Genomic DNA, 72089 nt, shown 5'->3' with positions numbered 1-72089 from the left:
TCATCTCGGTCCCTGAGAAGGTGGTGGAGCAAATAATGCTGGAAACTGTTTCTGAAAACATGAAGGACAACAAGATGGTAGGGAGTAATCAGCATGGATTTATGAAGGGGAAGTCATGCTTAAGGAACCTGATGGCCTTTTACAGTGATAATTAGGTCAGTGGATGCAAGAAGAGCAGTTATGTTGTTTATTGTGTCTTCTAAGTTTTTTGGTAGTGTCTCCCAAAACATTTTCATAGACAAACTCAGGAAGTACAGGCTGGATAAGTAGACAGTGAGGTGGACTGGAAACTGGCTGATCAGTAGCTGGAGGCCAGTCACTAGTGGTGTACCCTAGTGAAAGACACTACGGCCAACACTGTTTAATATCTTCATTAATGATCCCATTGATATGACAAAGGGCATCTTCAGCAAGACTGCAAAGGACAGAAATTTAAGATGAGTGGTTGATAGGCCAGATGGGTGGGCTTCCATTCAGAGAGACCTCAAAAGGCTGGGTAAATGGGCTAAAAAGAACCTAAAAAAAGTCAACAAAGAGAAATATTGATTTCTGCCCCTGGGGAGAAACAGCACCATGCACAAGGAAAGGCTGAGATCCATCAGCTGGAAAGCAGCTTTGAAGAGAGTTTGTTGGTCAAGAGCCACCAGCTCACCCTTGCAACAGCTCACCAACTCTCCTCACCAGTATGTTGAAGGAGATGATCCTTCCCCTCTGCTCAGTCCTGGTGATACCCATCCGGATTTCCAGGCTCCCCAGTACAAGAGAGATATGGACATTTTGGAGTGTGTCCAGCAAAAGCCACGAAGATGAGTAAAGTACTGATGCATCTTACATATAAGGAGAGGCTGAGAGAACTGCTCACTCAGCACAAGAGAGGACTCAGGACATGTCTTTTCAATGTGTATAAATACCTCATGGGTCTACAGAAGATAGAGCCAGACTCTTCTCAGTAGTGCCCAGTGAAACAACAAGAGGTAATGGGCATAAACTGAAACACAGGAAATTCCATTTAAACATAAAAGAAAACTTTTCTTTTACTGTATGGGTGGTTGAACACTGGAACAAATTGCCCAGAGAGGCTAAGGAGCCTCCATCCCTGGAGTTACTCAAGACCTTCTGGACCAGCCTGCTCTAGTTGCCCCTGCTTTGAGCAGAGATATTAAATTAGAAAATCTCTAGAGGTCCCTTTGAATCAGTGATTTTCTCTACTTAAGGTCAATTTGATCGTGAATTCTGCTAGATATATACCTCTACAAGGAATTTAAACTGAAGCTAAATAGTAACTCTGAACTTAAACTGAGATAGTTCAAGTCACATCACCACCAACAGATTGGGAAAATATATTTTAAAACCCTCAGCATCCCCAAAGCAGGAAGTCACCTCCTTTCCTTCAAGACATGATTACACTTGCTTCTACCAGCAACTTCCTTCCTCTTTGACCTCAGGTAACACATTACTTTGTGTGAGCTCTTTTCCTTTTCAGTGTTCCACTCTGCCCTGCATGTTCTCTGTCTTCGATGAGTTGACTTAGATATCACCAGCCCATTAGGTTCACCATTTCCTGATGGGCCAGCAGTTGCAATAAAAAAGTCTCACATTAGAGTCTGATTCAAGGAGAAGACCCTACTGGGACATGAACTCAGTGGCAAAAGCAGTACTCAAGGTTTCAATAGGATTTGCTCACAACCTAACTGATTTCCTGAGACATTGAGAAACTGGAAGCTTTTAGGCACCGAATTCTGTCATCCGATTCATTCAGACGTTCACTTCTTTCTTTGCTCCTTCCATTTCCCCCACTGTTTAGTCCCAGATTCTCTAGGATACCATAATCTAATAGCCACTGTCTATATAATTTCCCAGAGTTCATCAGAATTATGGATCTTTCTTCCTACAGATTATTGGGATCATTACCGTTCAGCTCTTAGCCACTTCCCTATTCCATCCAGTGTAATGATGTAAAAATGGAACACGTTATTTGGGTGGAGGTCTCTGTTGCTCATGTGCAGTCATACATCAGTTTTCACAGCATTCTTCTTTAATGGCTCCCAGCTTCTCCATTTTCAAGCTTTAGCAAATGCAGAATGCTGGATTCAATCAGTAAATGAGTCTCTAAGACCCATGCATTTTTTGAGTTTCATGTGTCCCTCTCGTTAAGACCATTGTTTGTCATCTCTCTCTACTCAGAAATGTTCTAATTCATCTATAAGATGAAGGGTAACCTAGGTCATATCTACCCACCTTGGACATATTTTCTGTTTCCCCACTCTAGCTGTCCTCTGTTTTTCCATTCTTTCTAATCTTGGGTATGTAGGTCACATATTTTCATTTCCAATTATATATTTTTTATTGTGCTATAAATTTTGTTTGGTAACTTCTTTAAAACACTTTATGACTTGTTATTCTCCTCTAGAACTGTCCCTCAGAATTTCAGAAAACCAGACACAGCTTTTAGGATTGGAGTCCTTAAGTGAATGCCCAATTTGTGGCATTCTTTGTGCAGGCAGGTACTCTCTTATACATGGAGCCTGCCAAACCATTGGTAGCATCACTTAGCTGCTTCACTGCTTCTTGCTGTTCTAGGAACTATAAGCAAGAAACCAATTCAACTTAAAACTAGATTATTAATTCTACTGAAAAATAACCTGTCCATTTCCTTCTCATTCTCAGAACACTTAAGCTTTGTGTTCTAGTTTAAAAAAATAATACTAATTAAAAATGAAAATCCCTGAGTTTTTGGAGAGCAAGACCACATTATGTTTGTAAAAATGGTTTAAGTACTGTCTAGTGTGCCCAGAGCAGTGTGTTCTTCCTGTAAGAGAATGTGTTCATATTTTCATGCATTTAAAGATTATAGTAATATTAGATAGGCTATTGTGTGTGTCAGTGTTGTCTCTATTTTGTTCACCCAGCTAACACCAGAATTCCTGGAATGTTCTCTGAGTTGATGTGTAGCTTCCCTCTAAGCAAGACTTCCTTTGCCCTGAATTCTCTAGAGCCATCTAGAAATAAGTTTAACACCAAGAAAGCATCTAGTTCTGTCAAGGTAATAATGTGTTAGCCCTTGATATACTTTCCCCTTCTTGTACGCTATGACAAAGAGGAAGCAGAAAAAGCTTTCTTTCTGGTATTTCTAGAATTGATAAGATGTTTCATTTCATTTGGTAGCAGCTAGAATTTCTGCTTCTGCAAGTTATACTTTGGGGGCCATGCTGCTGATTGAATTATGATAAATCTATATCTCTACTTCTTTGGATTAGGTTTTGCTACAGTAAGTCATGCAGATAAAAGTCATGGGGAGAATCATGTCATCTCAGAGACACAGGTGGAGCATGTAGGTATTAGGGCACTGGAGGTAAAACCCCAAGAGCAAAAAAATCTTAGTGGTAAATCTCACTGAAACAAAGGATGAGGTTTTCTTTACTTACAAAGAGTTTTTCAACAGGCTGCTGGTAGCAGTTGGATCTTGCCCACCTGCTGCTTTACAACAGATAAATAAGCTTTTTTTTTTCATGGAAGGTGTAGCATATAGAATTGAAATCAAATACTATAAATCTTGGTAGGACTGAAGACCCTGGAGACAGAAGAGCACAATCATGGCCTGGCATGATATGGCGTATGTAGCTAGTTTAACTTGTTCTTCCTGCAGGTTTCTTTCTGAGATCCCTCTTGGCTTTTAGTTATCTTCTACAGTCAGTTTGTAAACATTTCAGCAGAGACTGTGTTGCAGTGGATCTTTTGCAAATGAAGTCTGATTTCTCTAAGTTAAATTCTGTTTCCAGTAGTGGTTTAGATTTAAGACAATTAGTTGCAGTAATGATATAACCAAGGGAAGTTGAATGCAGAATGGGAATATTACAGAAAAAAGTTAACACTATTTTAAATATTAGAGGAAGTCATTGCATGGGGTATGTAGTCATAACCCTCCTGGACTAGGATGTATCCTGAATAATGTACTTAAGTTCCCTAAAGCTCTGTTAATTTAACACATTTTGAAATTGTAGTTGTAGCCAATTCATTGTAACTGACTTTCTTCCAAAAAAAAAAAAAGTATCTGTCAAAAAGCTTCTTCCTTCAGAACAATTGTAATTCTGCTGTTAAAGCTATTTTATCAGTTTTGCAAAATCAACATGGAAAACTGAACGAGGTCTGTGAAAGGAAAGATGACTTAGTCATAACTAATCTATGGAGAGCACTTTTGTAAGAAGTATTATTAGTCTCTTGCCTTTTGTCCTCCACTAAAAAATGTTTATTTAAAATTTATTTCAAAAGCTGAATATAAATAAGATAACAAAACCAACCAGTGCTGTCTGGCATGTTTCTGTTTGTCTGTCTCGTAATTACAGTGTCGTTATCCGGATTTTAGCAAATGTCTGCCCAGTGCTGAAAATATCTTAGATGCACAGACAACACAAATCTGTGTATGTGGAGAAGGAATTATGCAAGGTATATCTATACCTTCTGGGTTTAAATATTAGGTTAAAGGGAACAGGCAAAATACTGTCCATGAGCATGTGACTCTTCAGATGTCAGTATGGTTGCTGATGAATCTTCTGTGGGTATCTTCCTTAAAATCTGTTACTGCACTGCCAAGTCACACAGAAACAAGTATACATGAAGTCCTACACAAGAGATGCAAAGAAAAGTAAAAGAAAAGTATCCTTTTTTTTTGCTGTTGCTGTAGGGTATCGTCTATTAAATCAGTTGGTTGTTGCTTTGTTGCTCTGGGTTGGTGGTGTTGAGAACATCTGAAAAAATCATTCCTGTGGCTCTACTTTTTCCCTTTGTTCATTCTGTCTTCAAATCCAACAAAGTCACTCATGGCTTTATAACTAGTCTCCCAGGCTGGAGTTTGTCACACTAGCTTCTCATCCGCTTCATCCATGGATGAGAGTAACAAACTGCCTTTAATACAGTGACAAAGAATGTCTTTGGACATTCAACTGGCTGCAAAACAAACCCAGATTTCTTGTTGTTTCAAGTGAAAATGTGGATGGTAAGGCTTTGTATTTTTACTGTTGCTCTTAGTAGGGATGGTTCTGTCAAGGTAAAGAAATAGTACTTCTTCAGTAACACTTCTAAATAATCTATTCTTCTTTGGAAGCTGCCAGTTGTATATTCAGTCTTGCACTCCATATACATCTAAATGCTTCATAGACTTGTGCCAAGAGATGGAAACCGGCCTGCTTGTTTTTATACATTACTGATGATCTTGATTGAAAATCTAAGTGTGTAAAGATCATAAGATCCTGTCTACTAGCAGCCAAAAGGATAAAATTTCACATTTGTTACTCTACAGAATCAGGAAAAAAAATCCCAACAAACCAAAACAAAAAAAAACCAAACCACCAACAAGAGCAAGCTCTTGAAGTCAGAAAGAAAACAAGGAGGAAAAGCTGTGGTTAAGCTGAGAGACATCTATCAATGTCTTTCCATCTTATAGAATGGCAGAACAGCCCATCTTGGAAGGGACTTTGAAAAGTCATCTAGTCCAACCTTTTATAGGACAGGGAGCCTGGACAAGATTATCTAGCACTCTGTCCAGTCTTCTCCCATGGCCAAGTATTTTGGCTTCCCATACTCTTTAAGAGGAGAGCAAAGTAGTGCTTCCCAGCCTGCCTCATCAGATTGCCATATTGTTAGGTTTCAATCTGATTGTTAATTATTCTTCATTATTGCAAGTTTTTATATTAGACACTTAGCTGTTCTTTGTAATTAGACATAGCGATTATAGTATCTTTTTATATTGCATTGGAGTGTTCCTTTAATGCAGACATCAAAAAAGCGTTACTTGAGTCCAAAGAAGTGAAGAAACGGGAGAAAGCAAGTGGCAGCTATTGCTTTTGGTTCCAGCAACACACTTAATTTTTCTTTTTTATTCTTCTCCAAATTATGTTTATTCATTTATTGCAATTCACTGAATGAATTAAATATAAAACCAGTCCAAATTTTTAAGACCGACATTGTGTGCAGTATCTAAATGGAACTATGTTGTTGTTCAGTTGCTGGGAAACATTTTTCTTCTTAGTGTAAATGTTTCCTGAGGAAAAGGTTTTGTGGGTGAGGAGAAAACACTCAGGACAGAAGAAGTATTAGTAGGATATGTAACAGCACAGATAAAATTCATGCTGTTCCTTCATGGCAGCATCTACAATGATAAACCGTCTAATGGCTTCTCTTTATCTAAGGAACAACACGTGTATTCCAGGAGTACTGTTCCACATGAGCCCATCTGGGACTTTGTTTCAGAACAGAATTACCTCCCCCATGATAACAATCTTTGCTTGAGGAATTATTTTGGAAAAAGACCATCTGCTAGAGAAAAAGAAAATAATTTAAAAATGTGTGATTCAGAGAATAAAGATTTGATTACTGCTCTCTTAGGAAGATGGATGAGAAAGCGAGGGTCCAAAGAGCAGTCCTTGGAACACGTATTAGAACAAGTCGTTGGGATTGACTGTAATGTCATGCAGAGGTTTGCTGTGTGAGATATGCCTATCAGTTGGCTCCCAGCAGGTCTCCTTCTCCAGCTGGTTCATGAACAGTGCAAAAGTAGTGAGGAAGGAAATTCCTCCCTAGTACGAGCGTGGTGGCATCTTGTGGGACTGGCATGGTACAGTGGGATAGAACAGCCCTGAGGAAGTAGCTGGTGAGATCATAGAATCATAGAATAACCAGGTTGGAAGAGACCCACCGGATCATCGAGTCCAACCATTCCTATCAAACACTAAACCATGCCCCTTAGCACCTCGTCCACCCGTGCCTTAAACACCTCCAGGGAAGGTGAATCAACCACCTCCCTGGGTAGCCTGAGAGAATATTATTAGATGTTTGCTGACCCAAAGACATTTGAAACTAAGATGGCTTTACAGTAGTTAATCAGCTAATTCTTGAGTGCCTCAACAGATAAAATAGCAGAGGGATGACGTCTTATCAGTCAGATATTAGTCATACCTTTTACAGAATCCCTAATCCTGTTCAATATGGAGTTCCATGTACCATAAGATTTTAGTCCAATAGACATTATGAATGAACTCTTCTAATATTTCATGAATTTTAAAACTTCTTTGATTCCCCCAGTTGCTTATATAAATCAGGAGTAACTTTTAGAGTGACGGCATTCCAGAGGGAAGTCTGCAAATGAAATAAATCCTCCACTTTGTTGGAGGCCTGAGCAGAGGAGGACAAAAATCCTTTGTAAGATTTGTCTTTGAAAGTGCACTGGAGATAAGATACATCAGCTGTGTTAAAACAAGCCATTTTTGTTTTACGCATACACCCTGCAATTCTACTTTTTAATGCCTAGACAATTACACTGCTGGAATCTTATTCAGCCATTGAGTAAAATATACGTTTGTCTTGCAATCATGTAAATAAGGTAAGTGGTTAAGATTTAGACCCAGAATAATTATGTTCACATCATTGTCCCTTCAATATACAGCAAACTTTTGATGTAACATTGGTTTTGCTATATGTGTTCCATGCTACAGGAATACACAGGCTGACCCATAGTTGATGTGGTATTTTTATTGTTTTTAAAACAATATTTAGGCATGGTAACTCCTACTGCCATTTATACATGTTTGAAAGAAAGCCCTGTTTCATCAGTGGGAATATGTCAGAATTTTGTAATAAAGCATATTGTGCAATATATTTAAACACGGTTCAAATTAATTAAAGTGTAGTGGACGTGAAAGATACATACTCAATGTGACATTTCAAATAGGGAGAAAATATGATAATGAGCTATTTCCATGTGTTGCCATCCTTCTGGTTAAATAATACTTCTGTTTTCAATGAAGCCACCAAGCAATAACATTCATTTTTGGAGTTGCACAGTGGTTAGAGCTGATTGTGTACAGGCTGTAATCATTATTCTAATTCTGCCCAGGAAACCCTGTCTCTCCACCATAGAGAAATTTGGAATAAAAAGTCTTGTTCCAGGAAAAAGAATTTCCAAATAATCCTGGGCACCAGATCAAAATATGAGCTCCAAATCCGTTCTTTTTTCTTAATAAGAATCAGCACTTTGAAGAATGCTGCTTTGCAAGGAAATAATTACATTAGTCAGCCTCTTGGCACTGGTGTGGGCTGGAGCCTTCTCTTAGAATGAGGCCCAGCCTCACCCTGCAGTGTATCCAAATATCCCAAAGATGCAAACAGCCCCAAGACCTTTCCTTAACAGGGCTGTTTGTTCACTGCCGGAATTCCCATAGCTCTAGTGTTGCAAATGGCTGCATTCTCACAGGCCTCTCTATACTGATGCTTGAAGTAACCTCGGGTAAGAAAGACATCATCTTGTGTGCTGAAGAGTAGAGTACAAAGAAGGAGCTAGAAGTAAGAGGTGACTATTTCTATGCTGGCCTTTACATACAAAGGAACTGATCACACAGATGTCAAATTTAGCTCTGCCTTAGATACTGGGCCTTTGGGTAACTGCAGCCCAATGGGTTGGTGATAGGTGATTATGTATTTGCCTCTTGCTAGGTCTGTTCTTTGGATTTTAGTGCATATGATCAAGACAACTCTAGCGTTCAGAACCTGACAAATGCTAGCAAGATTCTGCAAGACTTACTTTGATTGCTCCAAGCTGGAGCGATCTTGTGTGTAGTCCAGAGAGTAAACCTATCCACCTTTCACTTGAGTGACTTTTAGAACCACAAAAAATATTCCTTTTTATTAAGCCTCCAATTACCTGATTTTCAGTGGCAGAAAGATTGTACATTGTTGTTGAAGTAAAAGAGGTAAGCAGTGCCCATTAATGAATATTGAAGTGCAGTGCTGGAGCATTGATCTACAGGAACAGAAATAAACCTTGCCTAGGACCAAGACCTTAAACCCTCCAAGGAACCACCCAAGCTGGCCAACACGACTGACTTCAGTAGGATGTAGGTGTTGAAGTACTTTTCACATGCTTATGGCTTACATGGTCCTTACGTTGTTCCTGATACATTTGAGCCCTCCATCCAATCACCAACAGAACAATTTCTTTCACACCTGCCCTTTAATTAGATAAACTATCAGTACCAGTTTTAAGCAATGTGGTAGAGGCTCTGCTGGAAACTAAGATTGGTCTGGAACAGAGTGGACAACTCCTCTCTTTTTGACAGACTACTGAGAAAGGGATCTGCTTCCTATAGTGTATGGACAGTAATTTATTTCTAAGATAGTTGTATGCACAACTTTGCATGCTAGCTCAGCTGAGTTCTATTGAATATATGGGAATGGAATCCCTCAGTGAGGTCAATGAACACAACAAGCAGTCAGATGCTCATCCCATCCATGATGATGACTGCTTTGTTGGCAGTTCTCTTCAGGTGATCAATATATCTCCCTCTTTGGGCTAATATTGTACCAATTGTTGTTTGCTCCTGTCCAGCTAAATAACCAGTAGCAAGTCCTCCTCTATTGGCTGCCATTGACCTGATGGGAAAACTGTGCAGATGTAGTTTTCAGTCATCATTTGAATATAGTTAGAGAAGAAAGCATCATTTAACTGTTAGGGTTCAAACTAAACATAGGAGTGCACACATGTCAGGAGGAAAAGCGTATAACGTGACCTGTGTCAAATTAGAGCTTGCTGGAATCCTCAGCACTTGGTAAAGTGATGGAAGGAGCCAGGCTCTTGTGTGATAGATACAGCTTTATTTTGGTGTTGTAGAAAAAGCACTGGGCACAGGAGAGGGCGACACTTCCAAAGGTGCTGACACAAATTAATTGCAGCATTTTTACAGGGTTTTGTGGATCTATGGGAAGGGGGAGCTGCTGCTGGATAGTTTACTCTGTGCCCTTGGCAAAGTACTAGAGAAGTGCCTTGTCAAAGACACCAGAGGAATCCAGACTGTGTGCTCTGCGCTTTAACCACTAGGCTATGCTGGGTTTTCTGCATTTAGATTTAGCTCTTCTGTATCTTGTGTATTTTAGCATCATGGTTTCAGGGCACTACAAGGTGTCAGGACAAAGAGACTATTCCTCTGTCTCGGAGTTGGTTGTCTGAAAAAGAAACACAATGGATAAAGTTCAAACCTATAGGATCTAAGCTAGACTTACTGCTCTGGAGTGCACTGGTCTGCCTGCATTGCTGTTTTGGCAGACTGGCAGCACCTAGTAACCCAACCAAGGAGTAGAAGTACTGATGGGCAAGGGGCTGTCATGCTACATTCTGCCCTGAATAAGATGGGACTGTCTTCAGATAAAACACAGGGTGGCTGGATGTGTGTTTTGGAGGAAAGAGTGGGAGAATGAACTGATAACACAGCTAGTATCTTCCATCACCAAAGGGTAAATCAGGAAGAATTTGGAAGGAGGCAGTGGCATCACAGCTATCAGTGTGCCAGGTTTATGGCATTGAAGGAGGTGAGAAATTAGTATGGGTCTGAGACTTTCCATAAAAATGTTTGTACTTAGAGGTTAATTACTCATCAATTTTAAAAGTGGTGAGGTTTGTGTGAGAGAAAATCCTACCCTTATTTTCAGAGTATGCTGAGCTTGAGAAGGGCATGTGCATATCTGTGCATCTCAGTCTTCTGCTTGATGCATAGATCTGAGATTTAAGTGCTGCTCACTCAAGTTTTCCCCTTTGCCTGCTCCATATCAGACATCACTAATTCAGTCCAGCATCTCCTGAATGATTGTCCTAGCAAATGGAAGCTTTGCTATCCCAATCTGAATAAGGACAGTTGTCTTTCTGGCTTTACTAATTCAGAGATCTTTGTTCCTTACCAAATGAAGAATAAGAAAAGACTGTGAAACTGCAAAATCTGTTGTGGACTATAGGGAAAACCAGACTTCCTTGTGATCAATGCAGTTATCACTGGCAGAGGGATGGTGGAAGTTGATTGTCTGGACAGCAAGAAGAGAAGACAATGGACTGCAAGGCAAAACCAAGAAAGCTGTTTCATGCAGCAAAGAGGGAGAGCTGGTAGAAGGATGCATGGATGGAACATTGTGCAAGAGTGGAAGTAGTACCTTGGGCAACAACATTGATTTGAGGGAAAAACAGAATTGCCAGCTCTACAGATCAGCAGTTTAGGCAAATTACAGAAACTAGTCAGGTTAGGTTAGACAGAAGCAACCGAGTTTTCTTGCATTATGCTCATGGACTGTGGAAGAATGGCACTGAATTGAATATGGCCTGTGAGAGCCCAGAGGGCAGCTGTTGATAAAAGCCTTTACAAGAAAGAGAGAGATGAGGACCAAGGCTGGAGTTTGGAAAAGGCATGGTTGAAGAGTGCTGTAAAGGCATCAGTTAATCTGAACAATTGTGTGTGCAGGGTAAGATGTAGGGACTGTTTTAAGGCTGTAACATGGGTGAGACTGTAAGAAAATAAATCTAGTTGGGAAAGGAATGGGCATTAAATAGTACATGACCTCTGTTAAGTAAGGGAGTGAGAGGACACATAGTATCTAGAAAGCAGGCAGAAAGGGTGGAGGGGGATTGCCTTTCTAATTATGGGTATCTCTAACTTTCCTGAGATAGAATGGGCAGAGGATGACTAACATATGACTGAGTCACATAGACCGTGTGACAGAGTCTAAATTCAGCTGCTGAGGGACTTGAATATTCACATGAAACTTGGAAATTTTCCTCTAATACTCTTCTGATGTAGGTGATCCTAAACCTCCTATAGCAAAAAAAAAAAAAAAATTCCACTGCTGTTTGGAAATATATAGCTCAGTTAATAGGTCAATATTCATGCTGTAAATCAAGTTTATTACCCGATTCACACAGATGAGTGAAGATAATCAGAGGGCTAGAGTACCTTCCTTACAAGAACAGGCTAAGACAGTTGGGCTTGTTTATCCTAGAGAAGAAAAGGCTCCAGGGAGACCTTAGAGCAGTCTTCTAGTAATGAAAGGAGAATACAGAAAAGCTGGGGAGCGGCTCTTTATGAGGAAGTGCAGTGATAGGATGAGAGGTAATGATCTTAAACTGAAAGAGAAGAGGTTTAGGTTAGGTACTAGGAATATATTTTTTTACTGTGCAGGTGGTGAGGCACTGGCACAGGTTGCACAGAGAAGTCATGGATGCCCTATCCCTGGAGATGTTCAAGGCCGGGCTGGATGAGGCCTTGAGCAACCTGATCCAGTGGAAGTGTCCCTCCCTATGGCAGAGGGATTGAAACTAGATGATCTTTAAGGCCCTTCCAACCCAAACCATTCTGTGAGTCCTAGTGGAGAGATCCACTTTTGGCCGAGTAAAGAATTGTCTATTTTCTACCCATAGTACTATTTACAGGAAACTATTCAAATGTTGTTTGAGCCTTCACTGTAGCATTTTGGTGAATGATGTTATGTAGAGATGGAACAATGCTCTGTAAGTCTTTGTAAGCTACTTTGTTACCATTGACTGTCTACTACTTGTGGAACTTTCAAGCACTTGGTGCTTCAGGAAATAAGAAGAATGTGTGTTCCTTGTTGCAAGGCGCTGACTATTGAAAGCTTTTGTTCCATGCATCGTTAACACTGGTACAAATTGGTAGCATCACCAAAAAAAAGTGACCCTTTCCTTCCACTCGCCCTCCTCCTCCTCCCCTGTGACCTATTTTGGGGAACAGATGTAGGTTAAAATAATCCGTTGTTCTAGTCACCAGCTGATTAACCTGGTACAATCAGGGTTGTCTGAAGTATTTCAGATAATATCTTTAGGAAAAAAGATAGACATGTGAAATACCCTCCACCTCTCAAGAATCAGATAATTTGTTTTCCTGACAACAATTACTGAAGAACTGAAGGCTGACAGAAATAAGGTTCCCTCCCCAGCTGAGCTGGAGTTTCTCTGCACACAATAGGGAGATTTGGGCACCAGTGGGCTTTTGTGGGTAGATAGATTAATGGAGTATATGCTCTGACTTGGCAATCTGTAGTTTACTTGAGACAAGTGAGCTGACTTCTCCTCTATGTTTTTGTCACAGGGAAAGGGCCATAGAACAAGCAAGCTGGCTACCAAGAACAGATCTAGAGTAAGCAGGTTTATAGCCTCAGGTTCCAGACTTTAGTCACGTGCAAATTAGCGATAAACCCCTGCCACGTGGTGGCTCGTGAAGCTGCCTAGGAAATCACCAACTGAAAACATGATTTTTAAACATATGCAACTAATCCTTCTTTCCACAAAGAGTCCTGACCTCCCTATTCAGCAGCATTTTTCCAGAACAGGAGCTGGACTTACTCACAAGGTGTCCCTGAAAGTTCCACATGGGGAAAAGGGAATGAAGGAATTACCCTAACTTCTAATCCTTCCTTAGTGCTCTTCCATTCCTTATTCACAGGGGGTCTCAGCAGCTGATGCTTTTATGAAACAGCGGAGAGGAAGTGGCTCTGATTTTGTTTCTTTGTGAAAAGTTTTACTGTCATAATTCCCTGGATGGTACACAGTGCTTTGGTCTTCTGCCTGCACAATAGCTAGTTTTAAACATTTCTGTTTAATCAAGAGTGAAGTACATGTCAGAGATTCAATGTTCTAGATCAGCAGTTTCCAACACTGATACATCTTAATCAAGCAATTAAGTGCCTTTTTTGTTATTGTTTGGTGTTTTCCACATTGGAAAAGGGAACAGATTTGCTGCTTTGCTCTGATGACTGCTAGCAGCAGTGTTTGTTGTTAACAGAGACATTTACACCTAACCACCAGTTGGCAGGTGTTAACACTTTGTTACTTGCTATTCCCACATGCTGAGGATTGTGGGAAAGCTGTCAAGCTCTCTGTCTTGTGTAACGCTTTCTTACAATAACAACAACAACAACAAGCTCTAAACAAATGCAGAAGCTCTAAAGGAATGCAACACAAGCAAGGGGAAAAATAGGATGGATCCTCAGGCCTCCTCGCTTTGATGGGAGGTAATATGAGGCTTTGTGGAAAGTTTGGGAGATTTCCTTATCTCAGTTTGGAACTAGGTCGATGGAGGTTGAGTACTTTTAAATTTATTTATATACTTACTTATCTATATTGGTGGTATGATATGATATGATATGATCTTATGAGAAAGGGAGAATTTATCCCCTTTCTTACAAGAAAGGGAGAATGTATCCCCAACATTTCTAGTCCACCTCTGACATTTGTACTCGTTTGTATGCAGGAAAAAAAAAAAGGTACAAATACAGCATACAATCTGAGAAAATAACATAGAAAGAGGATAGAAATGCTTTGATTTGATTGAAGGTGACTGGCAAGCAAGATATGAGAACTTCTATTAGTACAGCCTTTCTGAAGAGCTCAAATGGGGCCAGGAAAATAAAGACTGTCTGCAAACTATAGCAAATACATGTATAAAAATACATCTTTTGCTTGCTGTCATCCATGTGCTTACACATATTCTCCTTTTGCAGACACAAGGTCATCATTTTATAGTCAAGTGATCCAAGTGATTGATTTATCACTGAGGAAGTGAGGCTTGATTGATTTTTTTATTTACATGATGAAGGAGGAGTGGGAGTTGGAAGGCAGCTGCAGTCTTGCGTATAAAGCAGAAACTCTGTAGAGCAAGTGGGCCAAACACTACAATGACTTACTTGAGTTTTCAGTTTATATAGCCGATTTTAATAGGGGTGCACTGAATAATTGCACCACTTCCCCTGAAACAGTGTTATAATTTCCTTAACCTGCAGAATTATGCCCTCAGTGAGGAGTGATTTCATGCATTTGCTGTTTGATGGGAGTGCTTCAGATGAAGGGAACGTGATAAAAGCAGTGATGGTGGATTTTCCTGCATACAGGCTATGGCTGAGCAGCCTTTCGAGCATAGTTCCAAGTTTGGAGTCATTCTCCTGTTCATCTTGTGTGCCCAAAGTGGACACAAGCTTTGGGTTAGCTTTACAGTGTAGTAAAGATACTTATCCTTGTGCTACGTAAAGGCTGGGTTCAGGATAGGGTATTTCTTGAGCTACTCTAATACTGGCTTGAATCTGCCAACACCTATCCAGTCGAACCTGAAGAAATATCTCCTGATAGGTAGGTTGGCCAAGTTCTTTCCTGGAAAGGTTCGTAGTGCATGACAAGAAGCCCTGTGGGATTTGGAGTAGAGAGAGCAGCAGGTTGGTAACAATATGGTTGCACAGTCATGCTCTAGTGGTCTGCCTCCAGGCCTCTGTTAGACAAGGCAGTGTCAACATAGCCTCTTCCAACCTGGTTATTCAATGATTCTATGATTCTAAATCCTCTGGGCTGTGTCTTACATTGGGAGTGATCCCAGTGGTCTATTCTGATTTCACAGGTCTGTGATCTGCTGCATTAAGCAGGTTTTTTAATGGCATTAGCACCACAGAAATGTGGTGGGATGACTCATATAACTGGAGCACAGCTATGGTGGGGTACAAACTCTTCAGGCGGGATAGGAAGGGTAGGAGAGGAGGTGGGGTAGCCCTCTTTGTAAGGGAGGACGTGGACACCATTGAGATGGATTGTGGCAAAGAGGAGATTGAGTGCCTGTGGGTTAAAATCAGAGGAGCCCATAAGAAGGTAGATTTTGTGATGGGAGTCTGTTACAGACCACCCAGCCAAGGAGAAGCAGCTGATGAGCTCTTCTATAAACAGCTGGGGTTAATCTCTAGATCCATGCCTCTTGTTCTTGTGGGAGACTTCAATCTTCCTCATATCTGCTGAAAGTACAATACAGCAGAAAGGAAGCAGTCTAGGAGGTTCCTGGAGTGTGTGGAAGACAACTTCCTTGCACAGCTGGTGAATGAACCAACAAGGGAGGGTGCCCTCCTGGACCTGCTGTTTGTGAACAGAGAAGGCCTTGTGGGGGATGTGGCAGTAGGTGGACGCCTAGGACAAAGCGATCATGAGATGATAGGGTTTTCTGTTCTAGGTGAAGTGAAGAGGGTGGTTAGCAGGACAGTAGCATTAAATTTCCAGAGGGCAGACTTTGAACTCTTCAGAAGGCTGGTTGGCAAAGTCTCATGGGACAGTACTTCAGGGCAAGGGAGCCCATGAAGGCTGGGAGCTCTTCAAAAAGGAAATCCTAGCATCTCAGGAAAAAGCCATCCCCATGTTCCGGAAAAAAAGCCGGCAAGGGAGAAAAACAGCTTGGTTGAACAGAGAGATCTTGAGTGATATCAAGAAGAGGAGGAATGTTTATGAGCTCTGGAAGAGGGTACAGGCCTCTTGGGTGGATTACAGGAGGGAAGTGAGACTGTGTAGAGAAAAAATCAGAAGGGCTAAGGCTCAACTAGAAATCAGATTGGCAAAGTCTGTGAAAGATAACAAAAAATCCTTCTATAAATATATAAATAATAAAAGGCGGACTAGGGAGACCATACAGTCCCTATTGGATGCAGAAGGAACAACAGTGACAGGGGACGAGGAAAAGGCTGAGGTACTTAATGCCTTCTTTGCCTCAGTCTTTAATTGCAAAGAAAGTTGTTCCCTCTGTGTACAAATCCAGGAGCTAGAGGAACAAAATGAGGCTCCCATGATCCAAGAGGAGGTGGTCAGAGCCTTGCTTGCCCGACTAGACACCCACAAGTCTCTGGGGCTGGATGGGATTCATCCAAGGGTATTGAAGGAGCTGGCGGATGTGCTGGATAAACCCCTTTCCATCATCTTCCAACAGTCCTGGAAGACTGGGGAAGTTCCACTGGACTGGAGGCTGGCTGATGTTGTGCCCATCTACGAGAAGGGTCGCAGGGAGGATCCAGGGAACTACAGGCCTGTCAGTCTGACCTCAGTGCCAGGGAAAGTCACAGAACAGGTGATCTTGAGTGCTATCATGAAGCACATGCGAGAGAACCGGCTGATCAGGCCCAGTCAACATGGGTTCACTAAAGGCAGGTCTTGCCAAACGATCGCCTTCTATGACAAAGTGACTTGGCTGCTGGATGAGGGAAAGGCTGTGGATGTGGTCTTCCTGGACTTCAGTAATGCTTTTGACACAGTTTCTCACAGCATTCTGCTTAGGAAACTGTCAGCCTCTGGCCTGGAGAGGCGCACACTCTCCTGGGTGGAAAACTGGTTGAATGGCCGGGCCCAGAGAGTGGTGGTAAATGGTGTTAAATCCAGCTGGAGGCCAGTTACAAGTGGGGTTCCCCAGGGCTCAGTGCTGGGTCCAGCCCTGTTCAATGTCTTTATCAATGACCTGGATGAAGGCATTGAGTGCACTCTTGGCAAGTTTGTGGATGACACTAAGCTGGGTGGAAGCATGGATCTGCTGGAGGGTAGGGAGGCTCTGCAAAGGGATCTGAACAGGCTGGACCACTGGGTTGAGTCCAATGGCATGAGGTTTAACAAGGCCAAATGCCAGGCCCTGCTCTTGGGGCACAACAACCCTATGCAGTGCTACAGACTAGGAGAAGTCTGTCTAGAAAGCTGCCTGGACGAGAGGGACCTGGGGATGTTGGTTGACAGCCGACTGAACATGAGCCAGCAGTGTGCCCAGGTGGACAAGAAGGCCAATGGCATCTTGGCTTGTATCAGAAACGGCATGACCAGCAGGTCCAGGGAGGTTCTTCTCCCTCTGTACTCTGCACTGGTGAGACCGCTCCTTGAATACTGTGTTCATTTCTGGGCCCCTCACCACAAGAAGGATGTTGAGGCTCTGGAGCGAGTCCAGAGAAGAGCAACGAAGCTGGTGAAGGGGCTGGAGGAACGGCTGAGAGAGCTGGGGTTGTTTAGCCTGGAGAAGAGGAGGCTGAGGGGAGACCTCATTACTCTCTATAACTGCCTCAAAGGAGGTTGTAGAGAGGAGGGTGCTGGCCTCCTCTCCCCGGTGACAGTAGACAGGACCAGAGAGAATGGCCTCAAGCTCCACCAGGGGAGGTTTAGGCTGGACATTAGGAAAAAATTTTTCACAGAAAGCGTCATTGGGCACTGGAACAGGCTACCCAGGGAGGTGGTTGATTCACCTTTCCTGGAGATGTTTAAGGCATGGGTGGACGAGGTGCTAAGGGGCATGGTTTAGTGTTTGATAGGAATGGTTGGACTCGATGATCCGGTGGGTCTCTTCCAACCTGTTTATTCTATGATTCTATGATTCTATGATTCTATGATTTTCTTGACACAAAATCATTTCAAACTTGGGACTGGCTTGCATACATCTGCATGACGTATTTCCCAACTTCAGACTTCTCTTATAAGACTACTTGCTCTTACAGGAAGTAAGTCAGGGCAGTCACTAATATTGGTAAAATTAGTATGTGGAACAAATATTCATAAACACATATCGTGTAGGCACGGTCCTGAATTTGTTCCTGTGTATATTAAATGATATTTAAATATTTTGAAAACACTGGGCAGAAACATCTTGTAGCTTAGGGAAACCACAGTGAAAGTGAAAGGAGGGAAGACCAGTCTTTTCATGAATGGGACTCAGAAAGTAGGTTTGACTTTTGCCACACACACTCTGTTGATTTAGTTTGTTTGAAAAAGACTCACTGTTTCGTTTTGAGGTGCTCAGGTGAAAAATGTGATTAATTGCAATGAAATTGTAGTTTTAATTTGAGGGTATGGCTACAGATTGACAAAAGACCAAGTTAGCAGACAACAAGAAAGTCTTTTCCTGAGACCATAAGTCCAGCCTCCCACCTGAAGGCCAAGCATAGCTGTAAGCACCGTCTCATTCACTGCAGCATTGAGCAAAGTGGATCATCCCCATTTATGTGACAGTTGATGCCATTTCGCTTTGCAGTGCAGCAGGTTGGGAAATATAGTAGCAATCCTCCATGTATTCTTTTGTTGAGGGGTGAGATCTCCCTGAAACATGGCAGCAGTTTTACTGTGATGATATGATCTCATTCACAGTTGCTGTTTTCTGCTTGTACTGCAGAGGTGCCTAGAGGTCTACAGTGATACAGCTGGTTTTAGCCATAGGCATAAACAAGAGACAGTTCCTCCTTAAGGTACTGTCTGGAGTGCTGAACCTGCAGACGTGAGACCAGTTGCTTAAGCTACTTGCTTATATGGATATCTGAAGAACTGGAGCTGAGCTTTGTGGCTTCTCAGCACCTTAGTTACCCTAGTTTGAGTAAAGTTATCATCATTTTGCAACAGGATTAATATTTAATTTAGATTATTTTATTTCCATAAGAAAAACAGAAGGAAATATTTTCTGAGTTCCTAGCATGATTTCTGATCTTTTTTTGTTTTTTCCTTCTTTATAAACTTTACCTTTTTCCTTTTTTCTTTTCCTTCTTTCTTTTTCCCACCCCACCCAGGATTAAACAGTGCCGGGAAATTCTGTACTTACCCAGCTGTAACGTCTGAGGAAAGCCAAGTTGTTGGGTTTTTTCCATGCATCAAACTAATAATACTTTGAAATGACTTATTAACTTGCTGAGTTTCCCAGAGAGAAGATATCAGATACTTTAACCAAAAGGCCAAACAAAGGTTAGGGTAAGTAGATACACACAACTTCTTTATCCAGATCCTTAAGGATTCCCCATTAGCTAAGTCAGAAATGTTTTTTTTCTATTCAGCAAAAATAATTAATTTGGATCAAGTAAAATAGGTTAATTCATTCTCTTTGCAGCCCTTTTCTTGGTGCAAACTGTGCAGTCTGTGGATAGGGAAGCTATAGTTCGTTCCTCAGATATCTCTCTTGCCTGAAAAGACGCAGTGATGATCTTAAATAGCTTACCTCAAATTGGGTCATTGCTTGAGAATGTATATTCTGAAATAGTTTTAGACCGTATTAATTTGTGCATTAGCAAATGGAGCAAATTAACAGTTCCTTCTATATAACCACTGCTTCTGTCTTGCTGACAAAATTGTGTCGCACATGTTTCTATGACACTTCACAGAAGTGTGGCTTTTTTTCTTGCTACTGTTAAGTTCTAAAACACTGCAGTTCTGGGGGTTAGTACTGTTTTGCTCTGCTAGCAATGGAAAAATGTTTGTTTGGACTGGCAAGAAACATTTATTTACTGAGCTTTTGGGTAGGGACATTATATATTCTGGGCTGTAGCAAGTGATTACAAAGTATATATTCCTGCAGCATTCACAAGTATTCACACCCAAACCAGGATGGTAAAGCCTGTATCAGTAAAAAACCAGTGACCTAAAACTAAGTGTTATGTGTGGCTCAGGTCCTCAGAATGCCCAAGGTATGATCATGCAACAAGAAATGATGCACCAAAACAGAATCCTGCATGAGAAAGCCTTTAGGCTGCAATGATATTTCCTTAGCCACATTCAGTGCTAGGCCCTTCCTGGCAGAGCTGGACCACATCCACAGGTCATGTTGACTTTGTCTGAATTGATAGGGTTTAAGCAGCTGTCTCCTGCTGCTTTCAGGAAGTCAGTTCAGGAGCTGTTAGGTGAAACAGCTCTGTAAGATCAGGAACGGGTGCCAGTTCCTGGCTGTGAGTGACGATGTGATTTCCGTCGAAAAGAATAGCAACCAGCAATACACACTGTGTCTGTACCCACATCTGGGTGTGTCAGAGGACTTTATAGGAAGAAATGTGGAATATGGCAGCAAATTTGGGGTCCTTGCTCTTCTGAGCCCTAGAGAGCTCCAGCTGATATGGTATGTAATTCCTGCATCATTGTCCAGCTGTTGCCTTGTGACTGTGCAGGTGCCTTGCTGGGATAAGATCTATGTCCAGCCTTGTGCTATCTCTGGCAGCACACCCTAATGCACTGTTTGCTGTGCTGTAGGTTTCAGGAAAACATCAAAGAAGAAATGGAAAAGGGGTCTTGAATGGCCTCAGAGTAAGCAAATTAGTGAAACCTGCTGAGCTTACAATAATGCTGAAGAAATCCCACCTTTCCCCCTGGGTTTGTTTGTATCTTAACTATACTTCACAGCCAGACTTGTTGGGTATGGAGCTGTTGAGAGACTTCTCATGGGAAATAGTTTTTTCAAGTAGTGAGTATGAGCTGTAAGACTTGGGGAGTCAAGGAATGGTCTTCTGTCATCAAAAAGGTCACTCCTGGAGTACAGATGTTTCACAGACAGAAACATTAATATATGGAGCTGTGATGCTGACCCTTCACTTTGGTTTGATACTAATTAATTATGTGGAGTTTTGAATAGTTGGATCCCAGGTGGTAAACAGTTGAATCCAGGTGGTGCCTGGTGCAGATAGCATAAAGTGAACAGCAACTTTGCTGCCTTCTTTTCTATTTTTTTCTTGAGAACTTAAAAATTCCAATCTTACTGCATTAAGCTAAGTCATGCAGAAATGCTCCAGCTGTTCTTTGCATTGTGGAAGCCAAATTCAGCATTTTGATGGGTTTTTTTCCTTAGTTTCACAACTGGTCCCTCAAAAACAATTTGATGTGTTAGGTAACAAAATCTTACTTGTACCCTCCTTCTAGTTATTTGTATTTTCCTATCTATCTTATTTAAGGTGGACTCCTTCCAGCTCATTGTATAAAATACCAAGTTCACCAGGAAGTAAAACAGCCAGCTTTCTTTGCAAACTGTTAGCCCTTCAAGCTCCCTCTTCTCCTTCACCAAATGCACTGGTGGCAGTCAAATACAAAGGAATTCTGGTCAAAAGCGGTAGAACACATTAAAAAAAAAATTTCTGTGTTTTATTTTCTGTTTCTAAGAAGAGGGTTTTTTTCTGTGATGTACGGTGAACCCTTCTCAGGTCCCTCCATTTGCAGAAAGAGGCAGTCTTTCTTTTAATACTCCTAAGAGAGAATTCATTCAAATATTTTTGTTTTCAAAATAAGATTTGTGCCATGTTTTTCCTAGCAAATTTCACTCTCTCTGAAGTGTAGACAATCTTCATCATGGTGTTTTAATGAAGACCTATCTGTCTGATTAGCAGTGAGTTGCCTACCTTCACTTCAAACACATTGTGTGAAGGAAAAGGAACGCTGAATTTGGGAACTTCTACCCCACAACATTAATCCCTAGAGCAATGGGACCCATGTCCAATTTGGGATGCTGACAATATACTTCATTTTGGAGTCCTGCTTGTGACCTTCTGCTTATGTTGTGATTTCTGGATATACTATCAGGAGAAAAGTACTGCTTCTTGGAGCAGCTCCAAGGATTGATCTGAATACTGGGTAATCCCGTGCTTACATGCAACATGGGAGAGTCCCCCTATCCATCAAGTTAGCATGGATTTTCAGTGCTTGGCTCCTTCTGTTTTAATGGAGCAGAAAATAACCTCTACCCATTATCAAATTATGCAGAGTCCTTTCCATGGGCCTTGTTAATTTCCAAGTTGTTCCTCTTGTTGCTTTCAGTGAGGCTGGCTGAGGATTTCCAGGGTTACTAGTATTTTTAATCCATGCCTTTTTAACTTGAACAGTAGTCAGCTCTCACAAGGCTAGAGCTAGCCTACTGGTGAAGGTCAGGATGAAGTAAGAGGTGCAGTGTTAATTAGCTTGTTATCAGTGATTGCACCAGGTACTGTTCTGTACCTGACCATATGACAGCACAGTAGCCTGTTCTGATCTTCATTTTCTCCCTTTAATTGAGTGGACTTTCTGTCTCTCTCCCTGCCTATAGCCTTGATAACTCATGAGCGTGGAATGGACTGGCTGGGATATCAAAAGACTGGGTATTTAAAATGAACAAAACCAGACAGCAGTTTATAGCAATTCAAATATGGAAGCATTTGCACTTCTGATACCTCCTGCTTTGTGTGCGAAGGGTTGTTCTGGGAAAAAAAACTTAAAGGTTTGGTGGGAGGGAGCCATTTATTGGAAAAAAATAATTAAAGGGCAACAGAAGTTGTCTTGGAACATGAGTGAAACAGAAACATTTGCAATGAACAGAGTGAATGTTGTGGATCTAACTATTGTGAAACTACACAAAGGAAGATGGCTTAGCAGCCCCTTACATTTCAGATACTTAGTACTATTACAGTGACATAGATTTGACAGCTGTAGGTAAATGTCAGTCTGGTCCTTTTTCTGGGGTTTGCCAGAATCTCAGAAGTACTTATATAGAAATCCATAAAATACTACTACCTTCATATATGTGTTAATAATATTCTTAATCTTCATTAGATTTTCTCTTGGGCCTATATGCTGCACAAATATTTCCTGGCATGCCTCCAGATCTCTAATTGTTTGTATATTTGGCTTGCTTCAGGCCAACTTTAAATGTTTATTGATATCTTCACTGTGTATGGGATTATTTAATTACAATGTACTACCTGCGTGGTATTGTTGATCATGTGTCATCCCATTCAACAAAACCCAAAGATAATGTGGAAAGGGAATCTTCATGAATTTTTGATCAAAGTGATATATTGTGGAATACGGTGAGTGATATTCAAAGGTGTGGGGCTACATCTGCACGTTTCAAACTTCTGTTGGTAGTAGTAATTGTTTGTATTTTTTCAGGGTAGACTAGAGGGAATCAGGCTGTCTGTCGCAACTCATCTAGAAATGCCTGAAGTAGCTCTAAGCTACCTTGTCTGATAGTACAGAGTTCAGTGTGGGCAGAAGTCTTGCTTCTGAGACTTGATAAAAGCACAGGGGACATTTCCTCTCAGGTGGGCTTGCTTCTTACTCTGAACCAGAGCTGAGCTATCTTTTTTTTTTTGTTTCCCTCAGCAGCCCTTCCTTTGGATCCCAGCATTAAGCACATTGCACAAAGCCCTCTGTTTTATGTGCACTGGAGTGACATAATCGCCTCTGGGAATGGGCAGCCAGTGACTTGAGTATACTCATGGCAGTGGAGACTGTGAGTCTCAGTAAATCCCAGTGAATGGGGAGGCAGGCATAGATCAGGAAGTTGGGCCCAGAAGATAGCAAAAGAAGTTATGAAATATGGTACTATAAAAATTCTTCTGTGGGGTTGTCAAACTACTGGCACATCTCTGTTGTGGTTTATGACATTTCTGGCATGACAGAGAATGACAGCCCTGTGTTTCAGTGTTCAGGGTAATTTATTTTTTGTCATTGCCTTTGAGCCAGCTCTTCCAGGCAGGTACTCTCATGTCCTTTTCTTATTCCTGCACTGCTGCTCTGCTTTGCTGTTTCTGTATTATGTTGTCTACCACTTGAGAAAAAAAGACAGGGTGGAAAAACATGCTGGTGTATTTGCTTGAATGGTACACTGTAGGGGCCAGATTTCTCAAAGAACTTTCTTGCCTGTGTGGCACTGCCACTCAAAGCAGTTAGGTGTGCAGAACAGAGAATGTAAATGCCTGCAGAAATCTGGCTGATCGTAGCCAATGAAGACACAAATGCAGATTATGGGGTCCAGTGTGACACCAGTAGCACACTCAGAAATGTTTGGCAATGGTCCTAACAGTGTCATAGCTGAGATTGTGGCAATATAGGTAGTGAGCTGTATGGATTGTCCCATAGAGCATACATGGTCCTTGGGCCACCAGCCGGTTCTCCTGTATGAAATCATACCATGGTTGATATCCCTGACTTGGTTCCTATTGTATATTTTCTGGTGGTTCAATATGGACAGATTTCCAAATTGCTTCAAGTGGTTTGAGTGCTATGATGTGGTGAGTGGCCTGACCTCACTCATGCTGAAGGGCTTTCATAGTTCAGTCCTTCTGCAAAAAAGGAGTCTTCAGCCCTAAAGCAATGAGCAGACTTCCCCAAAGGCAGGGAGGCAAGCCAGAAGAGTGGCTCCTCCCAGTTTGTCTTTGGTTCATTCAAGTTAAAAAAAAAATCAGCAGAGGCCTCTGTTGGCTGACTTTCAAGAGACTTGCACCTTCCTTTTCCTCACTTCTGCAATAGGGAATTTGATTTCTTTTCCCTTTTACATACCCTTAGCCCATCACAGACCTGTGCTGTCTCTAAAACTATCAGAAGAAACTTGTCACATCTCTGGCTGCCCTGAACCCAGCATCTTAAGCCTATGCTCCCTCACTTTTTGTTTTCTTCTTCTCTTTCACTGTTCCACCTCCTGTTAGGCAAAATCTCCTTCACAGAGCTGTACTAGAATAGAGGCTGCACGTTCCCACTTGTAGTATTGTGTCCAGTTCTGGAATCTTCAATATAAGAAGATTATGGAACTGTTGGAATGGGTCCAGCAGAGGGCCACAAAGATGACCAGAGGGCTGGAGAACTTCTGCTATGAGAACAGGCTGAGAGAGTTGGGGTTGTTCAGCCTGGAGAAGAGAACGCTCTGAGGAGGCCTTATAGCAGCTTTCCAGTACCTGAAGGGGCTACAGGAAAGCTGGGCAGGGACTTTTTACAAAGGCTTGTAATGACAGGGCAAGGGGGAATGGTTATAAATTGGAGAGGGGAAGATTTAGACTAGACATTAGGAAGAAATTCTTCATAATGACGGTGGTGAGGCACCGGCACAGGTTGTTCAGGTAAGTTGTGGATTCCTCCTCCCTGGAGGTGTTAAAGAACAGGCTGGATTGGGCCTTGGGCATCCTGATCTAGTGGGAGCTGTCCAGGCTCATGGCAGGGGGGTTGGAACTGGATGGACTTTAAGGTCCCTTCCAATCTAAATCATTCTATGATTCTGTGTGGGCTGAGAGAGGAGAAAGGGTTTAGACACTACACATGGCGTGTCTTCTTCAGAAATAGCCTGATTATTCTGGACGAAGAGAGTGAAACAGATGTGATTCTTAGCCATCACCACTGAAGCCTGCATTGCCATTAGAGCCCAGGCGGTGCTCAGTTCCCGTAAGAGGAGCAAGTCAATGGGAAGGTTTCCACAGCCAAGCTCCAAAACGCTCCCTAATACTGTCTGGGAGTGTCAGCAGATCTCTAATCAAGCCAAGAGAAGGGCCTCAGTGCATTGCCTGGCTAGCTGACAGCACTTCTGAACTATGCGTAGGATTAACCGTTGTCACACGCACAGCCTTCCTGTAAACTCAGAGTGTTCAACTCCATCCACTCCCTTGGAGCATTGCAAAGGACAGGGGCTGCGGAGGAGTTTGATCTGCTGGCGGCTCGGCTGGTGCAGCACAGTGGTTAACACAGTATCTCTGGGTGGTGAAAAAGAAGGGGAGAAGTTGTGAAAGAAGCTTCTTGATTTCATTACTTTCTTCCTGCACCCTATATCCTGCCTGTGGACAGCAGTTAGCAGATCCATGGACCTGGACTGCTGTGCGAGTTTAAAAAAAGAAAAAGCGAGGGAGAGTGAGAGAAAACCAAGGGAATACATTAAAAATTGCCTCTGCTACCTCATTAATCTTTTGCAGCAAATAATACATGCAAAACTTGGGCTAGCAAAGTGTCTAAAGTAAAACATTTTTTTTTGGTGAGATTTTAACAAATTAAAGAAATAAATTAAGTCACTAGCACAGCAGGAAAGTGCTTGAGGCCTCCAGGATTTGTATGTTTTACCATTGTTCTAAAAATAAACTGGAAAAAAAATGTTAAGTCTTTCAGTTGAAAGATAATATTTGCTTTAAGTGGCTGTGTTTGGGCTTTGCTCCTGCACTGTGCTTCACCACCTTTGCTGGCCATGCAGCTGATTTTTGGAAATAGAAGATGGAAAATGGTAGGAGGGGAGGTGGCAAAGACATTCAATGAAGGGAAAAGCACACTGGGCATTAGCAGGAAGGATGTAAAGCAGAAATTAGAACCCTTGTGCCTCACCCCACTGCAACTGCTGAGACAAGATGTTTGTTAGAGATCAGCAGTCGGCTTTCTGGCCCCTATAGGCTCAAATCAGTGGGAAAATTTCTGGCAGCTGTGGTAAGCTTCAGAAGAGAGGTGCCGTATATTGATGTCCAGGCTGGTCCTCTCCTCTCTTGCTGTACTATAGACTGATCATTTTTTTAATGAGCACTACAAGGTTTTCCATGTTGCCAGAAATCAGAGAACAAGGGCTGTCTTCTGATTCCTCTTCTCCATGGTCCATTTTATAATTTGCGGCAAAATGCCTAGAGAGAACAGCATTGCCTCTCTATTTTCTCTTCTTCCCTAAAACTGACCACTTCCCCTCTCATCCCAGCTGCTGCCTTAGTACTTGCTTCCGTTACCTCTCCTTCCTGGATTACCTCCACTTCCCAATCGCTGCCTGCTATCATTTCTTCCTGCTCCACCTAGGCCTTGCCTTGGGGAAGAATAGCTACACTCACTCTTTCTGGCCTGTCTGAGAAATTGGAACAACTTTTTTTTTGTCAAAGCTAGCTGAGCTGCATGATCTGCAGGCAAACAGCATTCTGGAGGAGGTTTTTTAAAGGTATAAATGATGGGTAGATGTCTAGCTTCTCACTAAAGGCTGTCACTAGCAGTTAGGTATCATGAATTACTTCTATTCCAGCCAGTGCTCATGCTGAAACTGAATGCATAATGCATACGTGTTAACAAATAAATTAGTTAAGGGATGCTGTAAAGATGCAAAGGCAAGGCTGCTGTTTACTGGCAGGTAATCTGCAACTTGACCATAATTGCCCCCCTACTCACTTAAATTCTGCAGCAGTGGAAATTGCATATGTGCATGAGCAATATAAGGAAACATTTACTCTGATGATCTGCATAGCTATTTGCTGTTGGAGCTCCAATACTTGTTCCTCCAACCTTAGTTCCCTTCCCTGGAGAAGCCCCTCAAAGGACTCAGGCACGGATTTTGTATGGATTACCGGTGCATGGGGTAATAAAAAGTACACAAACACTCGTACACACACATAGGGAATGCCAGAACTCCCATTACCCCTGGTACCTTCAGTTAGTTCCCCTGTTGCTCTGTTTTTCTGCTGTAGCCTTTAATTACACATGCTTCTGCTATTTTCCCCCTCTTTCATCCTTACCTTAGTTCATGCACAAAATGGGCTGTACTCAATTACTTAGCAACACCTTAATATTTAGTTTTCTCCTTACTGCTCAGTGTGTGGCCCCTAGACTTATTTATTGCACAATATTCAAGCCCTGCTCTGATGACAAAATGGTGGATTTCCTCATGGGCTTTTCTATGTCTGCATCATTGTATGTGTAACTGTGGCTACACAAATGATTTACAGTAGAACTTGTTCTGGTACTTGTTCCTAGTCTCCTGATGATGCCCATTTACTAGTTTCATGCTTGGGATGGCTATAGAGTGGAAAAATATGACAGACAAAGTTGTATAATTTGCTGTGAAGGGAGGTAGCTACTTTATTTTGTTTGTCTGCAGCTAGAGCATATTCAGTTTTCTTATAAAAGCTGTGGTGAGCAGCAAAGAGGAAGGCTGTTTTATTCTGCCTGCTTCAGTTGTGAAGAAAGGATAAAACTGCCCCTTCTCAGAGGGCTATGGGGAGGGAAGAGGAGCTTTTACAGAGGGCAGTGTGAGGCATCCTATTCTCCCTACCACATACCACCAGACATGGAGCAGAGCTCATGGGGAAACTCCTGAGCATGGCACTGGGTCATGACATCCCCATGTGGCCTTCATACAGGGTCTCCTAGGAGCCAGAAGGGCTTGGAGCTGAGCAGAGCACACAGAAAACTGTTGCAGTGAGAGAAAGATTGAGACCTCCCTACCATGTGAACACACAGCAGCCAGAAAGGTACAGTGAGCAAGCAGTGGAGGGGGCTGGGATTTTTTTCTGTTCTAAGATCTGTTTTTAATCTGTTTTGAGTAGCCTGGATCACATCAGAGCAGATCCCCGCCCCCCCGCTTTGGCATGCTTGGGGTGCTCCCATTAAGGAAAAAGTGTGAGAAGACCACCTCAAAGCATTGGCCAGCTTGAGACTTAGTTGCACCCAGAATTCGACCAGCTTGGAAGCAACTGGATTTCTTTGGCCACATCTGCCTGTGTTGTACCCTAGTAAGCCCTAGTGGCAGTCCTGGTTTTAGGGCTCTGTAGAAAGCTTCTGGCTCTTACTGATTGCTATACTAACTCTTGAGTGGTTTGGGAAGATGGGTGCTTTGTGATGCTGGCATTTTCCCCTGAAGAGACAGGGAATGCATTCAGTTCCTGGAGGGCTACAACAGCAACCACTGCCTGTAAGGAGGATATGAGATATTGCATGGTGTTGGGCTCAGGTGATTAACAAGGGCAGTGTTTGCTGGGCTGAGGAAGGCAAGGAATAAATACCCTTTTCACTGCAGTAAGCAAGTCAACAATGTATTTAAAGGTATTCATGGTTGGATGGGACTGAGGCTAGATCAGTATTTAGCAGAAGCCTTCAGCAGGCTGAGGAGGTCTTTGAGACAGTGATGGACTGTTACAAGTGCAATGCTTATGTGTGAGCGTGGATCAAACTAATAGAGAGACTGCCAGTGCTAACCAATGGAGAAGAAGAAATGTTTTTCCATCTATTTAATGTTTTATTGAGGTTCTCTTTTCTATAACCTTTGGAGAGCTTTGTTTTGTGTTTTAAAGGCCAGTAGTGGTATCTGAATCAAGAGACTGCTGGAGGTACATGACCTAATCAGAGTTTTCCAGAACAGGTGGCTAGACAAAAGGGGCGCTCAGCTTCCTGAAGTGTGGGGAACATCCTTTACCAGCCTTAGTTCAAAACATGGGGAAACACGTCTGCATGAATGATGTCTCAATTCCACCACTGTGGGAAAAAATAAATCCTTACTTGCTGTCCCAGTCACCATAGTGTGAGGCCCATGCTTGGCAGGAACCATGGTTCAGACTCCTCTGAATTGCCAGCTCTCTAAACAAACTGTATGTTATTGAAAGGGAAAAATATGTTTTCCACTGGGACTTAAAGTAATTTATATTGAGCCCTGGGAGTTTCCAACCTACCAGATTTCAAAATTGTCGTTGTTAAAATAGGAAAGGGATCCCACAGCATGGAGACTTTGAGTCAGTGGCCTGAACCTGTTCATCATGGGAATGAAGGGTAGATCTGCAACAAGTTGCAATAACTAGACGGCAATGTTTACCAAGGTAGAGACAGAGATACTGGTAGCCTCCCCTTTAGCAATTCCCATGTGAACATGAAAGCAGCTGTGTTGCTGTGTGCCCCCCTCACCACTCTGATGTTTGATTCCAGGCTTGACTACCAAAAATCTGTAGCAAGAGGTTTCTGGCCTTACAGGGAGAAAGGGGGAGATGTGCTTGCAAGAGACTTGTAAGATCATGTCACACTAGAAAATTAGTATTTGCAATAAGACAGGTTCTCTTGAAGTGATTGTGGGGTGGCCTGTGGGGAACCAGGCTAAATTGAAGGTCAGGAATCCTTTATGGGGAGCAAACTTAGAAAGGGATTTACTTCATATATATATATATATATATATATGTATAAAAGAGGGCAGCTTGGAAGATGTGACTGGTACTAAACCAGGACTTAAGCACTGCAGTGGGAAGGCATGCGGTTAAACAGCTGACCCAGGTGCAGGATATTCCACATCTAGCCTTGGATTTGACTCCGATTTCTGCAATAAGAACCATCTTTAATGTAAATCTGAAAAGATGAAACAGTGGGAAATAAAAGAAGTCTGTCCAAAATTTTCATTTACATGACCTATGTAAACCTTTCTCTCAAGCTGTAGTTACTGCTTTAGTCTTGCATTCTTTTCTTCCCAGAGGCAAAAATAATAACTCCATGCCAAAAATATCAATTTCCCCAGCGTATACCAAAACCAGCATGACTTCTTCAATGGCCAATGTCACAGAAGTTGCTTGTCTAAACATTTAGACAGTTTGTAAACATCAGTGTTGTGGGCAGAAAGGGCCAACCAAACCCCAGGGCCTAGATAAATTTGGATCTTTATCTACATTTTCTGTATAATTATTGTGATTCAGGTACTCTGCCTGATGTCTTTCCAAGATTCTCCTGTATCATCTTGTCATTGACAGGCTTGTGAACATCTTCTGGCATTTGTATCAAAAGGTTTAGAAGGGGAACAGCTGAACAAAATCTTCAGGTAAATGCAGCTACTATTACCATAAATGGCATCTCGCATGAACAGAAAAGTGAGGGCTGTAGCTCTGCAATGCTTTGATTTAGATTCCTCCACAGAGAGTATTGAAGATAATGCTATCACAGTTGTGATCCTGTCATGTGGTGAGCTGCGCTGTGAAAACTCTCAGGTATATACCTGCAGATTGGCTACCCAGAGGATTTTGTGGCTTAGGTCAGGAATGCTCTGCCAGGGCTTAGTGGCTTGAGCCTTCCCCAGATTAGCAAAAATCACAGAATGGTTGGGTTGGAAGGAGCCTTAAAGTGCATTTAGTTTCAACCCCTCTGCCACAGGCAGGGACACCTTCTACTAGATCAGGTTGCTCATAATCTTATCCAACCTGGCCTTGAACATCTCCAGGGATGGGACATCCATGACTTCTCTGGGCAACCTGTGCCAGTTCCTCACCACCCTCTCAGTACCTAAGTTTTTCCTAATATCTAATCTAAATCTCCCCTCTTTCAGCTTAAAACCCTCAGCCTATCACTGCACTCCCTGAGAAAGAGCCCCTCCCCAGCTTTCCAGCAGCCCCCTTTCAGTACTAGAAGGCTGCTATAAGGTCTCCCTGGAGCTTTCTCTTCTCTAGGCTGAACAACCCCAACTCTCTCAGCTTGTTCTCATTTGGGAGGAGAAGAAATAAACTGCATATTCCCCCCCTGATGCAGCAGAAGTGAACAAACAAATGTATACATCTCTGCTGGGCCACATTCACCTGCACATGTTGGTTCCTCAGTGCCAGATCCTGCTATGAGCTCCAGTTCTGCATGCTGTTAGAAATGGCAGAAGGAGATAGATAACTGTTTAACTACACATGTACGTACGCATTTTTTTGACCTGCAGCATACGGTGAAATTTGCTTAATCCATGGGAAACTCACATACTCATACATGATGTGACATGTATTTTCTCCACAAAATGCAGACTGTAGTTTTACACTGGGCTTTATTTGTTACTGGATCCTCAAGTCCACTTCTGCTGGCAGGTATGTTTAGTATTTCTGTTCTTTCTGCTGTTCCAATTTAAAAAAAAAAGTCTAAAAAAAGTAATCAGAAAACACATAAATAATTCAGAACACATGCTTTGTGTCAACTGTTTGACTGTTACTATTTTATCTCTATATATAAGGCAGAGGCAAACCCCAATGATGTGACTCATAGAATCACCAAGTTGGCAAAGACCCACCTGATCATCGAGCCCAACCATTCCTATCAATCACTAAACCATGCCCCTGAGCACCTTGTCCACCTGTCCTTTAAACACCTCCAGGGAAGATGACTCAACCACCTCCCTGGGCAGCCTCTGCCAGTGCCCAATGACCCTTTCTGTGAAAAATTTTTTCCTAATGTCCAGCCTAAACCTCCCCTGGCGGAGCTTGAGGCCATTCCCTCTTGTCCTGTCCCCTGTCACTTGGGAGAAGAGGCCAGCACCCTCCTCTCTACAACCTCCTTTCAGGTAGTTATAGAGAGCAATGAGGTCTCCCCTCAGCCTCCTCTTCTCCAGGCTAAACAACCCCAGCTCTCTCAGCCGTTCCTCATAAGACTTGTTCTCCAGCCACCTCACCAGCTTTGTAGCTCTTCTCTGGACATGCTCCAGAGCCTTAACATCCTTCTTGTGGTGAGGGGCCAGTCTCACCAGTGCTGAGTACAGAGGAAGAATAACCTCCCTGGACCTGCTGATCACGCCGTTTCTGATACAAGCGAAGACGCCATTGGCCTTCTTGGCCACCTGGGCACATTGCTGGCTCATGTTCAGTCAGCCATCAACCAACACCCCCAGGTCCTTTTCTTCCAGCCAGCTTTCCAGCCAGCTTTCCCCTAGTCTGTAGCACTGCATAGGGTTGTTGTGCCCCAAGAGCAGGACCCAGCATTTGGCCTTGTTAAACCTCATACCATTGGACTCAACCCAGTGGTCCAGCCTGTTCAGATCCCTTTGCAGAGCCTCCCTACCCTCCAGCAGATTGACACTTCCACCCAGCTTAGTGTCATCCGCAAACTTACTTAAGGTGCACTCGATGCCTTCATCCAGGTCATTGATAAAGACACTGAACAGGGCTGGACCCAGCACTGAGCCCTGGGGAACCCCACTTGTAACTGGCCTCCAGCTGGATTTAACACCATTTACCACCACTCTCTGGGCCCGGCCATCCAACCAGTTTTCCTCCCAGAAGAGTGTGTGCCTCTCCAGGCCAGAGGCTGATGGTTTCCTAAGCAGAATGCTGTGAGAAACTGTGTCAAAGGCTTTACTGAAGTCCAGGAAGACCACATCCACAGCCTCTCCCTCATCCAGTAGTTGAGTCACTTTGTCATAGAAGGCGATCAGGTTAGTTTGGCAAGACCTGCCTTTTGTGAACCCATGTTGACTGGGCCTGATCACTCTGTTCTCTTGCATGTGCTTCACGATAGCACTCAAGATCACCTGTTCCATGACTTTCCCTGGCACTGAGGTCAGACTGACAGGCCTGTAGTTCCCTGGATCCTCCCTGCGACCCTTCTCGTAGATGGGCACAACATCAGCCAGCCTCCAGTCCAGTGGGACTTCCCCAGTCTTCCAGGACTGTTGGAAGATGATGGAAAGGGGTTTGGCCAGCACATCCGCCAGCTCCTTCAATAGTCTTGGGGGATCCCATCCGCCCCCATAGACTTGTGGGTGTCTAGCTGGGCGAGCAAGGCTCTGACCACCTCCTCTTGGATCATGGGAGCTTCATTCTGCTCCTCTAACTCTTGGGTTTGTACACAGAGGGAACAACTTTCTTTACAATTAAAGACTGAGGCAAAGAAGGCATTAAGTACCTCAGCCTTGTCCTCATCCTTTGTCACAGTTGTTCCATTTGCATCCAATAGGGACTGAATATTCTCTCTGGTCCTCCTTTTATTGTTAATGTATTCAGGAATACATGCGCAGATACATCAGAAATGTGATGCCTGCATTTAGGTGCTTATGCATTGTGAGTTGCTGAGCACACGTACAGTAAATTGTGTACACTCTGACTGCATCTGGCTTGTTGCATGAGCACAGTCACTATTTCCCCTTGACTTTGGGTGTCCAGGCTTCCAGACGTTCAGAAGTTGGATGCAAATGTGCTGTAGTGAGAGACTCCGTTGGAGTGTGCTAAACTTCTTGGCATTCCCTAGGAATTCAACCCCTTGTAAGCTTTACATATAATATATAAATGGGTCACTTTTTATGAAGTCCAAGCTCCTGAAGTCAGATGGAATGGCTCTATTGAATTAAACAAGTAAATGAGCTTGACCTACAACAGATCTCATCTCCCATGCAGATGGAACAGTTTCATTTGCATTTTCATCTTACAGACTCTCGATTGATGAGCTGCTGAGAGAATTTGTGAAAGTTGCTTTGATTTTTAGCACACATTACCTACTACCTGTAGCCCATGTCAATGCCCTGGTCTCTTTACATGGAGATGCTCCATCACATTTCATTTATTGTAGCTCAACACTGCTGAGAGACCTTGCCTCTGGTCCTTTGTAGCTGCTTGATTTGTTTTAATAACTTGACAGGGTATATTATTGTGTATATGTTTTGATACACTGGAATTAGATCCATCCTTATGTTACTGTGATGATAAGAAATGTCACCATTGCTTGTCTACCGCTGAAGTTCCAATATGCACTGCAAAGCTAAAGATAGCACAACAAGCTAAGTAATATCCTAGGCTGGCATGTCCACAGTGTTAGAATACAACAGACCAGTCCAATCTTTGAAAAGACCTGTTCCTGAGGAATATTTATCAGCCCCTTTTTAATAACCTGTATGAGGGTCATGCCACAGCATTGCTGTGAATGTCCTGTCCCAATACTTGATTTCTCTGCAGTTAGATTTCCTGATGTCCAATATTGTTATTTTTTATGCAAATCTTGCTCCTTCATCAGTGGCCATGGAGACAATCAAAAAACAACCTTATGCATACCAGATATATGGAGTACCCTATAACATAAATGCTTCTCCTATGGTTGTGAAGAATCAGAATTCTTGGGACCTTACCCTGCCACGTTTCCCATCTGACCTCAGACAAGTCTCTTAATCTCTGTGTTTTGCTACCTCAAAGGGACACTACGAGAGTAAGTTCATTGGTATTTCAGGGGTGTTCAGATGCTGCACTGATGGGAGCTACATAGGCGAACAGAGAGAGCAGACATACATTTATTAATCTAGTAAAAGACTGATATTGAACTCAGCAATGCTCCCAAACAAATGTCAAAGACTCTATTATCAGCATGTCTCTTATCTCTGGAATTTTGTTTTGTGCCGTGCTACTTGTTGGTTTGGAGTTTGTTTTGCAGGTTCCTGGAAACGAGAACTTTAAAAACAAGAACAGGGAGCTTGGAAAAATTGCAACCAGCTCTGACTGTCCGTGGTATGACATGCAGCAAGTATCACCTGCTGATGATTTACAGATTCCTGGGCGATGCACTGTCAAGTCTCAAAGAACTGGAAAAAGAACAACTCACCTAATATGCTTCTTGGGAAACAGTGTAATGTCCCCATGCGCTTCCTGCTCTAATTCAGGGTATGTGTAGTGTGTAATGATGAACTGGTCAGCTGGTTATGTTGCTGTAAATCTCTTTCTCCATCTTACAAAACACCTGTGATTGACCCCTTTGTTCATGAAAGCTCAGCCCAGGCTTTCCAATCCACTTCCTCTTGGGAAGGAGACAGATCACAGCAGCTGTTCATGCATGCACTTCTCCAGGGAGAAAAATGCAATGTTTTCTTGTTTTTATTTCATTGGGCAGCCTTTTCAAGTTCTGTGACCCACTTTTGCTTCCCTCTAAACCGTGACCAGTCTTTATTTATCTCTTTTTAATCACAGTAATTTAATTAAGAAAATAATCAGCAGTGTTGAAATGATCTTTGAACTACGCCCCTATCACTGAAGAAAATTTATGAATTCATTACACAGGAAAGATCCTATTATCTAAAAAGCTTTCTACTAAAAGGATTTAGCATCTGAAAACTAAGACTTGAAATTCTGTTCTAGATTTATAAAGTAGAGGTGTGAACATTATTCATAGAGTCTGAAAGGTATTCCAACTGAATCTTGACAAGTTTGTCTGGATGTTTATTAAAAATAAAACTGATTCAAATTCAAAGGATTTCAGAAGTGAGTTGGATATTTGGGAGTCTGAAGGGCAGATTATGAAGGTACCTCTGTAGCGGGTAGAGATATAATGGCCTGGGCGGTCTGTTCAGTTGATGGAGAGAGATTGGCATATTCCAGATAGTTTCCATTTTCTTAGGCACTTATCTTTGGGTGGAAATGTATTGACTTACCATCTCAGCAGGGTATTCACAGGACATCTGTAGTTAAACATTATCATCATCTGCCAGTTTCAGTTCTTTCAGCTTCGCATCAAGAGAACATTTCTGAAAGCTACCTGGATGCAGGCAGTTTTGGAATAAAGTGACTAGATTAGAAAAAAGATAATCCTGCCTTTGCAGTCTTGCTCAGCCCTAGGAATTGAGCTGTTCCTGGTTGTGTAACAGCACAGATTCAGTAGAGGTATCTTCTCTCCATCAGCAGTGTGCTAGGTGAACATCAGAGCCAGAAGGCCTAGCTTATAAATCCCAAATGGCCTCTGGGGTATAAAGGTTTTAAGAAATTTGGCCCAACGTAATCAAGATAGTTGTGTTTCTGGACATGCTCAGCAGAATTAAAGGACGCTTGCTAAGTGTTCCAGAGAAGGACCCAGTGGTTAGTTAAGGGACAGAAAATCACTTACTTGCTCTGTCCAAGTAGCACTGTGGGCGTCTAACTATAAGGTTAGATCTAGTCCTTTGTCCTCTGTGAACATGAACTGGCATGTGGAAATAACCAATTAGTTCAATTAGTTCTACCCAAATGCAGGTCTGCAATCAGGGTCTGATAGCTGGAATTAATGAGCTGCACATATGAAGCCTGTTTTTCTATGATTTTGGATCTTGTGACTGAATAACACTGTGTCTAAGAAAGAATGAGCTCTGCTCCAGGGTTTGGCTGGTAGTTTAGAAACCTTCAAGTACTTGCCTCTGGGTATTTTCTGGTGACTAAAAAATATAATAACAGTCCTCTTCTTAGAGGTCTCTTTTGTTAAGAGCACTACAGTTATTTCCTGTACTGCCTTCTTACATTCAAATATTTGTGGAAATTCACCTATCAACTCTTAGTCCTCTAGTGAGTTGACTTGAAATGTGCCGACAGGTTCAAAAGTCTTTGGTGTGGGGAGAGAAGATAGATAAATACAGACTGACATGAAGGGCTTTTACTGAGAAAAGTAAAATGAGAAGGGCATAGTGTCTCTTCCATGAAGCTCACTGTATCTCTAAAGGTTGAGCAAAATACAAGAGTATGAACTGAAAGGGGTATGGCATATCAAGGACTCATGTCAGACTGAGGAATTCTTTTAGCATCTTGATGAGACCCCTAGTTAAGCTTGTCACTAACTACACCGCTGGGGTCTATTGACATGAGCTTGCTTAGAGGTCTGATGTAGAATTAATATCCTAGCACTTTCCATTGCCTCATTTACTAACTTATGTATTATATATTCTATGTGGGTTCTGCAGGGGAAAGAAATAAAGATTAGAATAAAGATGAAAAGAGAGGACTGCCGTTTTTTTCCATGAAGAGCAGATTGCAAGACTGTGGCATTTTTCCCACACATCTTGAATAGCTTTAAGTTTGGGCTTTTTGAGTTTTTAATTAATTTATTGTTTAAGTAACTGTAATGAGAAAAGCCCCTGCCACACTGATTCTAATGAGGATTGCACGTGCTCTGTGTCTTTTTCATTGTAGCCTATATCATTTAAATATCTTAACCAACATGTGCTGTGGCAGATTTCACTTATATCTGCTTAAATTAAAGCTTGCCAGTTTAGGCACTAAGAAACATGCAAATATTTGAGAGAGATTTGACATTCACTGCTGAAATCATTGCACTAAATATCGGGTATCAATGACATATCTTGAGAAGGGTTAGAAAGTCTTGCTGTGTTGTAAAGGCTGTGTATTCTGGACTTAAAGGAGAAAAATGTACTTCACCTTCTGTGTTCATAATTAAGATCTCCACCAAAATTTCATCTGAGTCTTTCAGACCAACAGGTAAATCTTCCCTTTTTGGCTAAGAAAACTGACATATAGAAAGATGAAATGACATAATGACATTGTACTGCCCCCTGTGCTTTGTAGACCTGCCATTCATTGTTGCCCAGACACCTGTTATTCAAAAAATTCAGGAAAGGTTCAGGAACTTCATACAGTCAGGGTTCCTCTGCTTTTGTTCTCACTGATGTTATTCAATTAATTTATTTCCACTGAAGAGCTGGACAGGCTTTCTCCAGCTTTGGTGCTGCACATTAATACTTGTGCATAATATGGCTTAAAGAATAGATGAATTTTTGAGTAGTCTGAGAACCTAAGGCACATTGCGCTTTTGAGTAATGATTCTCCATATGGAAGAGGGTGGAAAATATTGCCACTGGGATCTCTCTGACCTGTTCATGTAAATAATTATTTAGATAACATTGATTTGGAATGAAATGTCATCCTGGAAGTCTGACAGTTGTACCACAGTCCACAGGGTTAATCTAGGAAGCTTGTGAATTCAGTCAAAAGTCAAATTCATTCCCTGACCAAAACTGCCCTGGTTAAGGTTTTATTTTGGAAAACAGATAGAAAAAGAAAGCAGTGTCGATTATTGTAGGTGGAGAAAAGCATCCTCCAGGCTTGTGACATTTTTAAGACACAAAGTCTTGTACATCAAATGGATCGAGCCCAATGTTCTGTAAAGCATATATGTATATATGCCTAGGAACCATATCCCTTTGAGTGATGAGTGAGTAAGCTCTGCTACAGTTTCCAGCACATGAAAGGATTTAAAATGGACTCAGATATCTAAATTTTTTATGGCATGCTGTGTAAGCCAGCAAAGTAAGGTTTGAGAGTCAAGCAAGGCACCTGGGAAGGCAGAGATGTCCCAGTAATCTTTATTACCTTGGACATCTCGCTTTCTCAGCTTCTGATTCCCAAATGGAAAATGAGGATAATGCCAAGATCTGACAGACAGCGTCTGCTTTACTTGTGCTCAGTTTACAGGTTAGATTTCTTCTTAAAAGAACATAGTTGGCTCAACTACAGCCCTTGTGAGAGGTAGATGGATCTTGATACTTTTTATATCCATGCAGCAGTGTCAAGGTGAAGGTGATTTCAGAGAAGCATGGCAGGAAGGTAGGAGCAATCACTCAGTAAAAGAGTGCTTGAGCCCATTGTGCATGTTCATAGAATCATAGAATAACCAGGTTGGAAGAGACCCACCGGATCATCGAGTCCAACCATTCCTATCAAACACTAAACCATGCCCCTTAGCACCTCGTCCACCCGTGCCTTAAACACCTCCAGGAAAGGTGAATCAACCACCTCCCCAGGCAGCCTGTTCCAGTGCCCAATGACCCTTTCTGTGAAAAATTTTTTCCTAATGTCCAGCCTAAACCTCCCCTGGCGGAGCAAGGGAGCAAGGCTCTGACCACCTCCTCTTGGATCATGGGAGCCTCATTTTGTTCCTCTAGCTCCTGGATTTGTATACAGACGGAACGACTTTCTTTACAATTAAAGACTGAGGCAAAGAAGGCATTAAGTACCTCAGCCTTTTCCTCGTCCCCTGTCACAGTTGTTCCTTCTGCGTCCAATAGGGACTGTATGGTCTCCCTAGTCCTCCTTTTATTATTTATATATTTATAGAATTTTAAGAAAAATTTATAGAAAAATTTTTTCCTAATGTCCAGCCTAAACCTCCCCTGGCGGAGCTTGAGGCCATTCCCTCTGGTCCTGTCTCCTGTCACCGGGGAGAGGAGGCCAGCACCCTCCTCTCTACAACCTCCTTTCAGGTAGTTATAGAGAGCAATGAGGTCTCCCCTCAGCCTCCTCTTCTCCAGGCTAAACAACCCCAGCTCTCTCAGCCATTCCTCCAGCCCCTTCACCAGCTTCGTTGCTCTTCTCTGGACATGCTCCAGAGCCTCAACATCCTTCTTGTGGTGAGGGGCCCAGAAATGAACACAGTATTCAAGGAGCGGTCTCACCAGTGCCGAGTACAGAGGGAGAAGAACCTCCCTGGACCTGCTGGTCATGCCGTTTCTGATGCAAGCCAAGATGCCATTGGCCTTCTTGGCCACCTGGGCACACTGCTGGCTCATGTTCAGTCGACTGTCAACCAACATCCCCAGGTCCCTCTCGTCCAGGCAGCTTTCTAGACAGACTTCTCCTAGTCTGTAGCACTGCATAGGGTTGTTGTGCCCCAAGTGCAGGACCCGGCATTTGGCCTTGTTAAACCTCATGCCATTGGACTCAACCCAGTGGTCCAGCCTATTCAGATCCCTTTGCAGAGCCTCCCTACCCTCCAGCAAATCCATGCTTCCACCCAGCTTAGTGTCATCCACAAACTTGCCAAGGGTGCACTCAATGCCTTCATCCAGGTCATTGATAAAGACATTGAACAGGGCTGGACCCAGCACTGAGCCCTGGGGAACCCCACTTGTAACTGGCCTCCAGCTGGATTTAACACCATTTACCACCACTCTCTGGGCCCGGCCATCCAATCAGTTTTCCACCCAGGAGAGTGTGTGCCTCTCCAGGCCAGAGGCTGACAGTTTCCTAAGCAGAATGCTGTGAGAAACTGTGTCAAAGGCTTTACTGAAGTCCAGGAAGACCAAATCTACAGCCTTTCCCTAATCCAGCAGCCAAGTCACTTTGTCATAGAAGGTGATCGTTTGGCAAGACCTGCCTTTAGTGAACCCGTGTTGACTGGGCCTGATCACTCTGTTCTCTCGCATGTGCTTCATGATAGCACTCAAGATCACCTGTTCTGTGACTTTCCCTGGCACTGAGGTCCCTTGCCCTTAAGTACTGTCTCCCATGAGACTTTGCCAACCAGCCTTCTGAAGAGTTCAAAGTCTGCCCTCTGGAAATTAAGTGCTACTGTCCTGCTAACCACCCTCTTCACTTCACCTAGAACAGAAAACCCTATCATCTCATGGTCGCTTTGTCCTAGGCGTCCACCTACTGCCACATCCCCCACAAGGCCTTCTCTGTTCACAAACAGCAGGTTCAGGAGGGCACCCTCCCTTGTTGGTTCATTCACCCGCTGTGCAAGGAAGTTGTCTTTCACACACTCCAGGAACCTCCTAGACTGCTTCCTTTCTGCTGTATTGTACTTTCAGCAGATATGAGGAAGATTGAAGTCTCCCACAAGAACAAGAGGCATGGATCTAGAGATTAACCCCAGCTGTTTGTAGAAGAGCTCATCAGCTGCTTCTCCTTGGCTGGGTGGTCTGTAACAGACTCCCATCACAAAATCTACCTTCTTATGGGCTCCTCTGATTTTAACCCACAGGCACTCAATCTCCTCATCGCCACAATCCATCTCAACGGTGTCCAAGTCCTCCCTTACAAAGAGGGCTACCCCACCTCCTCTCCTGCCTTTCCTATCCCGCCTGAGAAATAGTTGGGTAATGTTGGGAAATAGCAAAGATAAGCAAGAAGCAGACTCATGATCAGGTGTCTTTGGAATGTAAGGAAGCTTCACAGGGACCAGAAACATCTGTATATGGCTTGCTGTGGTCTAGATGTTGACTGAATTGAATAAAATCAGGCTAGAAGGCAAGGACTTTTCTTGCAAGCAAGCAGTGGGCAGGGAAAATATGATTTATGTTATCTATTTTATGGCAGTTGTGTTTGACCTAGTCAGTCCAGTTTACACTGCTTTGTGAAGTTAAGGGTTCAAAATTACATTCTAGCAAAATATGATGAGAGCCTTGCTGTATTCTGCAGATATTTTAAGAAGTCAGTCCTTGAAGGTATGATATTCTTGTCTGCTGGTACTGAATACAAGCAAAAGCAACAAAGGCTCTTGGCTGAAATGAAAACATCTCAGGCCAGTTAAACAATTTAAATTACCTTTTGTTCTTTGATCCCGTTTTGTTCCTAACTATCCCCTCGATATATCTTTTCTGATGCCACCTCTACTTCTGCATCTCTGGAGGTGGGCGGATCACTGCATGGTGCTGCTATGTAATGGAACACCAGGTCCCAGTGGGGCATATAATTCTCCATAAATGGAGAAGCAACTTTCCAGGCTCTTCCCAAAATAAACATGCAAAAGAAAATGTGCAATATATGGTTTTCTTTCTTTTCATCCATTTTTCTGCAGATACTGCATGTCAAGTTTAACTTGAACACTCCAGTGAGAACCAATTTATTAGCTCTAATAATTTATGTCTTACAAATATAAACCTCCCTTCTTGCCCATTCCTGCAGAATTTTTTACATTAAATTCCCAAAATATGGTCTTGAGCCTACACAGACATCAAGATCCCCTGAGAATTCTGGAAGTATCTTATCACCCAGAGTCAACTGTTGCTTGTAAGTAATAATATTAATTCTTATTAATTATGGGTATAGAATCATGTTGGAACCTGTCCATTTGTTAATGTTTTAGGCAGTGTTCCATGACACTTTGACCAACATTTAGAAAAATCGCCTGTATGTCTTTTTCTCAGAGCAAATAAATTAATTTTTATGGAATGGAAGTGGAGGGTAGAACTGAATAAGCTAGTTGCAATGTCTTTCAAAACATTGGAAAAATTAAAGACTCGCAATAGTGTGTGGTCTAATTTCCTGAACTTGTGAGAAAGAACATGAATTATTATATAGCTTACTGCTGAACTGCTCACTTCTTCATGTATATAGAAGGTAAGGGTGGAACATGTGTGTAAGTTAGGTCCAACATTTCTCATCCTGTATCTTGCAATTTCAAAACCAAACCAGGCACTGTGAATGATGAAAAGGCATGTCAAGAAGTGAGCCAGAGCAACTTAGAGTATTCTAGATGCTTCTGAACTGGACTGGACGAAATGAAAGAAAAACTTTTGTGAACAGATATTTTTATAATCTCTCAGCTTTTATTTTGTTTTAAAAAAATACTGTCGGAAGCTTTGGAGTTATATTTTTTCAGTGTGTACTGAAATGATCACTGCTGTAATTTTGTGTTAGAGCTGTATTCATCCTCTGCTTCTCTGACACAGTAGCCTTTCTTCAATATTCCTGCAGTTTTCAAAATGTTTCTAAACAGGATTGACATGGGGTGGGGGCAAAGAGAGTGCAATGTGGGTTTCTTTGCTTTCATTTGGTTTTGGGGTTTGGTTTTGTGTTTACTTTGTTTTGGTTTGGTTTGATTTTTTTGTTTGGGGATATTTTTTGTTGGGCTTTTGGTTTTGGTTTTGTTTTAAAGAAAGAAATGTATCCCTGAGTTTAAAACTCTGAAGGAATCTTGGTTCCTATGAGACAGCATCAAGGTCGGATCCTGCAAACATAGGTTTGGTTGCCATCTAGGGTATGCAGTGCATTCACAATTCATATTCAATTTACTGCTTTTACATAAAAGGATCCTGGACTTCAGAGCCTAGTGGTGTGGTGACATTAAATACAAGATTGTGTAGCACTTCATAGAACTTTTCTTTTATTAGCAGCTCTATAATCACATTAAGTTAGACTGAAAATTTGAACAAATTCTTTCCCTGGAGGCCCAGGCTCTAATAATGGCAAAAATCTGTGAAATAGGATAAATACAATTCTATAATTATATTGATAAATAAAGCAAAAATCAACTAATTTTGTCATTCAGTCACTTGCTTGCCTCCGTTGTTGCTGTCTTTCTGCATCAGTGACTGCTAAACTTTTTCTGTCACACTTCAATAAATTTAATTGTGCAGAATAAATGAGCTAATTTTTGAAGTCAGAGGCTCTGTTTGCAAGATAAGGATGATGATTTATTGACCTCCTCTAACTCTGCAAGAATGTCACCCTCCTTTTTTTCTGACAACCGTTTGTCCCTCTTCATCCAGTGCCTTGCTAAATCCTACTTTGTGTATTTACCTTTCCATCTCATTTTCTTGAAGTTACATAACGCACCACAATAGACCAAAGATCCTTGCTTCAGTTGGTGGCTTTACAGACTATTCCAAGTGATCAGGGCTTTTTATCTTGCTTTTTAATGCTATTTTCTTCTGATGATCAATTCATTATCTGGATTTTGAAAGGATGACTGCTAAGAGGAAGTACAAGAAAAGGGTCATACTCTTTTCTTTTTTACCTGTTCTTTTTTTGTTTCTGGAAGCTTCAGTCTAATCTCATTCATGAAGCATAAGCTCATCCACTCTGCCTGAATGCACGTTTATTTCAGTGCACATTGATAGTTTGACCATGAACACAGGAAAAAGGCAGATATTAGGCACTGGACATGCCTCATGAAAAAATTACCGGCTTTTTTAACTTTTGTTTCTGTTTCTTGGTTTTTGTCCTTAGATGCTGAGAAGATGAGAAGATACTAGCTATTCATCTGTTATGTTTCTGCTGCAATTCTTACAGCAATGGGTTTGTTCAACTGACATAAAATGGTAGGAGTGACTAGGCCACACCTTGTCTTTCCCACGTCTCTGATTTACTTTGTAAGTCGGAGTTTTTTAGCAAAACATCTATATGGCAGTCACAACTACCCTTTTTTCATTTTTTGCTCTATTCTTGAAATTAAAGCCATAAAACAACCTATAAGCATATGAAAAAGGATGTTGTCATGCTGCAGCAATACAATCCCTGAGTCAAAAATCTTGGTATTTTGTTGAGTTAATAAAACTCTTTGGCTAGAAAACAACACATCAACTATGTCAAAAAATGCTCTCAAAGTTTTGCCTCCCTGCCTCTGGCAAATTCAATAAATGAGAAGGATGGGGACACCTACTTCATATTACTAAGTATCTGCCTGTATAGGGCTATGCAAGCCAAACATTTTGCCATCTCAGAGTACACTATGGTTGTTCTTCCCACTTCTCTGACTATGGTGCCAAGCAATGTAGCAAGGCAAATTTGTATGAAAGCTAGATAGACTTTGACAAACTTGGCCTCCTGGAAGTGCACAGCAAAGGATTTTTTAGGGAGCCAGGATTTCAGCTGGGCATCTAGAACACAAACTGTGAGAAATCTTTTTCTCACGTTTCAGTTGTTATATTGGACTTATTTCTGCTGTAATTTTCTTCTGAAGAAGACTTACATCCTCCTAAATATATTCTGTCAGGTATTAGCTAGGTGAAATGCATCCTAGGGAATTGAAGCTGGGGGAATCACAACATCCCACATACAGAGCAGTCCAAATTTCTGCCAAGCTCTTCACTGTGCCTTTAGCTCAGACTGCTTGCACTCTTTGCGATTGATGCTTGTAGCAAAAGGCAGGCCTAACCCATGAAAGCCTCCTGCATCATGGGTCTACCTTTCTTCAAAGGAGAACTTATGTTCAATTTAACAGCCTGCCCTGGGAGCTTCACTTCAACCTAACACAGCTTTTGCATGAAATTATAATTGCTGTTCTTCCTTTTTTTTCCACTGTGTAGTGCCTTGGTTGCTGTAGGTCAGCTTGGCATTTGTGCCTTGGTTGCTGTAGGTCAGGAATGTGCCAACCTGCACCTGAGCTGTTTCATTGATTTTGGGGGAGTATGAAAGTGAACTAAACCTGAACAAAACTTATTATTTGATGAAGAACCTTTGCCAACTTTAACAGGATAAAATTCTGCCAGCATGTAGAGTTTTATTGGGTTTTAGTGAAATACTTTGGCGAAAGATTTCCAGTTCATAAAACACTTCCAAAACATCAACTGATCTTCTGTTTTGTGGACCATTATCATTTTTTTTTCTTCACAAAACAAGTTCTGATTCTTCTTCAGATTCCTTGCACCAAGAACAAGAAGATAAAGTTTGTACTGAAGAGCTGGACTTTGTGGGAAGTACAGATTTCTGAAAATGCTCTCTGGTTCAGGTTAACATTTTTAAAACTGTGTCTTCCACTGAAGGAGAACTGTGTGCTTTCTTTCAGAGGAAGTCAGCAAACTGACACATTAAGTGTAATGCCCATTTTCCAGTTCAGATTGTTTTCTGCTCTGACCTTCGCCTATCTTAAAATTTAAGCAAAGGAGTAGAACATATTTTCTGTTCAATCTGAACTGAACACATTCATCAGGCTTTGTAAATCACAGTATGATTCTGCCTTTTTATTTCCATTTTTGTTGATGCTCTGGTTATCTGGGTATGACTGAGAGTTGCTGGTCTGATCTGCAAGAGACTTGGCACAATACCACATGCTTGTCAATCAAAGTCTGATTTACAGACCAGCTGAAGGGTACAAGCTTTGGTTAAATATGCAGTCTGTAGGTGAAACCAAAGTCAGGCAAATAAGGGCTTTTTATGAAAGAAAGCCTACCTTCCCTGTTGCTGAATGTGGAAGCTGAACTGCCCAAGTGTGGAGATAAATCAGAACTGAATGCAGAGGTGAGCCTTCATACTATCTGGTGGAATTGAGGTATCTTCCTAAAATACCAGACTTTTGGTTCATTCTGCTAAAGAAGAAGAAGTCAACCCCCTTACTGGGGCAATGGCCAAGGCCAGGGTTGAGATTTGAGTTCTTCCTGTGTTCTTTGATGTCTGGAGACAGGAGCCATTCTCTGTCCCTGGCTTGCTTGGGTCCCTGTATTGCCGGACCTTTCCCAGTCCTCAAGACAGACCTTGTACAATTAGATCAGAAAATCCCCTGCTTCACAAAATATACTTACTGCAAGACACTTGTTTCCAGTTGGGATTTTTTTTTTAATATTTTAGTTTTGAGACTGTCTTGGAATATTTTAAATAACATCAGTCACTGTGCAGATTTGTGTATTGTACTGTAATTACTTAAATAGGGGATTTTGTATGCTACAGCCAGTGATTCATGAACTGCAGGGTATCTGCAAAAACAGGCTTTCATTGGGATTATGGGATGTAAAATGCCTGAAGGTTTTTGCCTTTGATAGCAGACCTGCCATTGCATCCACACAGGGTTTGTCTGATAAACTGTATTAGTGCTTTCTAGCATCCTGATAACTTTCCTCCCCAAACTCCTAGCTATTCTGAAGTGTTTTGAAGAAAAACTGGTTCTCTCTGGATTATTGCTGTGGCAATCATTAAAGCGTATATTCAGCATGCTTGTTGTTGACCATGCAGTATAACAGAGAAGAAAGTTGAAAATGTTCTTCGAGAAGGCCTTTATATTGCAATATTTGCCATAACATGATTTCTAACTAAAAATAAGGGAGTTCTGGAGGGTGTGGGGGAAAAGACCACAGCTGAATGTTCTCAATGTCTTCAAGGGGATGTACTCACTTTTCATCAGTTTAAGCTTACGTAGCTAAATCCCCTACCCGCTTTTGGAAATAGTCTCAGCCACAGAAGAAAATGGAGTTACTGTTTGATTTAAGCACTATCTAACTCAGCATGCCAAATTATTCTAAGCCCACAAGAAGAATGAGGACATACTGATGATAGTGTGTTCATGTCTATATATCCAACCAATGTATTAGATTAGGAATCCTTGCAGACACAAGTTTAGTCTAAAGCTTTTGCCTTCTGTGAGATCCAGCAGAAACTAGGCAAGGGGAATCATAAATATATTATAGCAGCTTGCTCTCTGATAAAAAACTCTTAATCATCCAGGTGACAGCAGATTTCTGGTAAAATTTCCATCCTGAATTTTATGTTAGCCCATTTCCAAATGTCCACAGGTTTTGTGCTGTAAAGACAGAAAAAAGAGTTTTGTAGTTGCTTGTGAGTTTTAATTATAGCAGGAACAATATTTCAGACATGCCAATGCCTGGTTGTATGTTGGATCTACATGGCTGCATTTTCCTTCCAGGGGTTGGGGAAGGTCTTTTTCTTAGCCATATTTCTCTCAGATCAAGATCTGTGCAGCTAAAAACAAAATGAAAAAACCTTACTGCTACTAACCTCCTTCTTCTGAAGTCATCACAGCTCAGGTGAGGAAGTTCAGTAGACAGCAAGTACAAGTCAGGGTAACTAAAATTGCAGTACATGTTCAGTGCCCATGAGATTCTTCACTGACTTTTATTCTCATGCATAAGGGTCATGTCAGCCATTAGGAGCATGTAAATCCAAGGAGTCCTCTCCCAGCCTCCACCCTTGTTCAGTTTTGGCTGTGCCTGTTCCAAGCTGCCAAGTGTGCTGTGGGTTGCTTGCTATTTTAAAACTCACTAAAAATATAAGGGTAGCAAGCAGGGTATAGCTGTGTATATATTGTGTATAGAGAGGAAGAGCTGTATGTTCTTAACTGAAATCCTCTGTTCAGCAGGGTTAGGTGCTTTGTAAAAGCTTGACTTTGTTTTTAAAGCATTGCATGCTAACGCTATTGCTGTCCTCAGCTCTGTTTTACAGTGCTTGGCCATGCAAAAGCAATGCTCTTGAACAGAGCATCAGAAGAGGCTCAGCCCAACAAAGCTGCAGGCTGAGCCGAACTCACTACCACTGTTTTCCATATGTTCCTCTCTTTGTGGGGGCCTGACTGGACCTCGACCTGAGACGGAAGCAGAATGGAAACTTAATGGAGAAGTAAGTCCCATCCCCAGGTATATGAAGCAGCCAAACTCTTTTGTTCTCATTCTCTCTGGTTTTAGCACATTTCTGTCCTGGGGGGCAGAGAGCATGTGTGTGTGTGTGTAGCACATTCATCCTTTGCTCTGCCTAAATCCACAAAACCATGTCCTGATGCCCAGACTTAAGTTGTAACCCTTCAAAAGAACCTTCCTCTATTTCCAATCTTTTGTTGTTGTTGTTGCTTTTTTCTTTCTGTTTTAAGTTAGTGCACATTGATTAATCATTTTAGAAATGTTTAGGGCTGGGATTTTGAAACCTTTGCTGGCAAGATTTTTTCCCTGGAGTCAAGGAGACTACTCATTAGCATGACTACTTGCCAGCGTGAGGGAGGGATTCACAATCTGGATGTTTGTAGTTTTAAAAATATGTCTCTATTTAGCTGATTTGAGCAGCTGAACAGGGCTGGTTATGGAAATCAGACTAACAGGCTGTCACACTCGGGTGTTTTAGTGCAGAATGCATCTATGGTGAAATAATGTATTTTTACATAACACACACATTTAAACAGTATTTCAGTTGTTTGACGGGTATCTTCAGTCTCACTTATAAGCATCACATGATACCCTTTCAGCATAAACCAAACCAAACCCTTTGTTGATAAATCCCCTCTTTATACCCCTCTTAGCTTACATACAGTGTAAAAATGTATGCAGGTCATCATTGGGAGGAAAGTCATTATGAGCCAATTACACAAATCTCTCAGAAGTGGCTAGTGCTTATAGGATACCTTGTTTTGAGCCCAGTGGGCGGAGGGAGTAGAATATGAGGAGCCTGTTAAGACTGTGTCTGCAGGACATGAACGTGGCATGGCTGTACCTCTTGTTCCTGCCTGCAAGAAACAAAACTCTGAGGAAAGAAGTCTGGCTCTCTGACAGAAAACCCTGTGGTTTTATATTACACCGGTTCCCTACTATGAGTCAGTCACTCCCCCTTTTTTTCTGAGGACAAGTGAAACTATTCTCCCTCTGCTCTGCATGGCTAACAGAAGTAGTGACCTTCAGACTTGCCACTTAAAACTGCTGTGGGATCATCTGAGTGAAAATTCAAAACACTATCTTTCCCTTTCCCCGACACTCCTCCACCTCACTGGGCTCTATTTACTCCTCTGCAAGCAGCTTGGTTACCCAGCTTAGGTGCTGGGCTGCTGGAGCACAGGAGTTCCCTCCTCCATCTGCATCTCCCTCCGCCTTGCTCAAGGCTGATGGGATTTTTCACCTTTTCACTTTCCTTTTTTCTCTTTGATTAACTTTGGACCAGATGGCCAGTCCCCACTCTCTCAGCATGCATTTGACTGACAGGAGCCTTCGATAAACCTCGTAAGAATGAAGTCATCTTCAGGTCACCTCCTCTGCCTGGCCTTTAGCATCCCGCACATACCACCATTATCTGCCGAATAGGAGACAAAGGAAATTAGCTCCAATTCCCCATCAACCCCGTTATTTCCACACCGGTCTAAACAATGAGGCAATGAGATGCCCTTCACTTTCCTTAGGAAGGTACAAATGTCAGCTGTTAAGAAATGCAAACAAGAGGGTTCCCATGTTAATGGATGGGCTTCTTTGTAAAGCCATGAAGTGGGAAAGTGGATTTGTTCACGGCCTGCCTGTGGAAGATGCTTAATACACTACTAAACAAATTCTTTAACCACTTTTATTTTATACACAGTGCAGAGTGCTTGAGAAGCCTCATTGTTTTGTTCTGTATGTATATAATGAGGTGATATGGCACTCTTGTTTTTTCCATACACAGTTATCAGGGCTTCATTTGAAACAGTCCTAAACTTAAATCTTGGAATCTAGATTCCTTGATAACAAAAAGTTTAGCTGTATATGAATCCAAGTACTGAGATGTAGCAAACTACCTCCAGTTTCAAATGAGTAAAGAAATTTGGATACTCTGGACAGAGGACACAAGACCATGAATCAGAGCAGAATCTCTCCAGAGATTTCAGTAGTTAGCTCATGTCCACTTGGCTATTAACCTTTTATCTGAGAAGAGAAATAACAATGCACCATAAATGTTGTCCCAGGGGTATTTTAAGCCAGGTATGCTGAAAAAATACTTTAAAAAATATTTATTTTGGTGAAATTTGTTGCCCAAGACTGTGGTCTTCCACTTGAGTTGATTTGACTGACAGTTAATTCTGGTTTTTTTCACAACTGAAAGTATCTGAATGTTTGGACACTTGCACGAAACCATTCTTACTGGCACACCCACATACATTGCAGAAGATAATAATAGCATTGATTTCCAAACTAACTCTTGGGAAAACTGGTCTATAAACTGTGCTTTATACTAAAATATTATGTTTGCTTTTTATCTTTGCATACCATTCTCTGACTAGTAAAGTAGTCCAAGATCTTGCCTCCAAAACAGGACCCACAACACAGTCATCTCTTGATGTACAGTTGAAAAGCACCACAAAAGAGTGTATCTATTTATTCCATGAAGCAAGGATCATGCTGAGACCTAGAAACTGTGAGCTGTATTCCTGTTGCCTGCTATGAAACATGGGAGCAATGACAGTATGTCAGGTCAAAGACTGGTAAGCAATTCTGACCACCCATTATGCCAAGCTGCTAGACGTTGGTTTCCTGTGCAGTCAGTGGAATAAAAAGTCATCTTGGTACCCAAGTAAGGCATATAGAGAAATCAGTCCTGCTTACTTGATGCATTATGACTGCTGCTCACAAAAGGTAGGAGTCTGAATCACTCCTTCCTTGCTTATTGACCTCAGATGCCATAGTAGTGGAGTTTTCAAAGCTAGAGTCTTACATTGGGCAGCCTGAACATGGCATTGAAAGTGATGGCCTTTCTGTTGTTTTGGAGTCCCAGGTAGTGTTTGCTGCATACATTCAGTCACTGATAAAGGCTCGTCTTTTAACTGTTATCACAAGTACCTGCAGTTCACCAGTGGCAGAGAGTCTTCTGATGATGATCTAGGCTGATTTATGCCTCTAGGCTTAGCTGGGTAGCCTCCACGATGAACTCTGAGTCTAGAGAGTGGTAGTAGAACAGGAGCATAAAAGTATATGTAAGTTTTAAATAAACACCCTTTCCATACAAATTCAAACATACTCTTGCTGCTAGGGAAGGACGTTAGTATGGAAGTCAGGTAGCACCTTCCTTTTTTAGCTTTGGGAGAGTCTTTTTTTATGGCTTCTCCTTGTACTGTAAGGAGTTCCATATTGTGGCACTGCAGTAAAGATTCCCATTCAAAGCTGGGCATATAAACTCAATAGAAGTCCACTAGCTGAGAGAAGGCTTGAGAAAAGTGAGTTAAACCTAATTAATTAAAGTATTCATTCTTCAACCATTCCTGCAAAAAACCCAAAAGAAATGTTTTGCTTCTTTCATCTTTCCAGCTGAAAAGCTACCAGTGTGTCCTGCACCGTTAAAGGACTCCAGCTGCTTTGCAATTTTACCTTTTTCCTCTTTCTTCTATATTCCATCTTACAGTGGTGAATCTTCAATTACCACAATTTTGTTATGTGCTGACAATAAAAAGACTGTCTTCTGACACCTCTGGAGAACCTGTAATTCATGTTACTTCTTGAAGTATTTTACTAGCAACACAAAAGTCCAGATGCTTGATTCCATTCATCAAGTGTCTCCTTTTCCATCCCAGTGTTTCCATACTGATAATGACTGACTTTGTCACCAAGCTGCCCTTTTTCTGACCCCTTGACATCAAGCTAGTCAACTGACAGAAGATGGGGTCCTAGGCTTACTTAGCTAGAACATGGTCTAGTTTTGGGATTTATCAGAACAGATGGCTTCTGCCTGTGTGATGAGCAGCCTTGGTAGTATTTTTAAGACATCTGAGGGCACCTTTGCACTAGTAAGGATGGGAAGCTCAAGACATTTCATGTGGCCTGCTGCATGCTTTATGATTGAAATCTGGAGGAGGAATTGAGCTTCTGGCAGTGTCTATGAGTTTGGCAGCCACAAAGCTTCTTTTAAAGACCCAGCTGTGTCAGGGTGCAGATCAAGGTGCAAAAACATTCCTCTGAAGGGCTTATTTTCCTTAGATAGGGAAGACTGAGTTGTATGGAGCTAACCTGTGGCAGGGATTGAAAGCTATCTGCAGTACTAAGTAGGTTTTTTTAAGCACAGTTCTCTCCCACAATTTGTTTTCCAAATACAGACTGTTGCTGCTTGAGGTGTTTGGCTGTCCATCTCTGCAGATAAATGGATACACCAAAAAGATAGACAGATATATTGGCACCAACAGAGTTTGACCTAGGTAACTTATCCATAGATACTCAAGTCAGTCTGAAGAAGCATGAACATGGCAAAAACTCTTATCTCAAGGTTTTGATTTATTTTATTTTAAGCAGAAGTATCAGCTATCTGCAATTCAAAATGAGAGCTGGGGGGCTTATGCTTCCCTTTTTCCTTTTAAGAAGGTCACAGTGAAAGATTTTGATTGAATATTTTGCATGGAACTGCCTATGACAAAGACAAAGACGAGGGGTTTGTCAGAGTGCTATGAAAAGGGAATGAGAGAAAGATCTATGTTAGATTTTTAAGGTGTATTTGAAAGAATGAAATAAAAAAAATGCTTTCAAATCCTCAGGGACTTTCCAATTTATCAAGAAAGACATTCTTCCTAATGAAAGGTTACTGACCTTCATGAATGTGACAGTTCAATTACAGCCCATTCATATGCAGAGCAGCCGTTGATAAAGGATTTAGGAAATGTGACTAGCGTAGCAAAAAAAAAAAGGGGGGGGGGTAGAATGTCTAGAAAATTATTTTATTGTGGAGCAAGAAATATAAATAAGACTCAGTCAGGTAGTAGAACCTTTTCTTCTCTGGACCAGCAACACATTAGATTTGCTTCAGTGAATACATTGACTTTTTCCTCTTCTTTTTCTACTAATATTTCTGTCTTTTTAATCCTCTGAACTACTAAACCTAACAAATCATAAAGCCCTTGGGGTGCTGAGATGCAGGGTTTCAAACATTTTTTCCCTCTGACTGGCAGAGAAAGCTGGAATGTGTCCTAATGTTATTTTAAGTGCTTGACTAGTGTTTAAACTCTTAAATGGATGGAAAGTTAAAGCAGAAGCAAATGCACATGCACATATATGTAACACCATCCCCCATCCCCCTTCATTTTCCTTCCACCTTCTCCCCCGGCTTCCCCACGCACACTGAGCTTGGCCTCTCCAAGGCTGTTAATAGCCAAAGCAGATATTGGCTAGACTCTCTGGAGCCAGCCTTCAGCCAATGGAGGGTGACACCTGTGAGCTGATGTTTGTTGAACTCCTCCAGGTGTAGGAATGATGCTTAAATTGACACAAGGCAGGAGCTGTAAAAACAGGCAAGTATGTCACTCATACATACAGATCCCTGGAAGATCCTAAGGCCAAGTTGTTGCCAAACAACTAGAAGGAAAAGAAAAATGTTTCATTTGCTTTGAAATAATTCCAAAATATCTGTTTATCTGCATGCACATATATACTCATGGATCTAGGTGTATGCATGCTTTGTGCATGTGAAGTATGCACAGAAAATAACATGTTTATGTTCCTACACACAGATGTACAAACCCATCTTCTATTTAAAGGTAATAGCAGGCTGAGCAGTTGTGGAGTTAGATGAGGACAATCATTTGCTTAGTGTAAGTTCTCACAGGTGGTCCCAGATGGAACAGCTGTGATGGAAGTTTAGCTCTCACCTATATTTATGCTAGTTCACGATTATATGGGAGGCATTGTCTTCCACGGAGCAGCAAACAGATTCTTGACCTTAAGCAAGTGCTCAAACCCAAGTGCAGTCAGATGAGTGTGAAGAAGTGCTAAAACTGTCTGGGAAAGTCAGAGCCAAAAGACATTTCCTTGACCTCCACTCGGTATCTGTGAAATGGCATGCATGTTTCTGAGAAATGCTCAGTTAATTGGTGCCCAGATACAGGGCTGAAATTTTCCACACTGTTCGGGCTGGGTAAAACTGCAGGCCTGAGACTGTGAGATCTCTGTTCTTCCTTGCAAGAACAACTGCGAGGAGATAAAGGCAGTGCAAAGTACTTTCTACTAAAGTTCCAGACACATCCCTAACTGAAAATTTGAGCACCTTGCTTACTGGGTGCTGAAATTTGTATGCAAAGGATCAGGAAAGTCCTGAGAGGCCTGGTCTTGAGGTCATGAGATTTTTTCATCAAAAACATCCATTAGTACTGACTGGTTTGCAGACTCTCAGCCTCTGTTGGCTCATTTGTGTTTAGGTGATCATTGTAGAGGAAAGAACACTTCCATGTCCTTAGTCTAATTTTAGATCAAGGGCTGGCATAGAACTGGCTTTGACAGCATCGAGTCGTAATGCCTCATAGTGATGTATGCAGATAAAGTAATCAATCAGACTTTATTGGTTCTTTCAGATGACTTTGAAATGCATAATTGTAAGCTATTGAATTATGGAAATCATAGTAGAAATTATAGAGATCCCTTTGGAATGGTCACATTCTCGCTTCTCTTTTAAGCAAGAGTTCATCTGATCAAAGGGCTTTTTAAATCAAAATGCTTTGTTCTCCCTTTTGTTCAGCACGTACCTGAAACTTTCAGGAGGGTGTTAGGAGGCCCCAAGAGAAATGAATTCAATACCTTCCTGCAAGATCTGTTTCCACAGAATCTGTTGATGCAGTGTAGCAGGCAACCCAGCATCTATTTTGGACCCCCTGATTTTTTTACATGCTCCTTGCTTTTCCTGGTATTATGCTCCTCAGAGTACAGTAGCAGCTCTGGGCAGGCTCTAGCGAACTAATGACCTTCTACCTTGTCATAGCTTTTAGCTGTCTCGTAGCGGGACAATATTAGAACCAAGATGTTCATAGGACTGGAGAGAAGCTTTCTAGTAGTATGGTCACCACTTGCTTTTAATACTGAAAAGAAAAACAAGATAAAAGAATTGAAAATGTTGACATTTTCAAGTCCAGGAAACCTCTTTGGAGTCTGTGCAGTTAGAGTCATTGTAGGTAGAGTCCTAGTCCAGCAGAACAGTTAAACACTGAAGCTGGAACATTATTTTATCTGAACTGAGGACTCAATCAATTATGTTTAAAATGGAGAGAGTACAAAAATGAATCCAAGTACATTCTATAAAACTCCCTATGTCATTCCTCAAATATGTTTTCTGCAACCTGCTGTAGTCTATTTGGACTATGATATGATATAACGGGTTTACTGGAATTCTTCTGGCACAACCTTTCTGCAATGTTTTGTCTTTGCCTCTTGTAGATAATGCATGCCATCTAGGCTTTTTTTTTTTCCCCTTGTAAAATCCACAAAACAAAACTATAAAACATTTGGCTTAGAAAATCTTTATTGTCCTTTGAAATTAGGCTTCATTTTCACCACTAGTGAAAAGCATTTATTTCCAATCATCAGTGGACAATTTGATCAGCTCTAATTTTTAGATAGCTTTATGTTCATGACACATTTTGATATTCAAATTCAATTAAAAGCCATCTTTATTGAATGCAAAATAATAGGAATAATTATCAGTACCAGCATCATGAGAATATTTCTGATCACATTTGCTTTGGTTAAAAATACAGTCTTTGTTTTCTGCTTACATTTAATTGGCAAAGTTCCTTTAAAGTTTGCTCTTGGCCTTGAGAACTGACAGTGCAGTCAGGCATGTGACTGAGAGCAGTCCTAATAGGCAGGCTGCACAACCTCACCAACTAAAGCTCACAGGCTATAAGGGTGTTGTTCACCAGGGGAAAAACACAGTCGACTGCCGCAAGCTAGCATGAACTTTACATACTGCATGCCTTGCTGATTGATTAAAAGTGTAGTCATCCTTAAAGGTAAATCACCTAAGGATTTACAATAAGTCACAAATGTATAGATGGTTTTATGTAGTGTACTTTTACATAACAAAGTCTTTCAGGAAGAGGACCTTCTTTACAGTCAGTGCAAGTTGGTTGGTGACTCCCGTTAGCTTGCTGGTTTAGGCAGGTTCTCCTGAATCTGTTCATGTGGAAATCAAACTGCACCTGAGCAAACATTGGAAGCTGGGGAAGGAATTGCTTTCATTTCACAGCCACAAAAGTCAGAGTGACTTATGCATGTCCCAGTAGGGAAAACTTTCTCTGATAGCCAATTGTTTGATAAGATATGGCAGGAATTAACTTTAGTGGGGCTAGGAAACATGAATTATTGTATGGCTGGCCCCTTTCTAGCTGATTTTAGAGGTGTATTTGGAGGAAAAAAAACATTAATCAGTCACTGTTTCTCGTTTTCTCTGATGCCCTCAGTCAACTGGTATGAGATTGCATACAGGAAAGCACTTGCATTTATATTCTCTAGATACCAAAAAGAATAAGCAAAGAGATGTACTGACAGTCCCTGAGCTTCTTATGGTAGGCTTGAATGGTTTGTCGCCACAGATTCAGCTCAGTCTGGAAAGCATTAGGAACAGAAGAGAAAAAATTTTGCAAAAGCACATTGTAGCCAGCCCAGCAAAACGGTCCCTGAAAGAGTACTCTTAGTAATTGGATTGAATTGTTGACAGATTTCCTTAAGTGAGGTAAGGGGGGAAATAATTCATTTTCCAAGCACAGGTGATGCACTCCCAGTGTGTACTGGAAGTCCTCTTCTCACTTAGGCAGAAGATTTCAATATGGGCATAAATTCTTACAGATGCTGCTCATTAAAACTGTGGTGAAGAAAATAAAGACACAAGTTGTCTGTCTTAATGCTATCTGTCAGACCTAGCATATACTCTAGATGTTTGGGTAGACACCACTCTGTCTAGCATTTCCAGCAAACTGATAGTAAGAATTGGATCCAGACAGGCAATATTGGCTCATATCCAGAACATGTTGCAACTATATGTGTATTTAACAAACTTGAAGTATTTAAACAGGACCCAACTCTGGTGCATCGAGGTGCCTAGAAAGCACATTTCTTCTAAAGAGCCTTCTCTACTCTGGAAGAAAAAAGAAAAATATTAACAGGCAAGATATATTACAAAATCTGGGCCTCAGTCCAGGAAAAGCACAAGTTTCCAAGACCCCTACATTTTTACATTATGGCCTATATTGAGGTAAAACCTTTTAAAGGTGCAGATTTTTCTTCTGGGTACTTGAAAAGGAAACAATGTGGGTTCATTTCCGTTTTGTTTCTTTACGGTGCATAAAGGAATCCTGTGATATTTGTTTTCTTAAAAGGTTGCAGCTTCTTTTTATTGCTAGGTTCTATTCTTGTCTTCTGATTTGCAGTGAATCCGGCTGGAGTTTGTAGGGCTGGGGATGATGGATCCCTACTTGAACAGGAAGGATGCTGAATCTTTAACAGACTTTCTCCAACAAGCTTTTATCACTCTAAGAAAGCCTATGAAAGCTTGAAAATTCTGAGTCTTTGTTCATTTGAAACAGGCTTTGTTTTTGTTGCATCTCATAAGCCTACCCATTTTCAAGTCCTCCGAAGTCTCAGTATAGTAATGAGATAAATAAAGCATGAATTGCTATGGTCTGAAAATAAGGCACGGGGGAAAATATCTCAAAAATAATATTAATAAAGAAAAGATGCTGAAAAAATGAAAAAAAAATCACATCTTTTTGTATATGATAGGGATGGCCCTTAAATATTTTTGTAGGATAAAGAAAAAATACCTCAATGGGTTCAGCAGTTCACCTCTTCTGACCAGAGTAAGGGAAGATCTATCCAGGGGATTGCTCTGCTCCAGATACTATCCCCTTAGAAAGCAACCTAGCATCAGCATAGGTCAATATCCACAGCCACTTTCCAGTTCTTCTCATGGGTTCCCTTGAGGGCAGTGCTGGGGTGACTCGATGATCCAGTGGTTCCTTTCCAACCGAGTGATTCTATGATTCTATGACTCCAGATCAGGACTGTGTTCAGCCTGCCAGGGCAGTTGGTCTTGTCCTACTAGTTTGAACCAGGTAAGAATTATAGTTGGCATATTATATATTGCTGTCTGCCATTGGCCTTGCTATGTAGACGCTGATGAAAATTCTTTCCATTCATCCCCCTGCCTGCCACAGCTAATCTTATGCACCCATTCTTTTTTAATGCTGCATGTGGATACGTGCAAATGTTGTCAGTAAGATGCCTTATTTGGGTTTATCTTACTTTCTATTTGCCTTTGAATGTAAAGGAACCCAAGGGATTTCAAACTGGGGCACATACTGACCGTTCGGTGGTGCTGTTAAGAAAAGAGAGGTAAGACATAATGGATAAGCATCTCATCCTAGCTAGTCAGCTATGCAGCATAACACTGATGCTACTTTCATGCTTTTCATGAATCACTGACAAAGTCAGGTTCAGTCTTATGAAAGAAGATAATGATTTCAAGTGGCTGCTCTATTATACGTTAGTAACATGTACATCTATTGCACAGGCTTTGTCTGCACACAGATACTGCTTGAACATTTGCATGTATCGACAGTCTGACAGATGGATAACACATTAGACCAACCATGTACGTGCTGTGCAGATGCCCGTATGTCCGTCCTGAGCTCATCCAACCTGCGGTCTATGTAGGTTGGCTATATTTTCAGTGCAGTTGGACTGACCTGACTTGGCAGGGGAAGTCCTGAGCTGTGGTCCTTGGTGTGTTCAGCATAGCTGGGCATTGCAGCCTAGTGAAAAGCATGTTGCTGCTCTTGTTTGCACCTGTTGTGGGGCAGCCAGCAAACCTAGCCAAATCATAGAATCATAGAATCATAGAATCACCAGGCTGGAAAAGATCCACTGGATCATCGAGTCCAACCATTCCTATCAAAATGTCTCAGTGCTTCTTTTCAGTCAGATTTCCGGACAGATAATGGAGGAACATGTCTGGTGAAACTAGCCCGTAGGTTAGACTTAGTAATCTGTCAGTTCTTGGCCTTCTACCTGCCAGTTTAACTCACTATTTAGGGAGTCTTCTCCTACATGGTTCTGGAGCACCATAAAACTGGTCTGCCTTTGCTCTGTGCACCTCCTCTTCTGCAAGGAAGGGCAACAGAAGAGGTAAAGCTAATAGAAAATGGGTTATTGCATACATCGAATCACTGGAGTACCCCTGCAACCTTGCTAGAGACACCAAAAAGCTGAAGTGGTGCAGAATAGTCGGTCCTAGGTTTCAGTCCTCAGCTCTTCCGAGGGTGAACTCTGTGCAGTTCCATGGAGACCTCATTATTTGCATGTTGTTTTCTGGCCTATTCTTGAATTAAATTGTAGCCACTAATCTCAGTGTCTCATACTGAGAAACCTGGGAAGTCCATACCTTCTACTTCTGCTTCATATAAAAGCTTGCTTTGTATACAATGAAAGATAAGGGCTTTATTTTTTTCTACAAGAGAATGTGTGGGTAGGAAAACATCCAATCTGTCAAACTCTTAGTGACTAATAAATATTAACTGCTTCAAGTCTTCTAATTATCTCAATTTTTTAAAATCTGGGGCCAACTACTTAAATATTTAACCATCTGCCAAAAAGCACTCTTGGAGGTTTATTCTACATCATACAGGCAATGTTGTTGAAAATGGAAACTTTTAATACAGTGCCTAGATTAATATGACATTGATTTTTTTCCTTAAGTCAATAAAAATAGTGTGTTATATTTTGTTAAGGTCTCCACAAAATGACACCCCCAGTCTCCACTAAGCATTCCTCCATTTGAATGTGCCTGAAGATCAAATTCGCACTGAAAGGTTGAAAAACTCCCTGTGTTAGGATATTGAACAGTTAACCCATGTTGAACACATTTAAGCTAGCCACAGGGTATGCCCATTGCCTCTACTAGGTGATGCAATTACTAACTGCAGTGAGAAGCATGCAGAACAAGAATGACGATACTAATTTTCAATGCAAGCTTAGCAAAGCAGATGTATACCAGCTGGTCTCCCAACTCATCGTCTTCTCACGTTTGGTTTTGTTTGCATTCTTTGCCTCTCTTGATCTGGCAATTTCTGCAAGACTGGTGCCTGGAGGGGGATGGGGTGGGGGTTGGTGGGTAGGGGTGGGGAGAGACAGAGACTTTGAAATCCCAGGCAGTAAGCAGGAACAATCCAGACAGCAGGTAATATTTCAAAGCTTCAGGTCAAGATGAGTCATCAAGCCCTGAAGCCTTATATGTCTTCAGATCGCCAGAAGTCTTCTGAATTCCAGAAGCATACTGACCTCTTTAAAGGTAACAATGAATAATCAATACTATATTTGATCCCTCGCATGAAGGGCACTAGATCTTTTGAATGGAAGAATAACATTTTGATCTTACACTGTAAAATAACCATGCTCAAGACTACCTCCTGGTTTATATGCCTAATTATGTAATGAGATTCAGCTGGAGTACAAAGGACTTGCAGAAAGCGAGGCTCCTCTGAAAATAAAGTATCAGATAGGAGAGACTGTGAGATCCTCTGACACAAAATGATTTTTCTGAGGAGTATCTTATGATTTATCATTTTTTTGTGGTGTTGCAAGCAAAACAAGCCCATTCTCAATACAAAAGAGAGAGAATCTTCCAAGATGAACAGACATCTTCCCTTTTCTTAAATCTTAGACATGGCAGAGCTGACACTAACTCTAATGGAATCGCATTAAATCAGGTTTCAAGCACACTCTGGTTTGCCAGTCCTACCTTTCCCTTGAGTGGTTTGCATCCATGTTGCTATTAGAAGCAAATATGTATGGAAGGAGGTATTACATGATAAGAAACTATAGCATGGAAACAAATCTCCTTGTAGTTGGTGGGAATATGTACAATGATTTTACTGAGTTGCCATTCTGGAACTGTTAGATTGAACCTATTTGTCCTCTTCAGTTCCCATTCAAAGACAAGGACTCCATAGCTATGTATCAATTTTCACTGAATGTGCTTTGATCTAAGCATTACTTTAGCCTTGCTCTTTTCAGTCATTTGATTCTGAAGTTATTCTTTTCCTCTATACAATTAGTCAGATCATTTTCTGTGAGTATCCCAATTCAGTCAGATTTTCAGAAAGGCCATCTTCCTGAAGGATAGGTATGCAAGAAAGCATCCTAATCATCGGAGCAGAATTATAACAGAGGAAGAAGGAAATGTGAAAGATCTGCTATCTAAGCTGTAATACTTCATAATGGAGTATTAGCTTTCTCCTTTTTCTGAATATGCTAGTTTCTCCTTGCTTTTCAGTAAATTCTGTTCACTGTTGAGCTTTGTGTGTGTTTATGTATTTATATGTATGTATGTATTTGTATGTCTGCATATATATTCCTGTGTGCATAGGTATAGATATATGCCACAGTTTGCTTTGACTAGCTGTTGATAGCTGAAGGAATAAAAAAGGAAGGAAATTAATATATAAAGGAATGTTCTATAAGGCAGCAATAAAAAGGCTTGTATTGTCTTTCTGTTTCATAGAAAAGTCCATGACTCTGCATCTAATAAACTCATGAAAGTTGGGAAACCAAAGTGGTGGAATGAATTGACAATGAATGCAGCCCTCTTTCAACTGGTGATGGATTTTCTGTAGATGGTATCTGTAGGCAGAGCAGAAATAAGATGCAGTGTATTCTTTCTTTGGAAAGCTGTGGCTTCTGACTTCTGTGCCTGGAATTTTTTATTCTCTTTTGCTTGCTTTGCTAGTCTGGTGATACTATCAACTTCATGAGAGCTTTTGTTTAGGGTTGTTTCCCACTCCCCGCCCCCACCCCCCATGTCCCCTTCACCTCCTCAAACCCAAGTATTTCCTTTCATGCTTTGGCTGAATGTAAATGAAACTTTCCAACTGCCAAGAGCAAAACCTATAAATAAGCATAACCAAAGCAAAACTTCATTTAAATTTTAAGCAAAAACTCTGGTCTAACTCTAGCTTAGTCATGCCCTCTGGGCTTGTCAAGTCAGTAGCAGTGTGCTATTTTTCCTGCACGTGGCAACCATAGTGACAGCAGTCTGGAACAGATACATTCGGGAAGGTTTAACTTAGTTGAAATGCTGGTAGTAGTCAAGTTGTAGCAACACAGTACTCGGCACACATTAATTAGCCATTTTTTTATGTTTTCTGAGCTTTGTGTTGACACAGCTAGTGTTGGTTCACAGATAGTTTTTAAGAACTAGCCTGTGCTACACAGCAGCCACCAGATGAACTGCAATTCGGACGTAACTTCAAATACCGTTAGTATGCTTGCACTGAAAGGGCCTTGCTCTTCTCCTGTGAATTAAGTGAAAAGGAGGCAAGGTCATAAAGTGGAAGCATCTTGGTCTGTGACCAAGGAGGATATATAATGCCGTCTTTTTCAAGCAAACTTGCTTGTAGACCCTGTGCAAGTCCAGATTCAAGGACTCTGTAATGGTTAAGGCCCTCATCCACTATCTGTTAAAGACTTCCACCAAACAGGCAGCTGGAAGCATCTGAAAAGCCAGGGCCTCCAAGCAAATAGTACTTTTCCATGGATAATGCCATTAATTTCAATATTTGCATCCTAAATCATTACTCAATCATTTGAAGACTCTGACCCAGATGGCTATATCTGGCTTGAAGGACTTTATTGCAAGAGGTAGCCTTCGCTTCCTCTGTGATTAACTGTCAAAAACATATCAGGCTTTTCTCCCACATTGCCTAGTCAGTTCTCTAAAATCTTACTAAGACAAAAAAAAAATTGGCAGTGTACTGAAAACAAGATCAAATAATGTAAATAAAATGTATTTTATGAGAAACGGATTGAAGGAGTTAAATAATTAAAGCAGAGACCGTTCCAAGGCTTTACATTTTGAAAACATTGATGAGATTAGTTTTTCACTGTTTTACCAGTACTGCATTCAAGCTTCCTTCCCACACATTTGTGCAAGTTACTTGCAGGGTACTCAGGGAAACGAATCTTCACCAAGCCTGACTCCTGTTATCTCTGACAAATGCTCATGCTGTGAAAGGAGAGGCATTGGGCTGCCCTGGATTGAGCAGGCTGTCAGACATTGCCAGAGAAGTTACCATGAAAATCAGCTTCTTCAAAACTTTGTTTAAAGTGAGGGCTGTTAATCAAGGCCTTGGTGCACTCATTAGAGAGGGGAGGAACCATTTAATGTCAGGAAGTCACAGTATATGAGAATGATGAAATTTAAATGAACGCATCTTTTGCCAGCTGGTTTTACACCCCCAGTTGGCAATCCACAAAGGTTTAGAGGGGGAATTAAAACCATTTTTCAGCAGAAATAACTTTTTTTGAGATTATCATATAGATTCCATGAGCTACACTTTGGTCCTATCAAGACAGGCAGACAGCTGCATGATAGGTGGAAAGAGAGAAAATGATAGAGATGAAATCACCACAAACAGCTACTGCAGGCAGGAAGGCAGCATTGGATCCCAGCCACAATACTGCTGCAACCTGGTTTGAATGAGCCTGATGGGATGCCATAATTTAACCTACACTGAAAAAGGTATGTGGAAAGCTGTTTGACATGGGGCTCTATTTCAAAGAAAAAAAACGGATTCCTCCCAGGCTTTAATTGCTTTTGTTTTACATGTTTTGTTTTTTGGGGGCTAAGATTGCCTTCAATAATGCAAGATTCAAAAAGTAGAGTGAAATAACTCTCTAAACCAGAGTCAAGTGAGAAGAGCTTGGAGAAGAAAGGGGTTTTCTCAGTGTCATCTGGAAGGCCCTAATGCAATGGGTGACTGAATTTTCTTATCACTGTATGGGATACTGTTTTTTTTTCTTATTTGTGGGCTTTTTTGGGCTTTGGTGATTTTTGTGTTTGGCTTTTTTCGCCCAAATCACTGGCCTTCTAAGTCCAATGTTATTACAGTGGAAGTGATTTTGGTCAGGAGTTCACTGTATTACTTCAGAAATGATGACTCTGTTTCCACCTTTATCAGCTCTGGGTGCAGTCTTACCCTCCAAACACAAATGCTGCAACTGAGTTTTCAGCTGCAGAGCAAATCTGTTTTGTGTATCAAAGTTCAGGATCAAGTCCTCAGCTGTGAACTGCAGGAGTATAAATACTTTCTGTCAATCGGACTTTTGTTGTCTGGTGTATCTTCCCAGCCAACAATAGTGGTGCCTGCTGTTTCTGATAGCAATTCCCCCATCCCCTTTTGGATTACTGGAAATTCATCCTTATGCAAAGAGCACATGTACCCCTTGAAGTCCCAATTTATGTCCCACTGTGATTATTTAAGAAGTGCCTGGGAGCCTTGTAGGGACTCAGCCCTGGGATGAACTAAAGATTAGTTTCTGTTTACTGCATAGTACCAGAAAAAGTAACAGCCAAACATGCCTGGCAGGAAAATAGAGAATAGCTAACTGTAGCACTCCAGGTATCTCGCTGCTGGTGTGACTTGAGTGGTCAGAATGGCTCTGGCTAAACACACAGGTGAAAAAAACAGAGAAAAGGCAGGCTGAGGAGGAGAGAATAAAATAAGTGACCTTTTTGAGCTCTCCTAAAAAATGTACTACTTTAAACAGCAAAAAGTGAGGTGGACTATCCATAACATTTAGGCATTGGTATAGTAGCTACTAAATATCAGGGAGAAATCTTGTTTTTCAGTCTGGAAGATGGTGTGTCAGTTCTTGAAGGCTTACTAGCAAGACTCTCTTGCACCACTTCAATCCTCAGAAGTTCCTACCTTGTGAATACTTGTTCTGTTGTGAAACAGGAATAAAAATAGTTAGGTAATGGTTTTAGAGACTGGGTTTAGAGACTTTTTTGTAACTCTGTCTAGAAGACTCCACTGATTCAACCAGCAAATGTGAAGAGAAATATCCATGGTGTCTTGTTGTTGGTTTGCAAGTTATTGAATACTACACAAAACCTGCAGATCAGTTGTACACAACCTTTTCAAAACCCATGTGTCATTCTGACAACTTTCCAGGACAAGAGGGCCAGAGTTAATCTGCATGCATATTAACATAAATTTACATAGGAATTGAATCAGAGATGAATGTGCACAGTTGTTATTATTGTGTATTTACAATAAACTTCACTGTAAGTGTTGACAGCACTTCACAAAACAGAGAGGAAGACAAAACATTCTTTGAGAGTCAAGGAGTAAATGAAGTACCATTTTCCTGAAAATGGTTTCTCATGTCTTCCCAAACATTTGATATGGCCATAGGCATCAAGGAATGCAGCTTTGAGGCTGTCACATGGCTACTGCATTTGTATGAATGGCAAAATAAGTCTTCCACAGACAGGAACGCACTGTGGTCTGTGGCTGGAGGGATGTTTTCAAGGATAGAGATAAGGATTTGGAATTTTTGTACCCTCCTCCTATATTGTATCTTAATGCCTGCTTTTTAACTGACCTACATTAGTTCCACCTCTCTGAGTGCTGTACAGCAAGAGGAAAATTTCACTTATGTTTCTATCTCTTAACTGCTCACCCACTGAAGATTACATTTGTGAGTCAGAGGTAAGTTCTGAGCCTATGCTGGAAGAGGGGTTGCAACACTGATGCAGATCTGAGGGAAAAAAAAAGGAAAATTCTCTGTCTCCTGCAATGGGAAAGCCAGTGGTGCACAGTAGGGTTGCAAGTACAACTCTTTCATGCTATTTCATTCCAAGAGAAAAGACTCACTCTGAAAGGACCTTTAAGTAGTTGTGCTTTTGATATGAAGCAGAAGGAAAAATGTATTCTAGGGTTGGGTGGGGGTTTTTTGCAAAAATTAATCAGCAGTGAGCATTGACATTTTAAAAAATGGCCTGTAGCATCCTTGGCCATAGAAGATCTTGGGAAAAATTCCAAACTGCCAACACAATTGCTGGATAAGCCAGCCTAAGGGACCTGGAGGGCTCTGCCAGAAGAAATATCCCCTTTAACTTTCAGCCACAGTGATGCTGTGCATTCATTACCAAAGAGGTGGAAGAACAGCATGATGTGCTCTGAATAAATAGTTCAATACACTTGTTTAGATCTTGGAGTTAACTCTTATTTAGACTGTTATACTCAATGCCTTTTCTCTTGAGAAAGTGCAGAATAATAAGGAAAATGATCTATGTGTCCAGCACACACACAGGTCTCTCTGTACTGCATTTTGGTGGTCATGTTGTTCAGGATAGGGGGAGAAATAAATAAAACCTTAAAACCATACACTTGTCTGTTCAGATAAATCTGATTTGGGCCCAGGGTTGAATGTGGCAGCTCGGGAAAATTTTGTTTAGAACTAAGTGTATCCCAGTAGTGATTTGAGGGTTAGATGTGGTACAGGTATAAAACAGAGTAAGCCCATACAACCGTTGTAGGACATGTACCACCACGGGAGCCCAGTTGGCAGGTCTGACCTCCCTTAGGACCTTGGGCATGAGAGAAGAGTGGTTGTGAGTTGGGGCTAACAGTCCTAAGCAGTTTGCCATGGCAGCTTAACTAGTCACCCTGCATCAGCTACTGCTCACATGTGAGCTCTTAGCCTCTGGATAGTATGAAGTAATGCAATTTATCCTAATATTTTTTGAGTTCAAGTTATCTTTGTGAGCCTAGGTCTGAAGAGGAGAGAGGAACAATGGTCTTTTTAGATACATCTGCGGTGTGTCCAACCTCAGGCTACAGCTGCACCTACAGGAATAGGAGATTGATATGGTACCGCATCTCTCTGTCAAGTTTTTCTGGGCTGTTTGGTTCAAAAGCTCATCTTTTATACTGTATGAGTCACTTTGCTGTTGGCACTCTAAAATGAAAAAATCCTTCTGCAACTCTTAGGATAATTATTGGCCATCCTAAAACTTATTCATGCATTATGCCTAAATCATAATTTATCTGTGTGAATCAGAGTAACCCAACTCAGGGGTTTTGCTTACAAATCATCTCATAAATTATTCATCCAATGCCAATTTTTGGTGACTTGCTCAGGAGAATCTGGGTCATAAATTGATATATCCTAAACTGGGCCAGTGACAGGGTGGATTATATAAGGACTTCCACTGCAGAGCCCCAGGTCCTATCCCCTGCTGCAATAAATACTTAATTTTTTTTATGGAGTATGGGATAAATCCAAGAGACTGGGAAAGCTTTGATTTGAAGTGCCCTATAGCCTAGTGGTTAGAGACATTTCCTGGGAGAGACAGGCTTGGTTCTCTGGTCTAACTAAAGAGGGAGCTGAAACTAATCTCCAGGTTCCCAAGAGACAGATTCAGCTGACAACACATGGGAAGGTAGTCATGTTCCCTCCAGGTGCTTTCTGCAAGGCATCCACATAGAAGAAAAGTTCTGGGAACATAAAAGTCAGGCAGAGGAATGCTTAGTTTGTGAAAGTGCAGATACAAGCATCAGGCTCCTCAGTGTAATGCACACCTCCGGCAATTGAAATGAAAATAATTCTATCATTAACATTAAGCATCTGTAAACTTAGTCAAACAGATAGGAGGGGTCTTGGAGATCTAAATTTGAATTCAGGTGCCTAACATGGCAGCCAGTTATGTTATTCTGTTTAGTCGTTTAGGATCATAGGCTTTTATGTTTACTATAATCTCTTCAGCTTTTTCCCCAGATTACTATTTTGAGCTAACCTCAGTACCCACAGAGGGCTCCGTGACCCATCCACTGACTGCTGAGTTTGCTATGAGACTAACTGCAACTCTGGGACTGGTTTTCCCTCCCATCTGGCAGCAAAAATGAACTGCTGCTGACTGAATGACCACTGATTCTCTTGGAAGCAGAGCTACATGATCAGCAACAGCCAACTCTGTCACCATTTGTGAGGATTTGTAGCTTGGGCCCTGAGACATCTGGCTGAGATATTTACGCAGTCCTGTATTGCACTTACTGAGGCTCTGCGTTCACATCTGGAGTCTAGACTGAGTGACTCTATGGGCTGGCCTTCAAGACTCCGAACAGCTCATGTCCCCCTTGTTCTCTCACTTTGTATTTTTATTGCTTTATTGGTTTATTTATTTGCTGTAGGTTCTTCTATCTCATCTCTTCAGACATTCCTGTCACGGCCACTTGAGAGCTTCAGTAAGGAATGGCAGTGACTGAAAGAGACCCAGTAAAAGCAGACAGGACAGATAGGGGTGGGGAAAGGCTATGAAAAGCTGTTTCTATGAAAAGGCTGTGTTGTGGCGAGGCCTCAATTCCATGGTTATGGTAATGTGGGATGCCTGGTGCTTGATTATGCTGTTTCTTCTAAGTTCTACAGGTGTGATTGTAGGAAATGACAGTGGTCAGCTGCACAGTCTGCATTCAACACATGTGACAGGGAGCAGGGCTTTCTGTAAGCTGTTACAGGTGACCACATGGTTGAGCCAGGCAGGGAGCTGAGCTGCCCACTATCCTGGGTTAGATTTATCAGCAGGCTGCAGGTACCACCTGGGTCCTCACAGAGCTGTTCTACCTCAAGTTGGTTGTAGTTGTTCCCCATGTAGTTCCTGCTTCGAGGATGAGGAGCACGGTGTCAAAGCCTAAAACAGGACGCAGTGGTTAGTGTTCAGTAGCCTAAATGTAGAGATCTGAGGTACCTGAGACACTGGCACAGGGCTGGTAGATGTATCACAGGTCCTGTGGGAGACACTTTGGACATCTAAAAGAGGTATCCAGGTTTAAGAAATCAATCCTTTCAGTTAGTCACAGGTTCTGTCTTTGTGCTTAGTTGTGTATTGTTTTGATACTAAGAACTTTAGCCTTGTGGTGGTGCTGTACTTTTGCAACAGGCAAACTCCTGCTTGATGAGACACTGTTCCTAGCAGTGTTGGTGGCTGCTGCTGTCTGCGCTGGGGGCAGATGTGTCCTTATTCCCAGCCCTCTCATTTATTTTCCCCTTGGGCCTTTAGTCTGTTAGTTCCACTCACTCCTCTGCCTGTCACAGATTCTCCTTTTAAGAGTTTTCTTTTGTTTTGGATTTCCTGGTTGCCTAACAGCCCTGTGTGCCACAGCTGAAGAAATACTGCTAGGGAGTCAAGGGCTAAGTATTGCTGACAATGGTGAGGTTATGACCTGGAAATGTAGTGGAGGAACTGAATGGGCTAATAGTGAAAATGTGTGTAGTGCTTGAAAAGATGGGTACTATGAATGTACCTGTTTGTGTAGGTAGATCTGTATGCATTTGGACATAGCTCAGCCAAAATTTACATTAAGAGAACGTCACAAGCTCTAGAAATACAAGTACTGATACACAGTTTAATTCACCCTTTGAAGAAGGATAAAAAGGGATTTCAGATATGCACTCAAAGTAGCCAGCAATAGCCTGATGGCAAATGTAAGTAAACAGCCTTAATCAGAGTATGAAAAAAACCTGGAATGATATTTGAACAGTATGTCCTCCTCCCAAGCGTTGTCTCTTTCCTGCTATCAATGCCACCCATTGTGCAATAACAACACAGATACGTCCTGTTTTGCACACGGAGAATATATTGAAGCAGCCATAGGGCTGAACTAGCCTTGGCTATAAAAGTCCCCAAGGGCCCGTCTACCAGCTGCTGACTGATGTAGCATCGCTGCTGCTGATAATAGGGTACACGTGCTGGCTTTGAGCTGAACTAGGCAATCTGGGGCACAGTCAGATGTGCTCAACAAGGATCAAGTTTAAACCTGTTTAAGAAGTTAGTTCCCGTCAGTGGTGATTTAAGCTAAGTAGTTTTGCTGTGTATTGGAAAGGACGAGGAATGTTCACACAGTCAGCTACTTCATCTTGGCTGTCACAGTGGTGATTTCAACACAGCCAGGGGAGTCAGAAAGACAACAAACAGCTGAGATCTGTGACACTCTAAATCACACAGACATAAGCTGCTAAAGGTGTATTTCCATTAGCTGTTTGCGTGTTTGTATGTAGCAGAATTGTGCTACATACTTCACTCTCTTTTCAAGTAGCTGAAATCAAGAGGTACCTAGACTTCTTTGGAGATGTAGAACATTGTTCCATGTTGGAAATGGCTGTGTTGTTTGAATGTTGCTGATCCATTCAGGAGCTCAACTGCAGCAGACAAAATGTCAGTGTGGGTGCTGACCCACATGCAGATTTTTGCTGTAGAGATTGATGTACCACCACTGGAGGGCAAACATAAATTCCCCCACCCTACTAAATGCTCTCAGAGGGGAGGAAATTAGAAAAATGATCACTGCAAGACTCAAAAACCATAAATACACTAATGATTAGGCAAAAATCATTGGCCATGATGTCTGTGTGTGTTAATGTCACCTGAATTTATCATCAGCCAGGTTCCTTCTAGGAATATCCACATGTGCTAAGCAGGATATACTTTTCTGTGAATAGTTTTTCCATCATCCAGTATCACAGAGATGGGCTATATTGCTTTCCAGACTTGGGAGCCAGAGTTGGCCTTGTATCAGAACAGTCATATTGTGAAGTTGCTGAGCATAGGTTCTCTGTGTTTCCCAAAATATTTCAGTTCCGTCACCAGAAGAACATGCATTGCACAGAAGGAAACACAACTAAATATCTTCCTAGTGATTATTCCTTCCCGAAAGCATTAGTGCTCTATTTATTCTGATGGAGAAACTGAGTTCTGGAGCAGCAGTTCAGTTGTAACTATCCAGCTTTTTCCTGAAAGAATCCCAATGAGAGCACCTTCAGGCAGATCTAAAGTGTTCAAGCCTTAGGTAGGCCCCTGAGCTATAAGTAAGAATCAGTCTTGAGATTCCTGCTGGTTGTGTCAACAGGAATTTCGATGTCAAAAAAATAGTAAAAAAAAGCCAAAGTAATTAAGTACCTTTCCGGCTAGAACAGGCTATGGCTGAAACAAAGATTACTTCTTTCTCGAATAAATTGTTCTGACTGCTAAGCGATCGCTTCATTTTCTAGTGAAATGGCATGTGAAGAGATACAAGGAAAATGGTTTCAATCTTGTTACCCTGGCAAGGATCCCACTGACCACAATAGTATTTTACCTTTGCATGGATTAAGAGAACAGCAGGATCTGAACAGCTGGTCACTTAGTTGGGTTGTTGGTATTTCTAAACTTACAATAAGGCAGTGCTGAATGCAAATATTTTATAATCTGAATACAGAGATCTTATAGCCTCACTCGAGGCCTCTTGAAAGCAATGCATACAACATACGAATGGAAGCTGTAATCTATAATACCACAAATACTTTAGGAGAATTATCTCTGTTATCTCATCTGACATCAGAGAATTACATGTAATATAGACACATAAATGGCTTAGTCACAGAAAGATCCTTTAGAAAAAAGGTAGCAAAGAGGAAGTTTTGTTTGTTTCTAAGCTGTGGAGAAGAAGGAAAGCTCTGCAAATGACAAGTGGATCAGAGCTCAAGTCCTGCTTGGGTTCACTACAGATCTTGCTCACTGGGAAGAATTAGCAGAGGGAACTGAGTACCCACTGTCTGGATTTGCATGCAGTCATTTACAGCCATGCAAAAAGTGGATGCCATAAATGCTTATGTTGCCATTTCTGTTCATCTAGGTTCAGCCAGCCTGCTTGAGTGTCAGGGGCTATGGGAACTGTAAGACAATCAATGATTAAATCCTGTAGCTCCACACTGACCAAAAAAAAAAAGCCTTAGATTTTAATAAGTCCAGCTCAGGATTGGATTGCTTGACTTAGGAAACTCAGTTGCACAGCTAAACAGAAGATCTACTCATTGCACAGCCAGCCTAGATTAATCTTTGATAGTTCTCTCCTAATGCCTTCACTTACTTTTATTTATAGGACCCTGCTGATTTCTTCAAAGAGAAAACTGATAAAAGTATGATGTAGTTTCCCTGCTGTCTATGACTTTCCTTATGCCTCCTACTTATCTTGTTTATTTTCTATCCAGATGAATGAGATTCAAACCCAGCCTTGTACAGTTGCTCTAGTTACCTTATTCCCTTCTCCTTCACACCTGTGTATCACCCTATTTTTCTTAAAACCTCAATCCGCCTCTTTTTTATTAACAACAAAACAGATTTGGTCTTTCCCTTCTTAGAAATACTTATCTATCAACATCCCTTCCCTCTCTGGTTACAGATCAGTTACTGACTCATTCCTTTTTTTAATTTCTAATTGC

Source organism: Phaenicophaeus curvirostris, chromosome 3 (genome assembly GCF_032191515.1).
Source record: "Phaenicophaeus curvirostris isolate KB17595 chromosome 3, BPBGC_Pcur_1.0, whole genome shotgun sequence".
NCBI classification, from domain to species: domain Eukaryota; kingdom Metazoa; phylum Chordata; class Aves; order Cuculiformes; family Cuculidae; genus Phaenicophaeus; species Phaenicophaeus curvirostris.
The sequence above is the reverse complement of the archived record's forward strand: the minus strand, read 5'-3'. Positions refer to the sequence as shown.